Source organism: Mytilus edulis, chromosome 13, assembly GCF_963676685.1.
Source record: "Mytilus edulis chromosome 13, xbMytEdul2.2, whole genome shotgun sequence".
Taxonomy (NCBI): domain Eukaryota; kingdom Metazoa; phylum Mollusca; class Bivalvia; order Mytilida; family Mytilidae; genus Mytilus; species Mytilus edulis.
Window position 1 is genome coordinate 51781052 of NC_092356.1, and position 61371 is coordinate 51842422.

General features: G+C 32.8%; 2 protein-coding genes across 2 annotated transcripts; both read right to left on the bottom strand.

Annotated features, from left to right (window-relative positions):
* Positions 1-772: 772 nt before the first annotated feature.
* On the bottom strand, positions 773-12551 carry LOC139502039 (Y-box factor homolog). The gene is made up of 6 exons (XM_071291359.1): positions 12377-12551; positions 9684-9747; positions 8892-8925; positions 6850-7083; positions 5765-6130; positions 773-1550 (listed from the first exon to the last, which is right to left on the bottom strand). The coding sequence occupies exons 1-6, from the start codon at positions 12432-12434 to the stop codon at positions 1452-1454; spliced, it is 855 nt and encodes a 284-aa protein (XP_071147460.1). The 5' UTR covers positions 12435-12551; the 3' UTR covers positions 773-1451.
* A 21760-nt stretch (positions 12552-34311) lies between these two features.
* Positions 34312-34728, bottom strand: LOC139500386 (uncharacterized). Its single transcript, XM_071289127.1, has one exon. The coding sequence runs from the start codon at positions 34726-34728 to the stop codon at positions 34312-34314; it is 417 nt and encodes a 138-aa protein (XP_071145228.1).
* Between the last annotated feature and the right edge of the window lie 26643 nt (positions 34729-61371).

Genomic DNA, 61371 nt, shown 5'->3' on the forward strand with positions numbered 1-61371 from the left:
CTTGTAAAACTGAATTCCTTTACTTGTAAGCAATATTCTTTTCAAACAATCGTTGTAAACCACATTTTTCTTCAAAATTATTGAAACGAATATTTAGGGACAGGTCCATTGAAATAAGTTATGCAAATGCTAATACAATTGCAAAATAATATATGCTTCATCTCAGACTTATCTAATCACAAACTTTAAAATGTTTACCATGCAAAACATTTCTGGTTAATTGACCATGATTGCAGGGAAGGAACCAAATATTGACTTTCTGCTTATGGGTACTCCATGATCATTAAATAGCTCATTGTTGACACTGCATGCCAAATTCCTTTTGAAACACGGCACAAACTATTAAGCTCATTGTTGACACCACATGCACAAATCACTTTATGGGACATGTTTATGCAAATTGAATATAAATTTGTACCAGACCAACATGCTGACAAGGATCATTAAAGTGTTTGTTTGCAGGGTAACAGTCAACATGAAGACATTAATGGATTACCCAGACACATTTCTGCTCTGAACCAACCATTGCTTTCCTTCACCCTGTGCGCTTAGCAGAGAAGCAGCCATTACCAATTTTAAAATCTTTGTTTTGTTTTTGCTGCAGATCAAAACCTCTCCTCCAAAAAGCATGGGGAGTCCATCTCCAGTTGCAGAATTTTCTTGCTGTGTTGAAGACCCTTTGGTGGCCATTGACTGTTTTCTGCTCTTTGATCATTCCCCATTTCCATACTTGTTTTTATCAAGGCCTTATTGATAAATAAAAATAAACACATTTTTTTGTCACTTGTTGCATTTATTCTTTAGCCACAAGTTGAATTCATTTTTTTTTTATGGTGGTGAACCTGGTAGTAAAAAGAGTATACAAAAAAATTCATTTGTAAGAAAAAAGTATAAAAACACCAGGTCACTCAACTTGTGTCAAATATATCATGACAAATTCATGGTATCTTTTACACAAAGAGTTACCTCCCTTCTTTCCAGATGTTTTAACAATTGTTCTAAGGTCTAAAACTTTCTAAGTCATGATATCATGCAATTCTAAAAATGTTACATTTTCTATCAAAACACTTAGTTATATTTGGCTCTATAATCAAAGTATTGCTCTCCTTATAAAAACATTTTTAGGTATTCAAACCTTTTAATATTATTCATCTTCTAAACTGGTTGTCAATTTTCTAATTGGGCCCCATTAAAATTTTTGATCGGATTTCTTTTGTTCAAATTTTTTTATAGCACTAATATGTAGTATAAATCTTTTTTCAATTTTTTTTCTTTTTTTTTTATCTATTTTTTTAGTACAATAAAAAATTGGCAGTTGTTAAAACATTTTTTGCATAGTTGAATGAGATGGTGTTACAATTGAAATTTATCAACAAAATACATGGCCATGTCCACCAGAGTTACACAAAATAATTTACAAGCTGCTTATAAAGCATTTTCTATTTATAGGTCTAATCGCTCTTCTCAGCATTGCCTTGGTCTCCACTATCTCTCTCGTCATTCTGACCATTTTCCTGGCCATCTTCATCTCTCCTGCCTCCGCTGTTGTTCTGAAAAAAGAAAAAAAGAAATCTTTTAATTTCAAACTCTGGGGTTTCATTGTCTTTTACTACATGTATATAATGTCTGGATTTGCAGTTCTATAATTGTAGGAGGTCCTATTTTTCCTCTTTAACTACCTAATTTTAATTTCAGGCAATACAAGTAATTTGTTAAGAACTTGTTAAGAGTACCAGGTACCACGTCCTGCAAACTTTTTTTTAACAAATAGGGACAACATTAAACAAGATACATTGTAAATATGGTTGACATATTTGACCATTCTTAGATTTCAGGGTTGACATAGTTACACAAGTTACATGTATGATTGGTTCTAGTCCTGATAATACACATAAAATTTGCCACTGGATGTTTATAGGAAACAAACGAATACCTATATTGTCATTCTGTTTAAAGCAATTTTTACGGACTCTTTTTTAAAGAACAGTCCATAAAATATGTTTAGGGGTTATCCATAATTATCAACCATTTTCCAAAGTGTACAAAATGACAATTGGGGGGGGAGGGGGTTCAAAAATCAACATTTTTACAGTACGCTTTTTTTTCATCAAATGAAATAAAACAGTCAGATATGTTTCAGTTTCTTTTCAATGCAAATTTCTATATTAAACTAAACTTTAATAGACAGGATCTTCTTTTCATTAGGAATTATTGATTCTCGTCTTGAAATCTGAAAATGGTTGTTGTACACTTTCTGAGGGAGGGTGGGGGGCAGGCATGGGGTAATCGTAATCAGCTGCAATCGATTACATTTTGCAGTGTAATCCTATGTAATCAGTAATCATGCCATTTCTGATTACAAGTAATCGTAATGTAATCGATTACATGGCAAAAAACAGGTGTAATCGTGATAACTTTTAGATTACTTTAAGATTACATTCATAAGATTACTTGATGATTACAAATCTTGTATAAATATGAAAATAGTTTTTGATAGACAAGATGAAAATAAGAAAATGTAAAGCTTGAATGAAAAATCATGAAACTAGTAATCACAATGATGGGACCTTGTTTAATGTGATCATCTATATAACAAATTTGTTTAACCAAGTGTTTTATTTTTGTTTTAACAGTTTACAAAAAGATATTTTCTGTCCAATATTTCTTTGTGAAATTGAGCTTTTATGATACAAGAATATGCCTTGAAAGCATTTGTTTTCCTTAATTAAAAACTTCTGATATTAACTCCAATTTCATATTAGTTTACCCAAAATTTTTACATAAATACATTGAAATTCAAATGCAGAAAACATTTAGTTCCTATTTGACTTTGATGGTTGGCATAAATATATAAGCCCACTTTATTCAAAATGGAAGTTAAAACCAGTTTTCATTTATTGACAAAATTGAATGAATTATATTTTCCATAAATTTGTGTATAATATGAGCTTTCTTATTTTTATTCTTTATTAACTTTATTAGCCTTAAGGCTCACCAGTATAAACAAGTACATTTTGTACATGTACAGTGTATACATATGGCATAAATATTGCAAACAATATGCATAGTAAACAATAGGTGACGTTAGAAGTTTCATCAATACAATAAACTGTTGCTTAATATAAATAGAAATGTATAATCTTTCCTAAGTTACAAAACTGTTTTGTGTTTTCTCCTGACTATAATTCTATTAATTTCAATTAGATCAAGTAATAAAAATTTTCAAACAAATAATGACAATCAACCACTTTTAACTTTATTTATATCGTTATTAAGACAATAAAATTTTAATACCCAAGCCCACCCATTGTTTGTTTAAAAAACTGGAAGTAGTGATTAACACCTGTAAAAACATTAAATGGATGTGTCAATTATGTCCCAACAGACAATAAAAGGTGTCATCCTGGTTTGCCCACTTTTAATTACATGTATATGTAAACATAGAGGGAATTGTTGTTTTAACAATTATAGTTTATTTCTGAATGATAGTTATGACTTTTACCTTTTATTTTACCTGTAAATTTTTAAAAGAATATTATATTCTGCTATTAAATTAAGGAAAATGTGCAAAACTTTTCTATATTTTATATATCTTTAGCAGTAAAATGTATTTTTTTTATAAAATGAATAGGAAAAATGTGCACTGAAAATGAATTATTATTCCAATTTATCAACAAATAGTTTTAATTATTGGTACATTTTGAAAAAAAAGTAAAAAATAAAAGAATGAAATTAAAGATTTATTAGAATAAATCTCATTTGAATATCTTTGACGTTAATCAACTTAATTTTTTTTAAATCTTAATAAAACACATTATTCTGAAATTTAATATATAAATCTGACACAATTTGAACAGTAATCTGCAACCAAGATAGCATTTTCTTTAAAATAACAACAACAAAAAAAAAACAATTTAAAATCTTTCAATTAATAATCATGAATGCTAACAACACCAGTTAAAACTTCAACCATGACGACTATTTATTGACTATGAGACAGCAACCAACAACGTAGCACGAACAGTTTGGCCAAGGGTAAATGTGAAAGGCTGCTTCTTCCACTTCACCCCGTGTATTTGGCAACAGATACAGAAATAAGGACTACAGTCCTATTATAAAGAAAATGAAGACATTACTAAAGTGATACGAGGGGCCGCAGTACTACCTCTTGTTCCACCCCACCTTGTTGAGGATGTTGGTTATTGGAGAAGCTGAAAACATACCCGCTACAACTTCATTTACAGAATACATGACATAGTTCTGGATTGAAAGCTACCGCTTTCTATGGAATCACTATTACAGAAGGACCCCCACCACAAATCGCCTGGAAGGATGGCACAACAAACTTAAGAAGAGACTCAAACATGCCCTCCCAATCATCTACGAGATCAATGAGCTACTGAAGAAAGACACAGGCACTAACAGAATGCAACATTATCCAGTATGCAGCAGGAGCCTTCCACCAAAAAGACGACGATACAGAGTAATAGACATCAGACTTCAACTACTTAAAGACCGATACCAACAAGGACTCATCAACATGGTAGATTACTCTGACGCAGCATCCCATCTTCTCCATTTGAACTGAACAATGAAGTGAACTATTGTAAATTGTGACTTTGTAAAAAATAATAATGTTTTGCGACTTTTGATGTATATATAAAAGATTGTATTTCTCCTCGTTTTACATATTTCCTTATGCAATGCATTTATAAAATTGATTAATTTATTAAATTATGTTTGCAATAAAAGAGATCTTGTATTAATGTTTTTATATCATGAAAATTATTCAGAACTATAAAGACATTTTTGTAACTGAATATCATTTGTTTGTTATTTGTTGTGTGCATGTATGTATGTATGTTTTTTGAATGAATTAGATAAATTTATATTAAATTATTGAGAAAAAATATTTCAGTCTTTAAATAATTTTTCTAAACAAAAAAAACAACCTAAATATATAAAACACACTTCCAATTATATACCTAAGTTGGAACAGACTATACAATTGTATGCTCATTAAACCTTTTGTCTTTTTTGTTTTCTTTACTAATAGATAATTGGTAGAATTAAAAGTGGGCAAACCAGGAGTAAACCCAATAAAACTATACTTAATTAATTTTTCATTATTTTCAGTTTTTTTGTTAATTAGGCAGTTGGTTACAATTTGTAGTTAAAAATAAAGTTACATCTTTTACATATAGGACACTTGTCTATAGCTATTTTATCAAATTACACATTTTACACTGTAACTGTCTTGTCTATAAAAAAAATTTAAAGATGAATAAATTAAGGCTTTTAAAAAAAATCACCAAAATAAGCGGATAAAAAGTTATAAAAAAACTTTGATATAGCAATATACAATGTAATCATAAGTAATCTAAAGTAATCTTGATTACAATAAAGAAAAGTAATCTAATGTAATCGATTACATATGAAATAGTTTGTAATTGTAATGTAATCGATTACATTTTATTAGCAAAGTAATTGTAATTTAATCGATTACATTTCAATGTAATCGACCCCATCCCTGGTGGGGGGTCTGAAAAAGTGCATGTTTTGTATCCTTTGGAAAATGGTTTACAATTATGGATCACCCCTTAATAACATGTAGATTTGGAAACAGATACATATTTGTTTATGCCTAAATTAAATATGTGGAGCATTAGCCATTTCCCAATTTGATTTTACAGATCTGTTCAGACTTAGGAGTGTAATATTAGCTTAACCAGAAGACTTTAAAGAATATATATACGAGTCTTACCCTACGTCTGAAGTTCCTTCTGCCACGTCCACGTCCTCTGCCTCTTCCACGTCCTCTGAAAGGTCTTCCACCACCCTGGCCTCCATAACCATTATCGTAATCTCCTTGTGGGCCTCCACCATAGTAGCCAGGTGGACCATAATACCTTCTGTAGAATGGTCTACGACGGTAACCGTCTACACCCATGTCGTATCTTGGAGCACCACGACGGGGAGGACCATATCCTCCTCGGTCTCCATATCCACCTCTGTAACCTCCTCTGAATCCACGATAGAATGGACGACGTCTGGCTGGACGATGTTCTCGTTCTTCTCCCTCTCTTTCTTCCTCCTCTTCTCCACCTTCACCTTCTTCATCATCCTGTCTCTGAAAAAGAGGCCAATATTAATGCACAATTGCAAAATAATTGGTATTTTGGCAAAAAATTGAATAATAAATTGAATGTAATAGACTAGGACTAGTTAACAGATACTTCAAGAGACACCTTGGCTTTACTAATACAAAGTTGAGAGTATGTACTACACAATGACAACCATTACCTTGTTTAAGTTTTATTTCCCCCAAGGATATTATGGTTTAAAACTCATTTTTAAATTGATTAACTCTCATAATTTATAGAACTTTTGAAATTTTTCAACCATAAAATCATGAATAGAAGGGCTGGACTTGACAAGAAGCATTTTTTTATAAGCAGTGAAAGGATTATCTCGAAGGGGTGGGACTTTGTCAGTTTAACCTGATGCATTGCGCGTCAAAATGAAAATCATGCGTATATGACCCATGTACAAGTCTCGCAGCTTAATTCCCAAATGGAAAAGTTAAAATAAAGTTTTTTCTCATAAAAAAAATGCAACTGTTTGACTTATATACAAAAAATTTATCATAATATACAATCTTTAGGCCAAATAAAAATATATTTGTTGTTCCATTTATCAGACAAACACTAGAACCTTTTTTGCTTTTCTGAAAAATGATTTTTGAAAGATCCCATTTTGTTGATTTCCTTCAAAGTTTCAATTAGGGCTAAAATACAAAATTAATTCTAAATTTGCTCAACAAGTTTTTATAATCCAAATATAAATTACCTGTCTTCGACCGTAGCCACGACCTCCACCACCACCTCGACCTCTGTAGTATCTTCTACCACGGTAACGACGTCTATCAGCAGCATATTTACTTCCTTGTACTGGTTCCCCTTCTGGACCAGTCACATTGCAGGCTTCGTTTCCCTTCTCTCCCTCTACTACATCAAATTCAACAGTTTCACCATCACCTACGCTTCTCAAGTACTTCTTTGGATTGTTTTTTACGATGGCCGTCTGAAAAATATTTCATCACAAAATAAGAACCCAGTTTGGTTCAAAGTCCCCTATTTTCGCTAACCAAGGGTTAACCCTCTTTAAATAAAGAATTATTATTATTATTATTTAATCATTTCTCCTGGTGGAATGAAGGAACTATATCCAAACCCTTGCCTAACAAAGATGAATGTTCCCTGAAATAAGAATATATTTTGGAACAAAAATCTGCTGTTCACATCTTCCTTATTTGTAAGATGACAAACAGGGATTCAAATAACAGAGATTTGAGTGTCTGTATACTTCTGTTGTAGAATCAACACCTTTCCATTAGAATTCTATAGAAGCACAATGCAAAATTATATACTGTGAATTCATTATAATTTGTTGGATACCAATTTTCGTGGATTTCGTTGGAACAGGTGAACCACGAAATTAAATGTTTAACGAATACCAAATTTTCTATAGACTTGTATGCAACTTACAGAAAATTAATTATCCACAAACATGCAAGTTTTCCTTATTACATGGAAGTTGGTACAATCAACAGAAACCCATCATTCCTACTCTTTAACAAAATCTATAATTACTACTGCAATGGCAACCTGCTAGTCCAAATGACTCACATTTGTCACATGGTGTGGAAAGGATTAAATGAATATATCAACAGTCACACATCTTATGTATTGTGAATCATAGTCAAATTAAGTCAATCGACTGGAAAACTAAGGCAGGTGTCCTACATTGTAGGTGAGTTCAGTGAGGACGGAATTCTCCCAGAGTAAAATGGCAAAAGCTCATTTGACTGTTTTTCAGTATGAATACTGTGGCCAATCAATATGACAAGTTTTAAGCAAGAGGTGTCAGAAAATAAATTAATTGAAGTAAATGAACAGTTATCTTTGATCATAATAACAATATAGGAATTGAAACGTCTTTCCTAGTGTAAAATTGGTCTATGTGATTAATGTTACATATACATTGTAGCTTTGTAGTACCATTTCAGACATAGGTTTATGCAATATTAATGCAGAGAATTTTTGTGTGTGTGTATACGTATGTTCCAGACCGTATGAGTATTTGGACCGTACACATACTTTTTCAAAATGTGCATACGGTCTGACTATCATTAAGAAATTGGTCCAGTTAATTAAATACAAATGTATATAACAGATAAATATAACTTAAATCTCAAATTATTATAAAAAGTTCAATAGTAATTGAAATAAAAACTTAATATTCTGACTTTTAAAAAAAAATCCTGATTATTTAATATGCTAATCTCCTGTATTTAGAATATCAGTAATTCATTAATTGCAGCCCAGTTTGCTCATTAAAATTAAAGTTATCAGAAGTCAACATAATGTGGGAGGACAATACAATGTACATGTAGTTTTAGAATATTTATGAACTTTACAAAAAAATCATATACAAAGGAACATGTATGAAACAAAATGACGTTCTTTGCAGAAGCCAGTGTCACCTTGGGGCTTGGGCTAGAGTAACGAAATAGGATTCACGGGGATACAAATAAACAAATATTTTATTTCAATTGTTCGCTTACTCACTTTATCGATCTAATTGTATAATAATAACAATTTGTATAACTAAAAATAAAATCAAAATTGTTGTAAATGTTATTTGCGTTACCGAGGACACTTTTGATATAAGTTTTGAGATGTTCTGGTGTTTTTAAATAGGAAACATTTTAGTGAATAACAATAAATGGACATGTTTGGGAGCTTAACATTTATATAGAAATAGAATAATGCTCATCAGAACTTTATATCTTTACCAGACATGTACAATGTATGTTTGGTAATACTTACTTGATGGACAAATACATCTTCTTTTGTGTCATCTCTGAAAATAATAATAATAATTTTCTGAGTTACTAATTAAAAAGTCAAGAAGATTATTTCATCATCATTAGCTACATTTTAGGACATGTACATGAAATTTAAATTGTTCTAACAAGACATTTCGATCAATATAATACATTTGTAGCTAACTATAACTTAAACTTGACCTTGGAACTGGAGACCTCAAACCCCTGAGATCATCCCATCTATAAATGTGACCATACATTTAAATCAGAGTCAATCGAGGTTGCCAAATATATCAAATGCTTACACACATTCAGAAAATCAAAAATTTGAATGCACCACACAATAATATAAAACCTAGATAAATATCAAAATTAAAATACATGTAACAAGGATATAAAATATAAAATATTAATTGAAATTTCTCCTGATAAAAACTTAATGAATATATGTGTAGATTAATCTGATTTAAACCTAGATATGAAAAGCAAGTTAAAAACTTTTACAGTTAATAACTAATGTTTCAGTATGTGAATCTTACATTTGTAAACATGTATATCAAGTACTGTTGCAAGTAATTTTGTTTAACATTCAGCCATGCTTTGTTCTATAAAATTATAAAGTGATTTTACAACTTCCATGTATTACAGTTATTGCAATTAAATTTATGCTCACATTTATACAAGTTTTTTTGATAGTCATACATGAAATTTCTAACCTACCGTTTTTATAAATGTTTAAATAAATGTTTAAACTATTATGTCTCAAGTATAAAAGGCTACAGAAATGAATTACCTATTAATGAAACCATATCCGCTTCTGACATTGAACCATTTTACAGTTCCACTTACTTTGCTTGCTGAAAACAGAGGACAGAATATAAAAAGATGGAATCATCATGATCATTGAGGTTTAACTGGTTGATGTTTTAATTTACATTTTGTAACAATGTTTCAGCACAGTCTATAAGCTATCTCGTGGCGATCTGTTTTTATTGGTGGAAAAAGCATCAGTGCCTAAAGAGAACCACAGACGTCCGACAGGAGAAGAGACAAACCAAATAAATTAAGATTGGAGTGGAATGCACCTGCAATGTGCAGGGTCCTAGCTACCTCAAAACATCACTGGTCACATGCTAAATTAACTAGCAACTTTGAATAGTCAACACTTGGCGGCATAGGTCCCTTTAATATTAAACAGACAACATATAGACACTTTACAAGTCTGAAACTATACCCATTACAATACATTTTCAAGGGAGATAATTGAAACCAATTTCTGTAACATAATAATAAAAAACATCTTATTTTGAGCAGTTTTGTTAATAGTGTTATTAAAATAATAGAATTTAATCACAGGACTTTCAAATACATTGTTTTTGAACAGGAATACCCATGGAACCTGATAGACAAACTATTTCGTTAAAAACATATAAATTATTTAATAAAAGGCGTTAAAGGGATATCTTTATGCAGAGGTACATTTTAGTAATTAATTAAAGAAAAAGTTGATGTTCTGTAAGAAAGTTATCTTAATATTCCTGCACTCTTAAAGGGAGTGATCAATTTATTAGATTTTGATTTTCAAACATTTTGTGCAGTACTATTGCACGAACTTTTTAACCCATTGATTCTATGTTGGAAGTGACGATGCCCACAGTACATTTTAGTCACATAACAGATTCCACTACAACTACAGTATCCCTGGGGTAACACGAACACATCGATAATATACATGTACTATTATTTAATAATCAATGTTTAAAAGTTGCCAATATGTGCTAATATTAAAATTTAAAGTGTTATTCGGTAAATACAAGATTTATTCGGATAATAACAGTGTTATTCGGTCATTCGAGGTACCGGTTTCCTAGTCCAAATAATTATGACGTCTTGAAAGGCTATTATAATTTTTTTCTTTGACGCCTTACATCGACGTCATAACGCCAAACTCATATATTCAGTTGGACTTTGAGAAGGAATTTACTGCTTTATTAAAACGTTTAGCTGATTTCTCCTAAAGATGCTTCATTTTAGGTGTATAAAATATATTTTTTAACCAAACTCGGTACATTTTCACCGACCTGAATTTCCGGATAATGTAAAACAATGGTTCCGGAAATTCGGGTTTTACCGAGTTTGGTGTGAAAATTATTTTATAATCTTCTTAAAGGAAATCAGACAAACGTTTTAAAAAATGCAGTCGACATGCTCCCGCCTCGGATGGAATTGTTCCTTATATTATTATTTCTGTAGGGATTAATTGGAAATATTTTGCACAAACAAACACATAAAAGGTAAGAATTTTTGTTTATGCATTTTGTTTTAGCCTTCAATGAAAATTTGATGGCTAAATTGGGTCTCAAAGTTGAGAGCAAAATATGCTCTCAAAGTCCAACCGAAAATGGCGGCTTCAGCATTATGACGTCGATGTAAGGCGTCAAAGAAAAAAATTATAATAGCCTTTCAAGACGTCATAATTATTTGGACTACCGGTTTCCCTGAACTGGCATATTCCGTTTATTGCAAATATTTTTGTTATTAATATATATTCATGTATCTTAGTAAACAAATGTAATGTCCCAATTCAAGCTTACTTAGGCCAAATAAAAAAGTATGCGTGTTTACTGTACCCCTAGCTACCCTAAAGTGCTTTAGGCATTTTTGATTAAGCACTGATCATGATAAAATCACACACAATGTTACTCCCATATGCATAGGCTCAATGTAAAGCATGACATGACCGTAAACATGCATACTTTTTTGTTTAGCCTTACTATAAGTGTAAATGAGATAACTTGATGTCACTGCTACCAGCTATGTATATAGTGCAGAATAAAAAAAGTAAATGCTACTTTCAAAGTTTGCAGGGGCAAAACTTTGAAACTTTGGAGGGATAAATGAATCACTTTATTGCACAAATTCTTTTGAGTTTTGATCTAAGCAAATAACTTAAAATTCAGACAAGGAAGACAAGAGTAAGAGTGGGGTAGATGCTCAAGGGCAACACTTCTTCATCTAGAGGCATGCATCATTTTATTTTACGACTTCACATGATACGAATTGTCTTTTAGTGGTGCGCTTTCGAAAGTTTCCATTAAAATAAAAATGTATCAATAATTGATAAATGCGCATATCGACTTTATTTATTTCGAGAGAAGTGTGTACTTTAGCTGCATAGAGACTATGTTGGGAGATGGAGTTGGGCTAGTTGTTATCTCCCAAATATCTAGAGTAGATAACTTGTCGGACAAAGCAATGTCTTGCACATGCCTTCGACCATATTTGGCAATGATCAAGTTTGCATTTCTATTACACTTAATGATTTTATTAAGTTTTTGAGTCTAGTGTTTAATGGAGCAAGTCATCTAGACAAAACCGGGACAACATGTATGAACGGAATCCAGCGTGGTGACCACGCGGTAAATGACCCAATTCATTGTTTTTCCGATTTTATAATTTCCAGCAATTAAATATTTTTAAAAATACCTATGATCTTCTTATCTGGGGCGGATGTTGTCTCCGGTTCTTTCTCGGAGTCGGACATGGCCTCTCTTGATGGTAAAAAGGTGTTAAAATGTCCTGTTGGCCGTTGGACTTCTTGTTTCTCCCTTTGTTCTCACTGGGCTAAGATGGCCACCCCCATGCTGTCGAAAAATAGGGAAATCCATCGTTTTGATTGGACGAAAAAAAAATTCTTGTCATTTGATTGGCCCAAATATTGATCGATATAAATTATAGACTACTAACTAAGTAATCCCCTTTTCCGGATCTTTAAACAAAACGAAACTATTGATTAACAATCTAAAACTTTTCACATTTAGTAATACAATCAATTAGTTAATATGAGACAGATGTTACTGCAAATGAGAACGAAATCAATATTGGTGACTAAATATTGAAATGCATTTATATATTTAAAGTTTAAAATAATTTATACAGCACTCGTTCTATTTGAGCAGTCAAAATGCGTTGACCCGTATATTTTTATGTCATATACAGTCACTGACCTGATATCACTTTACTTCATGAATATTTAAATAGAAATTGTCGAAATTATATATGAAACCACCTCTTCAACCTGTTCTTGTTTCCAATGTAAACAACGAAGCGTTTAACGACTCAAACTTGTTTCTTTTACAATTTTTAGGAAAACATATTTCACTTATTAATACTTTTTGTTTGCAACCTATAAATCATTATGTTTTATGTTTATTGTTGATATTTTAGTCTGTGAACAAACGAATTCGTTCACCATTGATTGCGGTTTTCAACAGGTAATGATGACATCATGTACATTTCATCGTGTTGTATATTTCTCCGCCTGTGTGATATGAGGCCTTTTTAAAGGGGGATTTCCCCCAATATTTTAATCAAATAAATAACATTAAAACACTAAAAAACAATTGAAAATGTTTTTTTTTAGATTGAAGTATAAAGACAATATAATATTGCATTGACTTGACACATCAACGATATAAGGATTCGGCCCAAAACGGGGAAAATGCTCAGCACAGCCTCGCATTTCCCCGTTTCTAAGCCTCATTGATATGTCAAGTCAATGCAATAATATTGTCTATATTTGTATATATGTTTTGTATCGATATATCATCTAAATCAGCACCCGATGTACATGTAATTAACTCGGCACCCCGGTGGTACATTGTTTCAAGTGCAATTAAGTAATGTATGCCTTTTTTTCACCATTTTTTCCCAATTACACTTGACACTCACTTACAAATCTAGAACATTCTTTTTTGTCCAAACTGATGCATGTAAGGCAATTTAAATAACTGATTTGAACTCGGGTAAATACTGGATATAATTTATTTTTAAATTTATTCATTTTTTTCTAAAGAAAAAGTACCTTTCAGTTAGACTTAAGACAAGCTGGAATTATATTCTATCACTAAGGAAAGTATATCCATCGTATTAATGATTTTCACCATTTTTCCCAATTACACTTGACACTCACTTACAAATCTAGAACATTCTTTTTTGTCCAAACTGATGCATGTAAGGCAATTTAAATAACTGATTTGAACTCGGGTAAATACTGGATATAATTTATTTTTAAATTTATTCATTTTTTTCTAAAGAAAAAGTACCTTTCAGTTAGACTTAAGACAAGCTGGAATTATATTCTATCACTAAGGAAAGTATATCCATCGTATTAATGATACCCCCCCCCCCCCCCCCCCCGATTTGTTTTAAAAAAAAACTCCAATGTGTGTGCCTTGATAAAACTTTACAAACTAACTTAAATTATTTACGAATTCAAAAGCTATCTATTCGGGTTACTTGTTCACTCTGAAAAATTCAGTTTATTTTCGAGGCTATGAGTTTGACTGTCCCTTTGGTATCTTTCGCTCCTCTTTAATATTTATCATGAATATTAACAAATTATTATCATTAATATTTATATATTATTTATATTTATATTAACTTTTTTACCTGAGTTTAAATGTAAGATTTTTAACTGAGTTCAAGCGTAAGATAAATGAGCGCAAACGTAAAACTTTTTAATCGGGCCCAAATGTGCGCAAACGTAATGCGCCCAACGTAAAATATATAATTCGGAAATTTATTTAGTGCCGTAGTAAAGTCCCGTCAATAGATATGTTCCTGTGTCGACACATGATTTGTTTAATTCTTCTAAAATTAAGTTTCTCTGAAAACTTTTATTATATTTTTTTATAAACAATTTAATGCCATTTATCTGTTCCAGTAGAAACAATTTAATAGTGTCAATAGTCTATATTATATCCTTGATTCTGCCGTAAGGACAACATACTAGAATATTGATATAAGAAGATGATTTATGAGTGCCAATCTGACATCTCTCCTTCCAAGTAACAATTAATTTATAAAGATAAACCATTATAGGTCAAAATACGGTATTCAACATGGAGACTTTGCTCACACGAAACAGCAAGCTATAAAAGGCCACACAAATTACAAGTGTAAAACCATTGGAAAGTTAACTTTAACTTGTTTAAAATATTTGTAAGACAGTTCCATTTGTGGAATTAATGGTATAATTTGTTTTTACGATGAGTATGTTTGTTTCGGGTATTAAAAAGAATAATGGGAAAAAGATATATAAAAGAATAAAATATTTGAGAATAACATTTTGATGATAAAATAAATTTTCGAAATGGCAAAATAACTTGAAGAATAGAGAAATTTTCCTGATACAGACGGTGCACTATGATTACATTTGCGCATATTACCGTTATATTTTCGCGCACTTTTTGACAGGTAAATTCAGGTAATTATACGAGGAGATGGAAGTGGGACTTCAAGCAGGATATGTCCGTTTTATTATGCACAACTTCAAGCGCAGTGTCAAGAAACACAAAAATACACGGATGTGCAGAATATAATATTAAGGTCTTTCTCAATAAGTGTTCTTTTTTCTATAGTCCTAATTCGGTATTTAATCACGGGGATGAGTTTTTATACTCATTTATTTTTATAGATGTACTAGTATCCGTGTTGTACGTACATATTTCCATTTGTTTCTGTTGTGCCGTTGTTTTCCTCTTTTCTCTTATAGTTTGACGTGTTTCCCCTAGATTTGTTTTCTCTTTAATCGATTTTTGACTTTTAAATAGCGATATACTACTGTTGCCTTTATTTTGCATATCTGTTTATTTTAAGTGAGCAGGGTTTACAAAACTTGTGAATAACAATTTGAATGTGAAAGTTAACACGTTGAGATTTGAATATAGACGTTACAAGAAGGACATATTTCGTCCGCTGAACATCTTGTGTAAACTTGATCAATGCCTAATTTTAATGAGCGAAGGGTGGCGCCACATATAAAATCACAATAAAAGTTGAACAAATTAAGGCTGATATTTATATAAAAATGAGGCAGATATTCAATGTTTTCTTATTATATTTTCAAATAGGTGACCTGCATTTGCACGAATTTGATTATGACAGGCACTATGGCTATACGTTTGCGTGAAGAAATGGTACTACGTTTGCGCGAATTTACATGTAAATACAAGAGGTTTTTTTTACCTGTGATCATGGTTAAGAATAACCTAAATTAAATTTACGAGTGTTTCATTTAAGGAAAATGAGTTATCTCGCTGTTTGTCTTTCAAGTTTGTTATTTTCATTTCATTAAACATTGTTAAATGAAGGAGCGTAAGAGCCGATACGGCAGGTACGACAGCCGCCGTACCAACAATGTTCGTTGGCACAGCATGTCGGAGGGTTTGGATGGGGTTAAATGATTAGAGAATAATGCCCTTAAAAAATGAAGATTAGAGAATAACGGGCCAAAAAAATAAAGATTAGAGAAATGCGTGGTCTAAAAATATAATGAATATTGAATTATTAATAAAAAAAAACGATAAAAATTAAGTGTTTACAGAATTTTCCCTTCTTAAAATTTAAAGAAAATTATCAAAATTATCATTGTAAAAATATAAAAGTGAAAACAAACTTGGTAAAAAGACTTTGCTGGCATCAAAGAACACGCAGCCTCCATAGGTGTGGGTTCTTTTAAACTAAAATTATACAGACTCGACACCAAAACAAATACAAACTACATTATACAAACCCAAAGTCAGTGGGATTTGGAGAGACCACTTTTAGTAGGTTCTCCGAGTGAAATAAATGGTAAGCACTTTGAGATACTAGATCAACTGCATTTGCACCCCCCCCTTTTTTTCCCACCTTTTGTGTTAGTGACAAATAAACCTCCATAACATTGACAACGCGAATCTCTCAAGTTCATTTAATTACTGTGTGGATCATTATTGCCCGTCCGAACATATCTTGCATATCGTCCTCTCTAATTAAACCAGGGCCGGCACTGCATTATAATTACCAAGCGCCGAAAATTACGTGTTCACATTTTCACATGCTCCTGAAATAATAGACTGATTCCATATCTCCTCTATGACAGTATGCTAATAAATAGTATTTAGTGTTAGAATAACTGCAGGGTAAATACAAGAAAAAGGTCGAGTTTTAAAGAGGCATAGTATATACAGAAGTCTTACTTAAGGGCATACGATACAGTTTTGATCCTGTATTTACAGTTTGATGATTATTTCCATATAGGCTAGTTTTTGCCTGCTTTAATCAAATATGTTATAAAAAATATACCTTCATGTGCTACTTTTTGAGTTAAATGAGGTAGAAATTTTGTATATTTGCTCAAAATTCGGATTTATGGCCGTATGTTCCCTTTCGAAAGAAAGCCATAACTTTTTTGTTTTAAAAGATAAACACAAATTGTTTTTTGTTAGATAATTTGTAATTTTTGTATTTTAAAAGTATCCTAAAAAAATATGCATTTTTGATTCAGAAATAACTCATATTTATCAAATAGTCATGAATTAAGAAAAAAAATGTATTTTTTTTGCTGTATATTTATCAAAATTAAAAAAATTCCTCTATTTACAGTTTTATAAAATTTGGTCCACATAATCTCCTTGCAAAATGAAACAAAATGTCGTTTTAAAAAATTGGGGTCCATGCACTCGTTTTCAAATTAAATCAGTTTGAATGATAAAAAATAGTCGAAAAATGCATCTTTTCCCGATATGTCATAGTTTGACGTCGCGAAAATAACATTTTACGTTAGCAACGTCATTACCTTCCCTGTAACTGTATCGTATGCCCTTAATGTTACTGTGTTCCGAAATACATATCAATGATATGGTTTTTATACGACCCCAAAATTTTTTTGGGATCGTATAATGGTATGATGTCGTCGTCTGCGTCGTCGTCCGAAAACACATTGGTTTCCGGATAATAACTTTAGTTTAAGTGAATAGATCTTCATGATTTTTTTCAGAAGGTTCAATACCACAATAGGAAGGTTGGGATTGATTTTGGGGATGATGGTCCCAACCGATTAGGAATTAGGGGCCCAAAAGGGGCCCAAAAGAAGCATTTTTCTAGTTTCAGGATACTAGTAATAACTTGTGTAGAAGTATTTCAATTGCTCTGAAATCATACCGCAATGTTTAAAACCACAAGTAGAAGGTTTGGATTCATTTTAGGGGTTATGGGGGCAAAGTTTAGGAATTAAGGGACAAAAAGGGGTCAAAACAAACATTTTTCTAGTTTCAAGACAATAACTTATGTGTAATTGTATGGATCTCTCTGAAATTGTACCACAGTGTACCATATAACAAAGGGGAGGCTGTTCCATTGGAATTGAGTTTAAGGGTTATTGCTCCAAGGGGGATTCAAAAAGTTGGGGGGGAGGGGATTTTTTGAAGGGCTTCCTTTTTTTTCAAAATTTTTCAAATTTCGAATTTTGAAAAGTTTCAAGAAGAAATCTTCAATTGCACATTAATTTTGTGACAAAAACCTATATTATGTCAAAAATTTGATCACAATTCAAATTCAGACAGAATCAAGCTTGAATATTGTGACCAAATTTGCCCCATCTGTTCAGGGTTCAACCACTGGGGTCGTATAAAGCTTCGCCCTGCAGAGCACCTGGTTTATATAAATATTGTTTTAAAAACTTTTGAAATATTCAAAATACTAAGAATTTCCTAGCTCTTGGCACATACAGTTTAAAATAGTCCTATTTGGTAAGACTTTATTATTTGATTTTTTACCAAGTCCTCAATGCCCTTAAAACACAATCTATATTCTCTACGATAACCTTGAATCATTCAAATAAAGTTCGATTAAAATTGGTTCAGTAGTTTCAGTCAGAAGATCTTACACTGAACCAATGGATAACGTAAGTCAAATATCGTCGGACAAGCTACTTAAATAACAGTTGGTAAGAAAATGTTGGACCAACATTGGGCCAATAACCCCAAAATGACAGTTGGTGGAAAGTCGTTGGGCCAACAAGGGCCAATAGTGTCAAAATAACTGTTGGCTGAGTATTGTTGGGCCAACAAGGGGCCAATAGTGTCAAAATAACTGCTGGTTGAGTTTTGTTGGGCCAACGTCGGTTTCTTGTTGTGCTGCCAACGCCAACTATTTACCAACTTTGCCAATTTTTCCAATCACCAATGTTGGCTCAACAAAGTATTGCTATCTGGGAAATTATAAACCTGACAGACAAAATATTATTGTTCGTGATCAATAAGCAGTGCCGAAGGAAAGATTTATTACTGAGAGGGGACACAATGTAAATTGAAATATAAACAAATTCAAGGATTATTGCATGTTTTTCTACGGGCCTGTCAAGTAGGCTAAGATCAAGCAATGCTCTTGACCTGTTAAAAGTTTATTTTATTAAATCATCTTGTTGTCAAGCCGTCAATATGATAATTAAAAGAGACGGCAATATATGCAGTGCGTGTTATACATCATATACGGGCGTTTTTCAATAAAAGCGTAACTTTCAGACCTAAAAAATGGAAAATCAACTTGTCTAAAATTTAATTTCAAGAGTTATTTTGAATAACTCTATTATAGACCTGTTTGTAAACAAAAATTGCAATCTTAAATATTCTTTAAAATGATATTATTTTCATAATTTGTGTACTGTTTCGTAAAAGTCCCCTACGAAACTTCTTCTATACACACATATTTTTTGCAATTTTAAATGTTTCCTATAGACATTCCAGTTTGTTTACTTTAAATACTAGAAAAATCTCTTTTTTTTTCTGAATTAGAAAACCATTTTTATCGATAAAGATTAGACAGTACTTCACATATGAAGGTACAACTCATGTTACGTAGTGGACTTTTTGATGCGTTTCGTAGTGGACAAAACCATTTCGTAGTGGACAAAAAGTTTCGTAGTTGACATAAACCCTATTATATGTTAATAAAAACATAATAAAAATTACATGAAACTAACCCTTGTTATTTGTTTTGCACGAATATAATTGAAAAAAGATTAAAAAAAAGACTGTATGGTAGTGGTAGTGTCCACTACGAAACGTTTTTCTCTCATAATTGTTTCGTAGGGGACCATTTCGTAGGGGACGTATTCGCATGTTTTATTTTTTTTCCCACAATCCCTATATTGCAATAGTAACAAGACTGATTGTATTCATCAAAGCGTTTATTAAGCTGTACACTGATATTTTTTTCATAATTTTAAAACCAGATACTGATGGAGAATTTGACCCGTTTCGTAGTCATGGTAGTGGACAGTAACAAAAATACGGTGTCACTCTGGTCCATTTGATGTGCTCAATTTTTCTTACCAACAATTAAATTGCCGTTGTAAAAGCATCACTTCTTTTGTAAGACCCTTATGTTTATATCTCTTGCAAACAAAAATTACATTGATTTTATAAAACTGTTTATTGGCAAATTTTAATGACTTCATTTCGTAGTGGACATTTTGTGAGGGACATACCTTCTGAAATTAAAAATCCTATATTGAAAGCTGTTTATTAAAATATGTTGGCTCTGAACATACTTTTGAATTATTAAAGAACTTATGTAAAGTAAAAATAACATTTATTTCTTCATTTTTTAACGATATTTTAGAGTATGAATGTTGAACAGGTGGTCTAGGGACTTGCCATTTTGGTTGTTTTTTACCATTCAGGGGTCAATATCTTATCAATCCCTCTAAAAAATAAACTGTTTCTTTGTTTAAAAATGTTAAATCTAATTCAATGTACTGACTGCACAAAAAATTACTTGCAAAGATCAAACACATTTTTTTTAAAGTGGCTAGGACAAGAAAATACGTTTTTAGTGAAAAACGCCAATACCTTATATTTGATCATACTTTTTTTAAAAGACACGATGATTGCTAACAAAAAATAAACGTGCGGAAACAATTGTATCAAGTGAATTTGGCTAAGTTTTGGTTATCAAATAACAATAACCGTGAACATCCATCAATGGAAGCACTAGGGTCCATTCAAGGCAGCATAACCAGCGGACACAGGGTCGGATCCAGTCATTATTAAAAAGGGTGTTCCATACAAAAGCATTAGTTGTATATATGTAGTCAAAATAACTGGAAAGAACTGATGAGAATTTGGACTTGTTACTTCAAGGAACTAGCACTTAAATCATGCAGAACAATACACATCAACACGTCATTGTTGAGAAACAAATGAAAACCTTGCTGTTGTTTGGAAATCACCGTTCTCATTCATTTAAAAGAATGTTTTTTACTTTTTTTAAAGATTAAAGAAAACTGGGGAATAAATTAGAGAATAATGCGTAAAAAATCACTTTTAAAGAATAGACTTATTTTTTGAAGATTAGAGAAAAAAGGGGTGAAAATTAAGTGTTTACAGAATAACAGACCCCCCCATCCAGACCCTCATGTCGTACCTAAACAATTTACACGCTTTGTAAAGTAAATTTTATGAAAAAAAACCCACAACCAACATTTTCCCTGAAATGTCTGTTTTTCTATTTTATAAAAAATACCTTTATCCACATTGGTATTTTTATTTTTATACTTTTATGTTTTATGGAGATAGTGAAACAGTATCCTGCGATTTACGATATTTTGACCAAATAATACTTCCACTGTTTAATACATCAAAATAAAATGTTCTTATCTTATCTCCTTCTGACGAAATTGGCATATATAAAACTGAATGGTTATACACTATATAAACTACTAGAATAATCCTGTCACAATCTCATTGACATTTGTTGCCATACACAATATCATAAAGAGAAAGTTTGATTAAAGCCCATTTGGATGAAGAAAATTATATTGATCAGCTGTAGATCAAACTACAAAATTGAATAGACATATGAAGATGTGGTATGAGTGCCAGCAAGACAACTCTCCATCCAAGTCACATTTTATAAAAGTTAACTATTATAGGTCAATGTACAAAATACAAATACAATAAAACATTTTTAAAATCCTAATTCAAACTCTTCATTCAGTTATAAGATGCTAAAAAAACAATTTCAAAAAACTATTTTAATCATTTGTGGAGGAAAAAGGAACATATAACCTTAAAAACCTATCAATTAAACAAAGTCATGGTAAAAACATAGTTCAATTTAGCCACTCGTGTGCATATGTAGAAAGTCATGGTCAAAATAGCATTTCAACTTAGCCACTCAAACAGTACCGCGGTGACCAGACACAATATTTTTTAGAAGATTTAATCGTCAAACATACTATATGGCTAATAAGTATATTATATATCATTGGATTAGGAAAAATGAGTGCTATTGCTAAATATCGATGTCGTCAAAAAAAATGTGGTAACAGTTTTGCATAAAATAATGTCAAAGATCAAATTCTTTATTTCTTCCAGATTTTCAAAATTTGAAGATATATACAACAATTTAGGTTGGATTTCAGATACAGACATTTTTTTTAAATCAATAAGCAATGAATTATCTCTAAAATGTTAAAAAAAAAAAAAAAAAAAGGAATTAAAAAATGGGTTTATTATGAAAATTGGCGTCTTTCAAACACGTTTTCTATTATACAAGATCAACACATATTCTGTTACAGTAGTTACCTTGCCGGCTGATATTCAACCTCAGCAATAAATGATAAATATCATTTTTACCTGAAGCCTTCTATCACGAAGGCGTATTTTGAAAAAGCTTATTCATATAATTCATTAAAACTTAAAACCTCTCAATACCTCGAAAACAATTAAAAAATACAATTAAAAAGATCCACACATCAGAATTAAGCCAGAAGTATCTTCTGGTTCATCTGTCAAGGAACATGATTGGAAATTTCTACATAATTCTGACCCTTTACAGGAGCTGAAAGCTCCGAACATATAAGGTTTTGTTGTGAACAAACACATGACTTTTTACATGGAGATTTTCCTCACATGAAAACACAAGATCCCGCAAGAATTCTGCTGACATATGCCCTTTAAAATACACGGGGTGTAATGAATCATTTTACTCTCGCCAACCGCATTTTAAAGGTGACGGAATAGGAGGTTTAACAATGTGTAATGCGGTCCAAGTTTTAGTTTGAAACAAAACACGTAAAACATGCTGTTTCAGCGCCGCCTTACAGGGAGGTAACCTGACTAAACTTACATCTTTACTGGTGGCAAACTTGACACGCATTTCATAAAGATCATGATGAAATGATTTAAAGAGATTTTTCGGAACATTATACAAAGGTTTGAAATTAATTTTCATGCCCAAAAAAAGGACTTTATCTTTTTCAATATTACCGAAGCTCTGCAAACTACTGAAAAAGTCGCGCGTTTCCTTCAAAGTCTTGTGGACAGTTTGTTTACCTACTTAAAACACAGACGAAGTTGGGTCACATCCGGTAAGTGCTTGCACATCAGGCAATAGTTTACAAATTGTTGGGGAAAGACAGGCACACGGTTGGTGAATGGGTAAAAATCTTCGCCCATCCTTTACACTGCTAATGTTCCCCATCTGTACCCACAGCTCGCTTGTATGTATTATATGTTTGTAGTAGTGAAAACACAGAACAATCACATTCGTATTAGTGGTCGTTATGATTGTTCTCCCGCTCTTCCCCATTTCTCTAAACTGTGTGTCAAAGTTTAAGGCATTGAGTATCATACGAGTATAGTCCTCCTCTTGGGTGCTAACCAAGTTACGACAGTCTTTATTAGTGTTGGTATAAATAACTTTGACAATTCGGGATTTACAAACGTTCCGGTTAAGTAAAGCTTACAATCAGGTGGAATCATAGGGGATTTGTCAAAGTTTTGAAAAATAAAACTACCAAAGAAATCAAGGAGAGCCTGTGTGTTTTCTTTATCAGAAAGAAACTTCTTCGAGTCAGGAATACTTCTCCCTTCAATAATCTGATACACTTTGGTCGAAGCTGTTGTCTTTGTGCGGCGTTCCCTTTCAGCAGACTTTATAGAGTTCTTCATGTCGTACCGGTCTGAACATCTACTACTGTGTGTCCTATATAGGAAAGCAATGGGACATATATTTTTACGTATTTTAGTACGCCAGACGCGCGTTTCGTCTAAATAAGATTCATCAGTGACGCTCATATCAAAATAGTTATAAAGCCAAACAAGTACAAAGTTGAAGAGCATTGAGGATCCAAAATTCCAAAAAGGTTTATTCGGCTAAGATAATCTATTCCTGGGATAAGAAATTCCTTAGTTTTTCGAAAAATTCAAAGTTTGTTAACAGTAGATTTTTAAAAAGGACCACATAATTGATATTCATGTCAACACCGAAGTGCTGACTACTGGGCTGGTGATACCCCCGTAAAAATAAGGATGTGCTATCCCGTTTGAAATAAGTCTTCTACAGGCACAACCAAACCTCACAACCAAATCTTTATTTCTATGGAAAGAAATAGTAAAGGTTTTAAGTAATTGATGGTTTAATAATTTACCAGTAATACATAGATTACGTTCGTTAAAATAAAAAAAACCGTCACAACCGACACGGGCATAGCGAACGAGCTGTGAAATATAAACACCGTAAGATGGTGCCAAAGGAACATCACCATGTACAAATGGAAAATTAACAATAGGGAAAGAAAAGTATTCCCTTTTGTCGTAAATTTTAATATGGAATTTCCCGTTTAAAACCGAAATGTCTAAATCTAGGAAAGGACAGTTATTACCGTTTAAATTTGATTTATTTAAAGCAAGTTCCTACATGCAGTACATTGAGAAAATTCTTTATTATTTGTAACTTTGCGTTTGCATCCCTTGCTTGCAAGTGAAAAGCTTGCTTGTTATGCGGCAGCATGCAATGAAATTCATTTTGTTTTCCAATGTATAGTTTCAATTTTGCGTGTCAAAAGTTCTATATCACCCATAACATAACAAGAGTTCTATATCCCAAATTCACATGATAGTACAAACTCGCAACTTTACCAATAACATCATCAACCCTACATTCCCCAATGCTTTTCTTACAGTAACAAAGCTACCCTTTTCAATTTTTGCATTAGTTTTCGACACTTTTTGAAATTATACTTTTTTCCCTTGTATTCTAAACAGATTTTTTATGATTTTTGTCCAGTATCTGATATAAATATTCTGTCTTGATATACAGGAGTTTAACTTTTATTAAATAGTTAAAACAATAAGTTTTTATTTCAATTACAATTGATTTTTTTTTATATTAATTCGAGATTTATGTTATGTATTGTTGATCCTTAATATACATTTGCATCTTATAAACTTGACCAGCTTCTTATAATCAGGCAGACCGTACGCTTACAGTCCGACCGTATACGTACGTGTACGGTCCAAATACTCATATGGTCTCGAACATATATATCTTACTTAAAACTTTGTTTAGCTCGTGAAAACAAAAGAAATGACACAGCCTGAAAATCACTAAACTGAAAACTAAGGTACAAAAGGCACAAACCGTAGTAAAATGGTAACATTATAAGTGTTCTAAAATTATAAGATGACGTGGAATGTGGTCCTTTCGTCTTATTGTATATGCATTCAGAGATAAGTCCTATATGTGTAATGTTTATTATCGCTATTTTGTGCATTTTTCCTTTGATCTTTTTTGTGATAATTTTTCATATCATGCTACTCGCTTTGGATGGAAAATTATCGCTAGAAACTCAGAAGGCACGTGGCGTTGCTAAGGAATTCGAAATTAACATGAAATTGACATCGTCGTCCTAGGTAAAATAGCGATAAACAGATTATCATCGGTCATCTCAACTCGATTGCCTTTCTCGCTTTCACCGATAATCAACGATAATCTATTAATAAGTATCTAGTAAATAGTATCAAAGGTACGGGGTTTATAATTTGATACATCAGGCGCGAGTCTCGTCTACATAAGACTCATCAGTTACGCTCAGATCAAAATAGTGAGAAAGCTAAATAATTGTAAAGTTGAAAAGCATTGAGGACCCCAAATTCAAACAAAGTTGTGCCAAATACAACTTATGTTAACTACGCGTTGGATAAGAAAATCCTTAGTATTTCCAATAATTCATACTTCAGCAAACAGTTCATTTATAAAAATAACCACCAACATATATGTACGTTTCAACGATAAAGTGTATCGATAAGTAACAGGTTTTGCTTTGGGCACTTACTGCGCTCCGGTAATAGCAGATATTCTTGTATTACTATAAATCTCAGGGGCGGATCCAGCCATTTTAAAAGGGGGGGGGGGGGGGGTTTCCTAACCCAGGACAAAGGGGGTTCCAATTACATGTACCCATTCAAATGCATTGATCGTCCAAAAAAAGGGGGGTTCCAACCCCCGGAACCCCCCCCCCCCCCCCTCTGGATCCGCTCCTGAATCTCAGTTCATGATCAAACTCAATTAAGACACGTCATTGTTACATTTGGGTGATACATTTAAAAATACCTACCGTTATCTTGATGATATTTTATCGTTCAATAATCCAAAGTTCTCTAAATGTACTACCGAATTTACCCAAAAGGCACAGTATAAAAAAACAAACTAGGGCTTATTCCCCGACTAAAAATAACCATGGAGAGAAAACCCAGTTATTTACTTAATTGGCGAAAAAGTATCATGTTTTTAGTATTTGATTGTAAAAATTAGTTACCTAGCTTTCCATTAAAACAGGTTGAATGATTGAAATAATTTTTAAAAATTAAATCAATTTAAATATACATGTTTTGAGGAAAGACAACACTGTAAACATCCTGTTTTCTAGGCAGTGAAAATTGAAAATTTATTTGCAGCCACTTTAGCTCTTTTTCGGAGTAGGAGACCGGTACGTACCCTTAAACGACATTTTGTTTTGGAAGGACAGGAAAAAACCTTTGAATTTCATACAGTTTTGGAAAAGTATGAAAAATGTGCATGTATCATGTTTTTATGGCTATGCACATGACCTGATTTCAGGTTTTTATATAGATATAGGAAGATGTGGTGTGAGTGCCAATGAGACAACTCTCCATCCGAAAAACAATTTAAAAAAAGTAAACCATTATAGGTCAATGCACAGCCTTCAACGCGGAGCCTTGGCTCACACCGAACAACAAGCTATAAAGGGCCCCAAAAAGACTAGTGTAAAACCATTCAAACGGGAAAACCAACGGTCTAATCTATATAAAATTAAAAAAAACGAGAAACGAGAAACACGAATAAAAAACATAAACAAACGACAACTACTGTACATCAGATTCCTGACTTAGGACAGGTGTAAACATTTGCAACGGGATTAAACGTTTTACTGGTTTTTATGTCCAGATAAGGCATTTTTCGCCATTCTCTTAGAATGGAACTTTTTTGATATATTAAAAGTACATACTGAAGTTTACGACAAAAAAGACGTTTTTTTTCATTCCCTATTATTGATGTTCCCTTTTAAGACGGCGATGTTCCTTTGGGTCCATTATTCCTGATGAAGGCAAATCCAGAAAAGCGCTTCGCACGCAAGAAATTATTAAACGTGTTATTTTCAATATTTTACATCACTGGGTCGATACCTCTGTTGGTGGACTATCAGTACCCGAGGGTATCATCAGCTTAGTAGTCAGTGCTTCGGTACTGACATGATTTAACAATCACAATTGTCCGTTAATAAATTTTGAAATTATTATGAAACTAAGGTTTCAACTCCCTCAGGCAAAGTTGGCTTTAGATGCATTTGGTTATTTATTTTAGGTATTTTTGAAGGTTAATCCAGAAAAGCGCTTTGGACGCAAGAAATTATAAAACGTGTTGTTTTCAATATTATACGGTATTTATATATAATAACTCGTCCGTTATGGTCGTGTGTGTAGTGATGTCATAGATTTTAACAAACGTAATCAATGCATCACTGGTAAATTATTTATTCAAAAGATTTCGTTACCATAAATTACATAAAACGTTGACTAAATTCTTTCAAAGATACACAGATTTGATTAGTAAATTTTGCTGTACACAAAGATAACCATTTGATTAGGGGCTTTCCATTTTGAATTTTCCTCGGAGTTCAATATATTTGTGATTTGTATTTTTTTAAACGGTATTTCACAAAATAATTAGAAAGACAAACAAGTAAAAGGTTGTGCAAAGTACAGCTAAGTTTATCTACGCCTTGGATAAGAAAATACTTAGTATCTCGAATAATTCATACTTTTGCAAACTGTTAATTTATAAAAATGACCATATAAATGATATTCATGTCAACACAGTTAGTGTTTAATTACACCCACTCAGTCGAAGCCTCTGTTAGTTTTTTTCTTTGTTTTTTTTTTAACCCCGAGAGTATCAACAGTTTAGTAGCTATTAATAAGCACTTCTGTCTTTACATAAATTATCATTGCTATGGTTATAATCATAAATTAAGTGTTTGCACAAATTCGAAGTTTCGAAACCTTATCATTTTCTACCCCAGGAGAACTCAGAAAACTATCAATATAGTTAAGATATATTTATATGTAACCCGTTAAATGTACATATAAGAGAATTATTTTTTTTTACAAAATCCTTTGCCCAAGAGTAAAAAACAAATAGGTGAAAAAAAATAATGACATACAAATTCAAAATTGGATACAAAAGCTCTGAAATATATTACCGGTTTACAAATTTTTCACAGTTCATATGTGCTTATTTACATGATCATGGGAACTCTATTTCAATAAATGTAGATTATGTGGTGAAAATGGTTACATCCTAGTTAGTAAGGTGGTAATACATTTGGAAGGAATTGGATCATGTTTCATTTCTTGTCAATAATCTAAGAATTATTCTGTCATCCTAGTCTCTGTAGACAAATCTACAGAAGTTCACTTCAAAATAAAAAATAACAAAAGTTTTACTATATATGTCGTATGAATACCACTGTATACAGGACAAATCACATTACAATAGAAATCAGAATTATCTGCTATCAGGACATTACACAAATGTGACAAATCAAAAGCAACGAAACTTATGTATATACAAAAGGTAAAACCTTTTTGAAAATGGGCCGGAAATATGGAGATTTTTTGTGTTAAAAAAAATGCAAAATATTATATAAACAATCTGTATGGTGAGGGTCTTTAATCCTCAATTGCCAGAACTGGTCCAATCCAATGAGTTATGATATTGCTGTAAAATATAACTCAACTGTGAGTTGATGACATCGAATATCTTTTAAGTGGAGTTAATGAAATGGAATATCATCTAATTCATTTTCAAGACTTGATTTTGAAACTCGTGACTATCAAACTTTCATCTACTGACAAATTATTTGTTACCCTCATCTCAGATATGGATTTAAACGCGGCCTTTCACCTCATGTACTCATTCATGAATTTTATATCAAGAGGACATGTTTTAGGACCCTCGATTCGGACTATCGAAGACGCATCTACCGACAAAATATTATTTCTCCACAAGTGTATCTCAGATATGGAATCTCACGCAAACTTTAATCTGTGAAAAGTGATCAAGATAACCTTAATTTTATCAGGACCCCTTGGTTATTCAAGACGTATCTATGAACAAAATGTCATGAACAAAATGTCATGAAATATGACTTATACTTCCACAGATAGATGGAGAGGCGTGGTGTAGTGGTTTGTGCATCGGATTACTAACACCAAGGTTTCTGGTTCGATCCCCGTTCAGAGGAGAACATTTTAGGGACTGAATTTTCGGCTCTCCCTTGACACAACTTGCGAGTGTTGTCTTGAGAAACGATGATGGTCCGTCGGAAGGGGACGATAAATTGCTTACCCGTGTTAAAAGAGAGCCATATCTCTTGCATTAAAAAAGACACCCTTGCAGATTTTGAAAATGAGAAGGCTAACATCGCTACAAGGCAGCACTCGCACCTGTAAAGTGGGAAGGGATTAATATAAGTTGCATTAACTTGTTTCCCAATCCTCTATAAATAGATATGTTTAAACTAGATATATGGACATTAAATTTGTGATGGACAGATGAAACACTATATCCCTTCCCCACTTTGTTTGACAAAAGATATGAAAATCTTACAGCAAACAAATATAATATTATTCCTCTCAGTAAAGGTTGAGAAATCCTAGACATAATGTTTTCATTTCTATTCTGTTTTGGTGAAATTTATCAAGTATCAACAAAAATAGGAATGTAGCTTTGTATAATATTAAATAAAGGCAAAAGTAGTATACTGCTGTTTGAAACTCATAAATCGAATGAGAAAAAAAACAAATCCGGTTCTATCTTATAAACCAGGAATTCGACTCAAACCGATGTGAAGGGTCAACTTGAACTTATTACCAGTTATGAAAATATTGATCATTGTTGAATGCCTCATGGTGACTTGCAGATGCAGGACAACAATTAAAACATTCCATATTTAGGTTTTACCATGTATTGATATTAATTTTGTCTCATGTACATTTACTCTAAATCCCTTCATTTTTTCATTGGGTATTTATACGACAGACTAAAATACTACTTCATACTTCAACTAAAAATCAGACGGTATAGCAAAATATCCTCTACGTAACAACTGACAAATCCTTGATTTTTTTTCACTATGTGGATATTTGATAGGTTTTCTAAAAAATAACCTGGTTTAGGAAATCCTCAAATACGGGTCAAGCAGTATGTGCATAATAAAACAATGAACATACATTGTTATAAATATTTGGCATCTTCTTCTCATACAGAAATTAATAGAAAATGTTTTTATTTGAATTACCTAAAATCGTTAGTTTTCATATACCGCAGAAAATAAAAATGTAGATGCGCAGTAACTCATGTAACAATCTCAAACCCATATAATATAATGGACCGGCTTAGTACCAGCTCATAATAATGTCTTTTACTTATATGCTTATGACTCTGGTCGGGCTTCGATGAAAGATCCCAAAACTGAGACAATTATATAAATATGCATAATGATTATCAAAATAATCCTGTCAATATTAAAATCATTGAATTTGTCATAAAACCCTTGTTCTTCACAGGCCCTTTAATTGGAATAACTATATCTATCTTATTATATCTTATAGGTAGTCCGACCCACATCAGGTTACTATTTTTATTTTGGGTAAGTTTCAAGGACATTATGGTCACGTTAACTGGAAACTAATTTAATTGTGTTCATCATGAGTTAACATTTAAAATATAATGGATTTTTAACTTGGTTTTTACGTTGCACTGAATGAGGAAATATATAGAGTTACTGTTTTTATCGTTGTTTGTTAAACTCTCTTGCTGCCGGAGGGACATATTATGTGTCCACACCGACTATGCCGGAGTGACAAATATGTCCATGTTTTAATTCATGCAAGCTTCTCATTGTGTCTTTTTAAATAAAATACCAAAGATTTAACAGTGTTATATTTTTTAGTCAATGGGTCCAAAATGTAACGATCATTAAAACGTGACGTCATATATCGGACAACGACGTCGCTGTTGGAAATCTACCGCCATTGACGTCGAGCTGTCATATTTTCTGGCACACGAAATGCAACCTTGAAAAACAACTTGCAGTAAGAGGAATAACGTCCAGTAGGGAATATTATTGATTGATTGGTGTTTAACGCCTCTCCAACATTGTTGTGCTATTTCGTGGCGATCAGTTTTTATTTGTGGAGGAAACCGCAGTGCGGGGATATTAAGAAACGCATATGTTCATATATAATATCAACACGTACAGTTTAGTTTCGTTCCATATTGTGTTATAGTATACCATAAAACTAATGCATTCGTGTCATTTTTTAAAATATTCAGATAGAATAAACTGCATGGCTTATCATTTAAACTACTTATCACAGGTTCAAAATAAAATTTCGGCATAAACATTTTTAGCTTTAGGAGCAAAGATAAAAATCCACTCCCATAAACATCCTCTAGCCATAAATAAGGTACATTCTTTGAAGCTCTGTACATTTTTCTTGCAACGTCAATTGACATTATAGAACTGTGTCCAGCACAATATGGTAGAAACTTTGTGAACGGATATTCTTCCAGTGTTATAAACCATTTTTTGTTACTTTCACGAACCGGAATATTTTTCGTTATCGTTTGACATTCAAGAACATTGACCGATTTTCCTGTCTTTAGCTTCTCTGTCAGGTAGAGTATTACTAGTGGAATATTGATAATAATATCATCGTCCATCTTGATGACGAATTTCGCATTTTTGCAGAAATTATTCAACCAAAACAAGCTAAATACCAGTTTGTATGTTAAATTCCTGTATGAATCGATGTAGTTTCCTTGAATTATGTCCATGTATATCTGACTTTCGTTTTCAAGATCTTTTTGAAGGGTTGCGTTTTCGGTTTTGCCGAGCACAAATACATATTCAATGCGTTTATTGTGAAATTTTAGAATTGATCCAAACGTGGATCTTATCAGAATGCGCCCAGCAAAATTGCCCGGTGCCATATGTACAAATACTAAAAGAAAAAGATTTTTCCCTTTGCATTTCACAACATTGTTTAGTAATAGTTCGTAGCGATGTTGATGGATAAAAGGATCCATAAGTTCATAATCAGAAGCATTTATATAAAAGCTCTCAAACTCCGTAGAGATATTTCTGCCATGAAATAAAAGTATTTTGTTTCTAGCGTTTTGTACCTTTTCATTTATGCTGTTGTACACTGTTTCATAGTATGTTGAAAAAGAAATTATCACTGTCTTATTAAAAAACAATAATGTAGATACCCAAAAAAACTGCTAGGGTAATTCTTTGTACGAATTTCATAATTTAATCCACTGTGCTTGTGTGTATTTACCGATTTCTTCCTTCACATGTAATGGTTGTTTCAGCAGTAAAACACGTGTTTTTCATCGCCTTCTTTCTGTTTTTCTAAATACTTGATTGTATCAATAATTTTTCTTTTATGATCCGATTATTTCATTTCCATGTAAGGGTACATCCTTTTGTAAAAAGTACATTTTATACAAATGTATGGTCCGCTAAATCAAAATTAAAACTAACACATGCTATGATGATGCAGGCCACATATGTGACAGTTTATGTTTCAAAATCAATCATAACAAAAGATACATGTATAAACTTTGCGTACACTACTGGTGTGTATTTATTGGTTTATTCCTTCACATATAATGGTTGTTTAAGCAGTAAAACATGTCTTTATCAGTAAAGCAGGTTTCATGTCTTCGTCTGCTTCCTCTTTTTCTAAATACTTGATCTTTATCAATAAAATGTCTATTATGATCCGATTATTTTATTCCCACGTAAGGGACATCTTTTTGTAAAAAGTACATTTTATACAAATTTAGTTTAAGGAAGTAAGCTATTGACTATACAAATATGTAACTGCATGAACTCACATGGATATCGTATATCTTCCAATAGTTTTTTTACTAACTTCTTCCTTATAAAATGAAAGGGGATCTCGATTATAGTTTTATAATCTCATTTATCAGTATAAGGTATATTTTTATAATTTTGAACAATTAAGCATCCTTTTACTACGGCAATCGACATTCTTTCCACAAGTTTATGTGCCTTTAAAGACTTAAACATGTATTTAAGGTAACAACCCGTCCATCGTCTTTTAAAAAAAAAATACTCGCGAATATATATTGAAAAAACCCAAGTAGGAAAATGTGAACAAAGAGAAATATTCCACTGAACTCGCTAAGGAGATATAACCATTTTTGAAAAGTGAAAAAAGTAAATAGAATATAAGGAATCTAGTAGTTTTGTACACATAACTTTAAAAGAGGGAGGCAAGATACCAGAGGGATAATCAAACTCATAGATTGAAAATTAACTGACAACGCCTGAGACCATATAATTTTGTTTACCTTAAAATATTCCATTCCTCGATATCTGAGGAATACATAGATGTAAAAAGGATACAGTTGGAAAGCAGGACACGGTTTAACCCCAAGTCTATCAGCAACAATAGAGTCAGGTGACCGTGAAAATTCAGTAAAAAACGGACGAGACAAACCTCATTTTTACTCACTGACTATTACTTACAGATGGTGGTACTCTGCTTTTCTGCTGTCATATTCTCTTGACTGCTCATCTTCCTTCATCTCTGAATCCCTGTTGCTCTCTGCCGGTGCGTTAATGTCTTCAGATGGTGTCAACCTTCACCAGATGTTTCGACTCTGTACCATTACATCCTCCGGTTGGCGGGTCAGTAGAGGTGGCCAAACCTCTACTCATCAGCACTAGGCTTGCATCTCAGATCATCTAGGCGATGGCATAACCAGCAAGATGAACGCTCTGCTGCTTCCCCTAGCTGTCTTACTTCTGTCTTTCTTGCCTTTCCAATTATTTCCATTGTCTGTAGCATCCTCCATACTGACTGTGCAGGAAAACCTCTGCAGCCTACTTCTACTGGGAACAGCCACGCTTTCCAACCTCCCTCTCTACATGTTGTCATCAGCTCTGTGTACTTTTCCTTTTTCCGCTGGTATGCCTCTTCACATCTCTCTTCCCAAGGAACTGTCAGTTTTATTGCAACTATCATCTTTGACGACTAAACCGAACTACAATGTCTGGGCGTAGAGTTGTCTGTACGCATTCTGGAAACACAAGCTTCTTTCCAATGTCAGCTCTCATGTTCCATTCACTGCCCTTGTCCAAGATAAAGTGCTGTTGTGACTTTGTTGCATGTCCCGTATCTCCCTCCCTAACGAATCTGATCTACTTTGCCTCTGTTTTTGATGGTCTCTTCTTTTTTTCTCTCAATATGAAGGATCTCTGCTAGATGTTTTAGGACCTTGTCGTGCCGCCATCGATACCTTCCATGTGTCAGAGCAACCTTGCAGCCTGAAAGTCTAATTGCCATAGTACCTCTTTCACCACATAACTTGCAGCTTGGTCCTTCTATCAGTCCCAATCGGTGTAAGTTACAAGGGGAAGGAAGTGTATAGTACACTGACCTAAGCATGAATGAAATTCTGAATGGTTCCATCCTCCATAACTCTGCCCACGTGATCTTTCTTCCTGGCAAGTTCCACTTCATCCATGCTCCTTGACGGCTAAGCTCTACTGCTTTTGCCCTTCTTTGTTCTTCTTCTACTGTTCTTATTTCTGATTGTACCATGCTACTCTTCTCTTTTGGTGTTGCCTTTGACCACTGTTGGAAATGTGTCATTCCTAAGCCTTGTCTTGCAGTACAGGTGTTGCCAACTATGTCTTTGTGCTTGATCTACTGCAGTTCTCGCTGACCATTTACGCCCAGTACGTGTCTGTATTCCAGCCTTACTGATCTTGCTATCCTTCGAGTTTCTGAGAGTCATAACAAGTCTGCTCTTTGATACCTTGTATTTCTCCAAAGTTGATGTTAAAGGTAGCTGTAGTTGTGATGATCTACTGTAAAGGCCTATGGCTGTAAAACTTGGTGGTACTCCTAGCCATCTTCTTAGGTGACTGTTTATCTTTCTTTCTATAGATTCGACTGTTGTTGCTGTCATTTAATATATCATGAGAAGCCATGTCAGTCTTGATAACAGCCCATATTGGTATATCCAAGCCTTAAACTTCTCAGGCAATCCACTCTTATCTACCTTCTTAAGCCATTCTACAACCTCAGTTTGTACTGTCTTCACACTGGTATTGTCTTTAAGGGTATCATCAAACCATTTTCCAAGGCACTTTATAGGGTTGTCTACTATTGTTGGTATTTCGTCCCCTTGGATCTTAAGCTGGAACTTTGTTGTTATATGACCCTTTTTCAGTATCATTGATCTTGATTTCCTTGGCTTATATTTCATCCTTGCCCAGGTGACTACTTCTTCCAGTGCTGTCAGTATCCATCTTGCTTGAATATGGGACGGTGTTGTTACTGTAAGGTCATCCATGAACTCTCTTGTCCCTGAATCTGTCTTTGGACCTCTTGTTTCTCTTTCTGCTGCCTTCATGATGATATTCATACCCATAATGAATAGTATTGGTGATATGGTACAACCAGTAACTATTCCTTTCTCTAACTTCTGCCATTCTGTGGTCTTGTTATCTACAGTAAATCGCAGCAGTATTCTATCGTAATACTTTAAGACTATCTTATTGATGTGTTCTGGAATGTGGTAGTGATCCATTGCCATCTCTATTAATTTGTGTGGTACTGATCCATATGCATTTGCCAGGTCTAACCATACTACTGCCAAATTTTTCTTTCCTGTCTTTGCCTCATGTATGAGTTGTTCTACACATCCCGAAAAACCTACAATGCCTCCTTTCTGCATAGATGTATCAATGTAGCTGTTCTCTACCATATACTTTGTCATCCTGTATGCCATTACAGAGAAGTAAAGTTTTTCCCTCGACGCTCAACAATGAAATTGTTATAAACTGTGAGATGTCTTTTGAATCCTTTTCTTTTGGTACAAAGCATCCTTCTGCTTTCTGACAGCTTTCAGGAATGGTTCCTTTTTTCCATAGTGTTTGGAATAGCTGCCACAGTTTTCTTAGTATCTTTGGGCATTTCTTGTAGACTTTTATGGTACACCACTGTATCCAGGTGCTGATCCTGTTCTTGCCTTTTTTTACCACCTCACAAACTTTCTTCCATGTTGGTTCCTTTGTTTCAAATTCTATCGTTGGTTGTTGTTCTTCTTCAACTCATGGTCAATATCCCAAAGGTGTCTCTCTTTCTTTGTCTGAGTGTGTTGCATGCAGATACTTCTCTACTTCTTCCTTACTACAATGCAGATGCCCTGTTCTTTCTCCACCCAACAGTGTTTTTTTTGTAGCTGTATGGATCCTTAATAAAGTCTGCTCTATTTTTTGCTTTCTTCTGATTACTATTCTTGAGTTGTTCTTCCCTTCTTGTTCTTCTCTATTCCTCTCTAACAGTGTCTGTAATGCAAGTTATTCCCAACTTCTCTATCTCATTGCTTTTCTTGTACCTTCTGTTTAGGTCTTTGAGCTCATTCCTTAGCTGTTTAATCTTTTGTTCTCTCCTCTTTGACGCCTGCTTGGTGTTATTCCTTTCTTTCCTCTCCTCAACACCAAATTTCTCCTTCCCGATGTTATATACTAGTGTAGTCAGTGTTTCTATTCTCCTCTCAACACATCCTTGGAGTGATGTTTCTAGAATTACCCCTAAATCATCGTTCAGATCTCTCCATTGGTCTTCGCTGTTCATCTTTGGCCATGCTATCCGTTCTTTCTGATGTGATGTTTCTTGCCTTTGCTGTGTAACAGGCTCCTCAACATTCAAGCTTTGACTGCTTTCGTGGAATTTGACTGATGCTGAGAGATTCCTTGCGCAATTTAACAATTGCTCGACTGCATCCGAACATTGACTGGTGGATCTTTAAGCCTCTTTTGTTCTTGCAGATCTTTCCACAATGGCATGTAGCTTCTGCCGTCTCTCCTGTCAAAGTTGTTTGCACCATCTGTGTCGTTGTCCGTTTTCGTTTCCTAGTCGTTGCCGTTTGATCTGTTTGGTTGAGCCTCTCATCCTTCCTCTCGGGAGACTCTGGGGGTATTCTTCTTTATTTTAAACTGCAGCTGTGGTAAACACTGTACCCTTTAATAAAGGCGGGCATACCACACCTTCATCTAAAAAAAGTTCAACATACCCGATCGTAAGAAATACATAACCCGTGTTGAAATAATGTATCTATTAGCTTTCTCTTCCTGGTTTTTGAAAGAGTGACAGTCCAAAATACACACAAAATGGTGTCTCAATATTATCTGAATGTTTCTGTTGTACTATAACCTTTTTGATGTGGGGATGATAATTAAACATTTAAAGTTTGGCCAGAGCTAAGTCAGACTTTGTAGAAACGTTGTCTAACTGCGATCACGAAAATGTTGTCTTGTTAGCAGCTAACTGGCAGCGAATCATTTCGGCCGTCTTTGCTATAATGCATGGTGTCATTATAATCACAAGCAAACGCGATAGCTGGTTCTATATCTTTAACAAGCATCAAAAGTATATTTCCGGCCTTCGTGTGTGCTTCTAGTTCTGGCATATTCTGCAAAAGCTTGTCCGTCAGCTGGGTAGAATGTACATGTGCAGAAGAAGAACCAAGCTGTGTCACTCTTTCATCGTATAGGTTTGCCAGGTCTGCTAATCAAAACATCACCGACTCTTTCTTTCGACCGTTTCTATGAGTTACAAAGATGTGTGTAACAAGCTCAGCTTATGCAACTTCTTTCATTCAGTGTACAACTGCTTCCGATCTCTGTTTGTCTCGTCTTTGAGATCTCTCTATGTTATATACAGCTGCGAGACAAGACGGATGATACTTCATCTCTTGTGCTATTACATCACAACTACTTAGCATAGCCAACAATTGTTTATCCTGGCGAACTGTTGCACAATCCACTAGTCGTTGGTTCAGTTTCATTGTTATTGTCTCTCTCAAGACAGATAAAGGCGACTCTTTATCACACATGAAACAATTATGCACATTTTCAACTGGATCTGGTTGTTCGCCTTTAGAACGATCAGTACACCTAAAAGTTAAGGAGACTTACATTCAATCGAACTCCCAGATGGCATCGGTGACATATTGCATTCATGGGGTCTCTCAAGTTTTGTTATGTTAAACATTATTCTGCACGTACTATGGTACTTGGCATTTTCCTTTTTCATTGTGCTTTCAATAACCTCTCTGTGGTTTAATCGCCGAATATCTAAAGAGATAAGGAGGGCATTTAATTCACGAAAAAGAGGAATATGTTTGCACTACATCGTATATCCTTCATCTGACGAATTCAGTATGTATTATTAGACTTCCTGACACAAGCACCATTTTGTCCAACCAGTTTCCCAACTATCTGCTGAGGAAGCTGATAATCAAATTATTTTGTCATTCAGTCAAAAACTAAATAAATATTATATAAACAAAAGCAATCAACAATTCAAATGTTATTATCCTCTGGTTACAAACCAAAACCGAGTGAAACACATCAACTATAAGAGAAGTGCACGAAGTGTGTGTCTGTAACATTAATGGATCTACGTATACGCAACAAAGAAACTCGATTAATTTTGTACACAGTTAATTTATAAATATCCATATCAATGATAATTCATGTCTGATAAAAAGTTCTGACTACTGGGCTGGTGATACCCTCGGGGAAATAAATTTCAACCAGCAGTGGCATCGACCAAGTGGTTGTAAATAAACTCATCATAGATACAAGAACTAAACTTTGTAGCATTCGGAGATTAGTCTGAGATTGGCGGAATATAACGACTGACATTGCTCGGGTCATAAAACAGTCATATTCGGGGTATTTATTAAACTGGAAGTGAGTTTTCGACCGATATTTGACCGGAAGTGATGTTTTATCTTCAGTTACTCCATCTTGTATCATTTTGGACACACTACAAGCAGGGTGATATATGTTTCCCTTGAAAGACGTCATTTTGAAAATCCAAGATGACCGACATGATCGGATGATTTTTTTTTCGTAACTACCCCCTAATATGACTACATACACCTAAAGGCATGTTCTTACAAATTTTCATGCTTGTATCACCATTTGCATGATTTGTTTGGTAAGCCGCCCAACTAATTCGAAAAGATTAGATTTTTTAAAATTAATTAAAAGAGAAAAAAAAAATATAAGACAAATTGTGAATGGTCTTTTTTCCTTTCTCCCGTAAGGGAATCTCGCTTATATCTGGTTTACCGCCAAACAGAACACATGTCTTTTGGTTATTTCTGTCACTAGGTGGCTGTCTCATTGACGTCATCCCATACTTTCATATTAAAGCAGTGAATATGCACGTATCTATTGATTTAGAATATGCAGCTGAGGTTTCATGTTATGCATAATAAAGTTAAAAAGAAAGACTCAAAAACTGAATAGAAAAAGACAAAATCATCTGTTTGGTCGTTCGTAAATCGTGTTTACAAAGTATACTGTAAAATTGTGTTAAGATCCTAAACACATTTCTAAGCACATCTTTTGTGCACGTTTGTTTTTCATGTTTAGATCTAAACGTGTCTCAATGCAATGTGTTTAGAATTGTGTTTAGAATCGTGTTTCGCTTAGAAATATGTGTTTAAATTCAAGTCATGTCTAGTTATTATATGTGCTTTCCTGAGAAATGTGTTTAGAAATTCAACATAATCATAAACATGTTTGAATCTAAATATGTAAAAAAAAAAGTTTTTAATTTCTAAGCACGACTTTTAAAGTGTATTATTTTTTTTTTTTTTCCTACTGATAAAAACTGTCATAATTTGGATGCATCATTCGGTAGCTAAGTAGACAAGTCGATGGGAAGCACAACTGTATCTGTAAAGATTCTATGTGCAAAAATGTCAATAGAGTTACGTCCCTGCTAATTTGAAGTCTGTAGGTTTCAGCCCTGGAGTTCCCAGTGAAGATATCTACTTTTTTTACTTTTTTTTCTTGGCAAACACTCATTTAAGGTTCACAGTTACTTAATAAAACAAGAGTTGAAATCTGTAGTACGTACATCTTAACACAACCTCGTGTGCTTACTTATTATGAACTGTTGAATGAAATGAAATGTAAAGTCATTAGACACATGGGAAAAGTCGCACTTTTAAAACTACGATTTTGACGCTGTTTAAGAAGACAGAGTTGCCTTCCATACATTTTTGACACTTCATCCCACAAAGCCATCTGAAAAAGTTCAAATTGAAAAAAAATGACGATACACATCACTATCGAACAAATAACATAACTTTTATAAAACTGACAGGAACTATATTTATAGACAACCAATATACGGGTGACCAAATATATCGATTTTGAAGAAGAAAAAAATATAATTTCTTCTTTTTCTTTTCTTATACATGAAATGACATATTTAACTGCATGTTTGAAAATATATAGTGTGCAACAAACAGAATGTAAGGTAAACGTAAATGAGACAGCAACTTAGCGACAAAAATATGCAAACGACATGTGCACGCTGAACGGAAAAAAGGAAATGCAAGTTTCCCTTAATGAGACAGCATCTCAACGACTACAGATATATATAAATGACATATTCACTTTGCTGATGTGACCATTTTTCTTGGGTTTTTTTTGTTTTTTTTGTTTTTTTATTGTTAAAAAAAACTATCCGCATTGAAAAAAAACCCCAGTAGTGATGAAAGTGGCATTAAAATATAAAAAAAAAAGCAATAAAAAAAATCAGAGTTTATTAAAGACGTTTCCTATACCGTATTTTGGTTTGGTATACAAGAATCCGTTGAAAGGATTTTAAATTGACTAAAGCAATGTTTTGCAACACATACATGTTACTATCTTTTTGTATTATGACTGACATATTTGTCGCTGGACATGAAGCAGATTCATCGATGATTAAATTTTTGTTGTATGCTTTGTAAGATCTATTAACTGGAGTTTTAAATCATCTAAAGCAATGTATTGCAACACATACATGTTACTATCATTTTTTTAAATGTGACTGATATATTTGTCGCTGGACATGAAGCAGTAACATCTAATAACAATTGTTGATCAATGCCTTGTAGTATTGATTGATTTATTGAGAAAAATATTACTAGTGTTAGTTTTTACTTGATATAAACAAGTATATGACTAAGAAGAGTAAGAAGACTTAAAAGAAAGGTAGGAAGGGTACAGCATCAGTGAGAGGGCCTCAGTTTAAAGGTCTATGTGTCTATCACTGTTTTTTCAGTGTTGTGACCTTTAAGTTTTAAGACGACACCTTTATATATAGAATATTTTTTCTTACTACGAAAGGGTGTGGTTTATGACAAAGGATTGCAAAATTTCGGAGAATGTATCTTGCAGTCAATATTTGAATGCATCATTCGGTAGCTTAGTAGACATGTCGTTGGGAAGCACAACTGTGCTACACTGACTGTTTCTGTAAAGATTCTATGCGAAAAATGTCAATAGAGTTACGTCCCTGCTAAACTGAAGTCTGTAGGTTTCAGCTCTGGAGTTCCCAGTGAAGACATATTTTTTTTTTTTTTTTTTTTTTTTTTTTGGCAAACACACATTTAAGATTTACAGTTACTAAATTAAACAAAAGTTGAAATCTGTAGTATGTCTAAACACAAGCTCGTATGCTGACTTATTATGAACTGTTTAATGACATGAAATATAAAGTCATTGACACATGGGAAAAGTCGCAACTTTAAAACTACGATTTTTACGCTGTTTAAGTAGACAGAGTTGCCTTCCATACATTTTTGACACTTCATCCCACAAAGCCATCCGAAAAATTTAAAATTTAAAGAAATGATGATACACATAACTATCAAACAAATAACATAACTTATAACGTTAAGCTATACATTTTCCCCGAAAAGACACAATACTTATAGTTTACATTCATAAAACTGACAGGAACTATATTTATAGACAACCAATATACGAGTGACCAAACAGGTCGTTTTGAAGAAGAAACAAATATGATTTCTTCTTTTTTCTATTAAATTCTTTGGTCTTCTCTTCGGCATTTTCTCACTTTATTATACATGAAATAACATCTTTATATAGTGTGCAACAAACAGAATGTGGAGCAAACGTCAATGAGACAGCAACCTAGCAACAAAAATATGCAAACGACATGTGCACGCTGAACGGAGAAAAGGAGATGCAAGTTTCCCTAAACGAGACGGCATCTCAACGACTACAGATATATATGAATGGCATATTCACTTTGCTGATGCTACCATTTGTTTGGAGTTTTTTTTTTCTAATAAAAAAACTGTCCGCAATGAAAAGACCAGTAGTGATGAAAGTGGCATTTAACATCAAAAAAGCAATAAAACAAACCAAGATTTTTTAAAGACGTTTCCTACATCGTATTTTGGTTTGGTATACAAGAATCCGTTGAAAGGATTTTAAATTGACTAAAGCAATGTTTTGCAACACATACATGTTATACTATCTTCTTGTATTATGACTGATATATTTGTCGCTGGACAGGAAGCAGATTCACCGATGATTTAAAGTTCTTCTTGAATGCTTTATAGGATCTATTACTGGAGTTTCAGATAAACTAAAGCAATGTTTTGCAACACATACATGTTACTATCTTTTTTGAAATGTGACTGATATATTTGTCGCTGGACATGAAGCAGTAACATCTAATAACAATTGTTGATCAATGCCTTGTAGTATTGATTGATTTATTGAGAAAAATATTACTAGTGTTAGTTTTTACTTGATATAAACAAGTATCTGACTAAGAAGAGTAAGAAGACTTAAAAGAAAGGTAGGAAGGGTACAGCATCAGTGAGAGGGTCTCAGTTAAAAGGTCTATGTGTCTATCACTGTTTTTTCAGTGTTGTGACCTTTAAGTTTTAACTTTATATTTACACTAGTCAGTTCGTTCTATAACTTTAAAACGACACCTTTATATATAGAATATTTTTTCTTACTACGAAAGAGTGTGGTTTATGACAAAGGATTGCAAAATTTCGGAGAATGTATCTTGCAGTCAATATTTGAATGCATCATTCGGTAGCTAAGTAGACATGTCGTTGGGAAGCACAACTGTGCTACACTGACTGTTTCTGTAAAGATTCTATGCGAAAAATGTCAATAGAGTTACGTCCCTGCTAAACTGAAGTCTGTAGGTTTCAGCTCTGGAGTTCCCAGTGAAGACATATTTTTTTTTTATTTTTTTTTTTTTTGGCAAACACACATTTAAGATTTACAGTTACTAAATTAAACAAAAGTTGAAATCTGTAGTATGTCTAAACACAAGCTCGTATGCTGACTTATTATGAACTGTTTAATGACATGAAATATAAAGTCATTAGACACATGGGAAAAGTCGCAACTTTAAAACTACGATTTTTACGCTGTTTAAGTAGACAGAGTTGCCTTCCATACATTTTTGACACTTCATCCCACAAAGCCATCCGAAAAATTTCAAATTTAAAGAAATGATGATACACATAACTATCAAACAAATAACATAACTTATAACGTTAAGCTATACATTTTCCCCGAAAAGACACAGTACTTATAGTTTACATTCGTAAAACTGACAGGAACTATATTGATAGACAACCAATATACGAGTGACGAACAAGTCGTTTTTGAAGAAAGTCAAAGGTGTTCGAAGGGCAACACAGTCTATAAAAGCCGTGACTGTTCGCATGAATCTTGTTATATAATTTCATGTCAAAAAAGTTCCGAATAAGTAATTTCTGGAGTATATACGTCAAGACGAACATCAGATTTTCAACTTTTGTTTCATTTTGAAGTCTGCATACCTCAAAAAATTTAACTGAAAACATTGCTCTACTTGAAACTCTCGAGCTGAAACCTATACTCTTCAGGTTAGCTGGGACAATACTCTGTTTTATAACGCAACTGTACACTGTAAAATGGTGTTTAGTCCCTAATCAAATTTTTAAGCTCATCTCTTGTGCACTCTTCAGATTAGAAGGGAGAATAGTCTGTTTTTGAATTTGTAATTTTTGCGCATGGAATCGTTTAAAACACTGTCAGTGGCTCAAAATATTGCCTATCAAAGACATGTCTACTACTTGGAACTGGATATTAATCATCTTTATAACATGTTATAGCATACTTTTATTTGTCTTTTTGAATATAACCATAACTGTTTTGTCTATATTGGGTGTTATTTATTTGACGTGACTCGGTACTTATGCATCCCGACATTATGTTATGTTGATATGGTAAAACAATATTGCATTCTTGTCTTTCATTTTTGCTTATGTGATTTGTCAATATTCCTTTTATGTATTTCTTTGCACCATATTTGTTATTTGTATAGTGATTAAGATAATAAGACAATGTTGAATGCTGTATCCCTATTTTGACCTCTATATTTATGTCTGTTTGTTTTGTTCACACATCATTGTCAATTTAATTTTTAAAAAATGCGGCTCTCATACAAGTGGGAGGTTTAGCTAGCTATAAAACCAGATATAATTCAACATTTTCTTCATAGGAAAATGCCTGTATCAAGTCAGGAATATGACAGTTTTATACTTTAAATTTGTTTGATGTGGTTGAGCTTTTGATTTTGCCATTTATGTTAGACTTCCCGTTTTCAAATTTCCTCGGTGTTGGTATATTTGTGATTTTACTTTTTTCTTCTCTTTAAAAGAATTTCATGCTCTTTGATGTATCGATATTTCATGCTAAACTCAATTTAGAAAAACAGATGTATATGTAAACTTAAAAATATGTCTTGACATCAATAAGGTTAGCTATGTTCTATAATCAACATACAATAGAAACTTTTAAAAAGCGTAGATATCTTCGAATATCTACTAGAATAAAAACTAGTTTATCTAAAAACAGTTGTGAAGTAGGTGAAAATGACCTAAATTTTAGTCATGAGCTATATAGCATACAACTTATTTCTTTCATACAAACCAGACACTTCTTTCGCTTTTTCGGTAAAATAATTTTACATAAACAATTAATGAAACTATCGCCAAGTCGTTTGCAACTAAAAACGAAAAATTATTTCGCGTCTCCTATTTTCGGACACTCATATCTTATTTTACACGTAGTCATTTCCTTAAGGTCTGATCTCCTTTTTCATACCTTAAACAAAACTTATTAGTTAATGGATTAATACAACTACCAGTCGCAAAAAATCTTCATCAAGTATATAAAAATAAACGTGATTGTTGGACTACCAGTTATAAGAAAGAACGTCTAAATCGGGTTTAAAATAAAGATTTAGTTTTTTAGCAATATTATCATTTTATTCATCAAATGTTGCTAGGTACAAAAACCACCAAGAATCCAAGCTTCTCTTGACGTACGTTGTTACATTGACTACCTAGGGAGTAATCAACTTATTAGATTTATTATTGACATATCCATTTTGTCAAGTTAACGCTGGAATATCGATACTAGAAAATTATTCGTTGAGTATGTTTCTTTTAATTGTTAGTAACATTGGACTTATGTCCATTGATATTTGTGTCTACTCTATTAGGTTATTCATTCACAAAAATTATGTAGACATCTATGTTTCTTTTTATGCTCAGATATTACAAACCGAATCTTGAATTCTATTGTAATTCTATCTTATTTTTTGGATTTTTTAGAAATTCAATGTGACGTCACTTTGTGCGTCGATCTCTTCGGCTTACTCGGCTGTGCGTGTTTATGTGCTGGTTTATGTTGTTTTATGTATTCGTTTTCATTCTGTAGTTAGTCACCACCTCGTGTTATCATGTATATCTATTAAATAGTCATTTTATAAATCTACTGTTTGCAAAAGTATGAATATTTTTTTTATTCTAAATACTAAGGATGTTCTTATCCCAGTCAAATACATGTATCATTAGCCGTATCAGGTACAATGCTTTTGAACTTTTGGTCCTCAATGCTCTATTTCGAAATGCGCATCTGGTGCAAGAACATTGGTACCGTTAATTTTTTTACTACCACTGGGTCGATGCCTCTGCTGGTGGACTATTAGTCCCCGAGGGTATCACCAGCCCAGTAGCCAGTACTTCGGTACTGGCATGAAAATACGGATTTTTTGTGTTATTAAAATTTGTTGTTACAAAATATTAGAAATTATTATAAATTAAGGAATGTATCTCTCTCAAGCAAAGCTTTGATTCCTTTCACGGATTTGGCTATACTTTTTGGACCTTTTGGATTATAGCTCTTCATCTTTTATATAAGCTTTGGATTTCAAATATTTTGGCCACGAGCATCACTGAAGAGACATGTATTGTCGAAATGCGCATCTGGTGCAAGAAAATTGGTACCGTTAATTTTATTACTACCACTGGGTCAATGCCTCTGCTGGTAGACTATTAGTCCCGAGATTATCACCAGCCCAGTAGCCAGTACTTCGGTACTGGCATGAAAATACAGATTTTTTGTGTTATTAAAATTTGCTGTTACAAAATATTAGAAATTATTATAAATTAAGGAATGTATCTCCCTCATGCAAAGCTCTGATTCCTTTCACGGATTTGGCTATACTTTTTGGACCTTTTGGATTATAGCTCTTCATCTTTTATATAAGCTTTGGATTTCAAATATTTTGGCCACGAGCATCACTGAAGAGACATGTATTGTCGAAATGCGCATCAGGTGCAAGAAAATTGGTACCGTTAATTTTATTACTACCACTGGGTTGATGCCTCTGCTGGTGGACTATTAGTTCCCGAGGGTATCACCAGCTCAGTAGCCAGTACTTCGGTACTGGCATGAAAATACGGATTTTTTGTGTTATTAAAATTTGCTGTTACAAAATATTAGAAATTATTATAAATTAAGGAATGTATCTCCCTCATGCAAAGCTCTGATTCCTTTCACGGATTTGGCTATACTTTTTGGACCTTTTGGAATATAGCTCTTCATCTTTTATATAAGCTTTGGATTTCAAATATTTTGGCCACGAGCATCACTGAAGAGACATGTATTGTCGAAATGCGCATCTGGTGCAAGAAAATTGGTACCGTTAATTTTATTGTACATGTTTTGACTTTTAAACTTTTTTTTATCTGAGCGTCTCTGATTAGTCTTGTGTAGGTGAACGTTTGGCGTATTAAATTATAAACCTGGTACCTTTTTGTAGCTATTATTTTTGTGATTCTCTGTCCTATATGTTCTCCCATTCATTTGTATTGTATTGCAGTCCTGTCATGTAATGTTGTCATTTTAATGTCATATTTAACTTTGCCATTAAAGTGGAAGGTTTGGCTAGCCACAATACCAGGTTCAACCAATCAAGTCAGGAAAATGGTCATTGTTATATTATATTATATAGAAACTAAGTATTGTAATTAAAAAAAAATCGAATTATACTCATTGTCAGCGATTTTGTAGTTTTATTAAAAAATCTATATTACTTCTTTTTAAGATATCTTTTACTTGTTGACAGAATATTGTCATTATTGTTAAAAACAAAAGAAGAAAGGTTAACAAAGTAATGGGCAAAGTTTACTTCCAGATAACAAAACCAAACACAATATTGCTTCTTATTTTCCAATAATCCTTTTGTAATAAAAGCTTTTTTGTTGGTACAATAAACTATGACAGTTTCCATCTGAAAATTTTTAATTGATTTTCAATTTAATGTTTAAAAAGTTATACAATGAATTCATATTTGCAGCTTCTCGCATTGGTAGAAATTTAAGACACCTGTTTATCCCTACTGATGATTCTATTGTATTGCTCAAAAGCGAATCATATAACATTTTATTTGGAAAAAAAGATGTATTTTCAAAATAACGGTCTTTCCTTGTGATCTCATTTCTCTAGACATTTACTGTTCTTTAAATTTTTTTTTAACAATACCAATAGAATGATGAATTCCATTTTTACCCTATGTATATAAAAAAAATCAGACAGGTATTATTAGAACAAAGATCTAATTTCGTCTTTTGAATAGACATAAATCGTAAAACTTTGTTTTCAGTTCTTTTGTAATATACCAGTTATTATTTATTCTGAATATATATCTTAAAATATATGAAAGTTTGTTTATTATTTAATTTAAAAGCACTTGTTTCTAAATCTTATTTGTATACGTAATCTTCATCTACATGGAGTAAATTAAAATCAATTGATTGATTGATTTCTTAATTGATTCCTTCATTTTTCATTGTTAACGTTAAATTATGACATACAAGTGTATATCGAAGTATATCAGGTAGTCGCACCAAAGCCTTTGTTTTAATATCACTTGAGAATCAATTACGTAAGATTGATGACCGTGACTAAGAGACCCTTAATATAAAATGGTGTTTTTATTTTATACAGCACTGCGTCAATACCACTGCTGGTTAACTATCAGTCCCCATCTCCGTATTCAAATATTCAGTACTGACATGATGTATAATATACATTTCTAAAATTGTCAGTATAGAAATTAAATATTATTATGAACTAAGGATTCAAATCCTTCAGGCGACCCGGATCAAATTGTTTGGTTATTATTTTTATATCTTTTTGTGTTATATAATCCTTCTAATGTTTTGGTTCTTATAAATCTTTGGCTTTGAAATATGTTGCTTTGATATTTTCATAATAAGCCAATAAAAATTTCTTTTTCGACATACTATCAAACAATGTACAACAGCTTTGGCAATGAAAAGTTGAAATTCAATCAGAAGAAAATACATCTATTTCATGTACTGAATATCAGTTTCCTGACTTGGCACAGCTGCAAACAAACGCAGCGGATTTAAACGTCTTTTAAAAAAGGTAAAAATCTTTACCCTTATCTGAAACAATAGTAAAACATCACAACATAGACAGACATACATCGAAATATCAATTGAAATGGCTTAACTCAATCAAAGGACATGTTAACACAAGTGAACATACACCGAACAATGAACTTGATTTATGATTCATTGTAAATACAAAATTAATAAAACTAAGGGGCCATATGCTAAACGAATTTAGAAAATCAACACTAAAAATATTTGCTGACATCGTTGAACAGTTAGGCATGTTCTAATATCAACATGCAATAGAAACTACTTAAAAGCAATTATATGTTAGAATATCTACCAGAATAGATACTAGCTTCTCTAAATTCAGTTGTGACTATCATTAAGCAGATAAAGACATAAGTAAGTTTAGTCACGAGCTACATTGCATATAACTTAATTTGTATTGAAACGAGACACTTCTTTCGCTTTTTTTGTAAAATGAATTACCTTTAAACAATCAAAAATCTATCGGCAGATTGTTTGCAACAAAAATCGATAAAGTCGTGGTATTCTGCCTTTCCCATTTTCAGTCGCTCATATCATATTTTACACGTAGTAATTTCCTTGGTGGGTCTTTTTCATACTTAAAACAAGACTTATTAGTTGATGGATAAACACAATTACCACTAAATCAAACCTTAAGTGATATGGACACAAACGTGTTGCTTCGACTACCGGATATGATACAAAATACTTCTAAATATGGTATAGAATGATGAATTGCATGTTTACCCTATGTAGAAAAATTCTGACAGGTATTATTGAAAAACAGATTCAATTTTGAGTTTTGAAAATCCATTATTTTCAGTTCTTTTAATTGCCAGTTACTGGTGGACTATCAGTCCCCGAGGGTATCATCAGCTCAGTAGTCGGTACTGACATGATTAAACAAACTTTACTAAAATTGTCCGTTTATAAATTTTGAAATTATTATGAAATTAAGGTTTCAACTCCCTCAGGCAAAGTTGGCGTTAGATGAATTTGGCTATTTATTTTAGGTATTTTTAACATATAGCTCTTCAACGATTTTCGGTACTTATACATCTTCGGATTTCAAATGTTTGGCTTTGAGCGTTTCTGATGAAGGTAAATCCAGAAAAGCACTTCGGACGCAATAAATTATTAAACGTGTTTTTTAAATTTTTACTGTTTATTGTGTATATATCTTAAAATAGATCACATTTTGATTATTGGCCAATTAAGCACATGTTTCTATTTTGTTTTGCATACATACTGTTCATCAATATAGAGTAAATTAAAATGTATGATTCATTGATCCCTTAATTGATTCCGTCATTATACACTATAAACGTTAAATGACGAGTTCAATTGTACATTTCGAATTAGATGAGTGAGTAGCACCCCAGGCTTTCTTTTCTCATCACTTGCGAATTAAATAAGAGAGATTAATGACAGTGATTGAGAAAACCTCAATATAAAACCGTTGCAGTTTGACTATCAGTCCCCGCGGGTATCATCATTTCAGTAGTCAAAGAGGGGCGAAAGTTACCAGAGAGACAGGATTTATAATGAATTTTTCTTAAAGTGTCCGTATAAATATTTATCAAGAGCTAAGGTTTCAACTCCTTCAGGCAAACCTGACTGCAATGATTCGGTTATTATTTATAGATCTTTTTGTGTTTTACAATCTTTCAAACGTTTTGGTTCTTATACATCCTTGGCTTTCAAACATGTAGCTTTGACAGTTCCTTGTGAAAATTAATCCACAAAAGCGCTCTGAACGCATGGAATTTCTGAAGTGTTGTTTCATTTTTTAAATACTACTAATACGAAAAAAGACATGAAAATTGAAATTTTATTAGCGAATAAAATCATCATAGATACCAGGATTGAATTTTGTATTTACGCCAGACACGCGTTTCACCTACAAAAGACTCATCAGTGATGCTCGACTATATTTTTTTTTCGTAAAACCAACAAAATGACGATGTTATAGAGCATTGAGGACAAAAATTCCTGTTTTGCCAAATACAGCTAAGGTATTCTCGTCCTTGGGTTATAAAGCGACATTTTATTAATAATGTTTTTAAACTGGTACTTTTAGTGTATGAGTATATTTCAAAACAATTCTTATTCAACGAAAATCACACCATTTCAGGCGCAATCAAATTTCGATCAGCAAAATACAAAAACAAAACAGACAATAACAGTTTGTGGACAACTTAACGTACATAGAATTGATAAGTTCAAATAAAAAAATCAAAATCTGAATCTGAAATATTTCTACGCATATCAATAAACTCATCATAGATATCAGGACCAAATTTTGTATATACGCCAGACGCGCGTTTCGTCTACAAAAGACTCATCAGTGGCGCTCCAATTCAAAAAAGTTTAAAAAGCCAAATAAAGTCTAAAGTTGATGAGCATTGAGATCCAAAATTAATAAAAGTGTTGCTAAATACATCTAAGGTATTCTATGTATATATATTAGATTCATTTGACACATTCTAACCAGAATAACATGAATTCAAGCTAATAGGATTTTTTTTAAAACAAAGTCATATATACTATTCCGAATATAGAACCACTTATTACCACGGATTGAAACTGGAATATTAAACATCTCTTTTCATTATTTGTTTTATGACTTAGTTTCATAATTGATAGGGCTTTCACACAGATGGGTTCTTCTCATATCATATTTGTTTTAAATGTATGTTCGTCAATAGAAATTACTTACTAAAGATTATATTATTTAGACTATGTTTGTTAAATATCTGTCTCATTTACAATCATGGCATGCATCACAAGTGAAGGAAGAAAGTAGTTAAAATACAAAGAGTTCATTGGATTAAAATATGAAGTTTACACAAAGAGTAATTCTGATAGTGTGTTGGGTTTTTACATTATTTTGTTTTTATTTTCATAATAAGCCAATAATGATTTCTTTTTCAACATACCATCAAACAATGTACAACAGCTTTGGCAATGAAAAGACGAATTACGATCAGAAGAAAATACATCTATTTCATGGCAGAACAGTATCGACGCAATTTGAGAGATTTTATAACAACGCGTCTCACGATGAACTAATTGATCCATTTATCCATCAACATCGGTACGAACTATTACTTAACAATGCTGTGAAATGCAGAGGGAAACATATTTTTCTGTTAGTCTTTATACATATTGCACCGGGCAGTTTTGCAAAACGTAGCTTGATTAGATCGACTTTTGGATCCATTATAAGTTTTCACAATAAACGCATTGAACATGTGTTTGTGCTTGGAAGAATTGAAAATGCAACAATGCAGCAAGAAATCGCTCACGAAAGTAAAATATACATGGACATTGTTCAAGGAAATTTTAAAGATACATACCGGAATTTAACATACAAACTTGTATTTAGTTTGTTTTGGGTAAACAATTTCTGTAAAAATGCTAAATTTGTAATTAAAATGGACGATGATATTATAATCAATATCCCGCTCGTAGTACCTTACCTAATAGAAAAGTTTAAAGCGGGAAAATCAGTCAACGTTCTTGAATGTAAAACGATAACTGAAAACATTCCAGTTCGTGATAGGAACAATAAATGGTTTATAACACTAGAAGAATATCCATTTACCAAGTTTCTCCCATATTGTGCTGGACACAGTTCTATAATGTCAATTGACGTTGCACGAAAAATGTACAGAGCATCAAAGAACGTACCTTATTTATGGTTAGAGGATGTTTATGGAAGTGGATTTTTAGCTTTGCTCTTAAAAATTAATATGTTTATGCCGAAATGTTATGTTGAACCTGTGTTAAGTGGATTATATGAAATACCATGCAGTTTATTTTATTTGAATATTCTAAAAAAAGACAGCAATGCACTAGTTCTGTGGAATACTATAACAAAAAATGAAAAAAGACTCGACTGTTCGTTTTGATTTTAAACACGGAAAGATTTTCCAAACTAGAAGTGAAATAAACAACAACTTAAAAAACTTTAAACCAAAACAGGCACATTTCAATATTCTGTACATTGATATTTGTTATTAAAAAAACCTTTATTTTGTATATACTTTCAAAAGTTCACATGAAAATGAAATTACAAGTTGGCATGATCACAATTCATAGTTAATATGAATACCATAAGCCACAATTTTTCCTGGATACAGGTCGGATAAATTTAATAACAGTCGACTTTTTTCTATGCTTTTTGTACAGATTAACGTATATCACAGTCCAGGTCATGTGGTAATTTAGTACAAATTTACGGCTTATTTCGATTCTATTACAAAATGGACGTCAAATAAGGAAAAACGAAAACTAAGCGATGGTGGGTATGTCGTGTGTTTTGCTGTTCTATTTTACTCACTGTTCGGTAATGTCTTTTTAAATCTAATAAATTTGCAGCTTACATGGACCATTTTTTAGATAACAGCTCGAAAATACTAGTATGTGATAGATTCTTTTAATTCTATAACCCAACACTTGCCATTTTTTAATTACATTTCTTCTCGTAAGCTACTCGTAAGCTACTGTCAAATTCACTGTTGAAATCTTGTAACCAAGGTGTCGCCATGCATGTTCCCTTGCTGAAATCAGTAAATGTGCGATTAATAGAATTAAAAAAAGCAACACCTACCTCAAAACTTTATTTCAATGCAATCTTATGAGAAATCATCAATTAATAAGTCTTTTAAAAAGCTTGTTTTTATGAAATAGAGAAGCGTACATTTATCTTTGCATCACAACCACACACGTTCTTGTAGGGTAAAACCCATACTATATATTAAGGTAACCATGAAGTTAGCGAAGATGGAGATGCTTTTGTCTTTGAATCACAACCACACAATGTCTTGTATGGTAAAACCAATATTATAAAAAGAGGGAATCTTTAAGGTAGCTAAGATGGATGTACCGTTATATTTGCATCACATCACACACGGTCATATACATGTTGTGTGGTGAAACCAATATTATATAGATAGGGAATCTTTAAGGTAGCGAAGATTGAGATATTTACATAACAACCACATACGTTCTTGTAGGATGAAACCCATACTACATATAGAGGGAACCCTTAATGTAGAAAAGATGAAGATATTTTTAATCTTTGACTCACAACCACACATTGTCTTGTATGGTGAATAAAATTGAGAAAGGAAATGGGGAATGTGTCAAAGCGATAACTACCCGACCATAGAGCAGACAACTGCCGAAGGCCACCAAAGGGTGTTCAGTGTACCATGAAACCCCCGCACCCGAAAGGCGTCCTTCAGCTGGCCCCTTAACAAATATGTATACTAGTTCAGTGATAATTGACGTCATACTAAACTCGGAATTATACACAACAAACTAAAATTAAAAATCATACAAGACTTATAAAGGCCAGAGGCTTCTGCCTTGAGACAGGCGCAAAATTGTGGCGGGGTTAAATAGGGTTTTTGTTTAGATCTCAACCCTACCCCTATACCTCTAGCCAATGTAGAAAAAAAACCGCACTAATACGCACAATAAAACTTAGTTTAAGAGAAGTCCCAGTCCGATGTCAGAATATGAAACAAAAGAAAATAAACAAAATGACAATAATACATACATAAATAACAACTGAATACAAGCAGTTACTGACATGCCAGCTCCAGACCTCAATTAAACTGATTGAAAGATTATGTCTTCATCATATGAATATCAGGCACACTCTTTTCTGTTAGGGGTTTAGTATTCTACCATCATGAAATATATGAGAAGAACATAACCCGTGTAACGTCAACAACTGGTTTTAGAATAAATGTGTTTAATTCCGATGCAAAGACCCATACTATATATAGAAGGAATCCTTTTGGCGGTTCAGGATTGATAAGTTAATCCAACATGCCTTGATTTCAACCGCCAGTAAAAATCTTCTGTTTTTCAGGGTAAATCTGCAGAACGTATATTACTTAAATCATCGGTCAATGCCCATGAAATATTTGCTACTAAATGAATACAAACAACAATAAACCATTCAATAAAAAAAACAGGCGTACATTTCCCTGATTCATATTACATTCACTCTTCTGTTTCGAATATAAATTTTCTAAAGGTTAGCTTGTAAAATTTGTTCTATTGTAAGGAATATCCTTCTGTCATCAAGACGATAAGATCATATAATTACTTGACCACAGACCTAATGTAGTTTGACTCAAAATAAAACAAACTTTCTCAGCTGGATTTCGAAGAATAAACCCTTTTATAAGAATGTTAAGGTTTGTGTATGCCTGTCAAGGAGATTCAGTCTTTTTTTACAAGATATCTTTAACATATAAATAAATACAGGCATCGAGGAGACTCTCAATCGCTCTGCCGATGGAATAACCTTATATAGCTTCTTGTCATAACATTATATAAAATAAACTCTAATAAGACGTGTTGTTTCCGAATTTTAAACAACAGCATAATAGACTTTCGAAATATCTCTTTTTTCATCATCATTGCTTTCAGATACGGGTTATGTTCTTTTCTAATATTTATGAAAGTATGATACTAAATCACTTATGGCAGAGATTGTGCTTGATTTACAAATGATAAGGACATCCACTTTCAATCTGGTTAGTTGAAGTTTGGAGTTGGCATGTAACTGCTAGTATTTTTTTGTTAATGTATCGTTGTCATTTTGTTTACTTTATTTTGTTAACAATTCTGACATCGGACTAGGCCTTCTTTAACGGAGTTTTGCTGTGCGTAATACTGTGTTTTTGGTTTTTTACATTGCCTAGAGGTATTTGGGGAGTGTTTATCTCACAAACATGTTTGACCCCGCCACATGTTGGCGACTGTAAGTCAGGGTTTTCTGGCATGATTTTTAATTCAAGTTCAATTGTATGTTTTGGAGTTTAGTACGATGTCCATTTTCTCTGAACAATTACCCATTTTGGTTGATCGGCCAGCGGAGGCCCAACATCAAGTACGGATTTTTCTGGCAGAGTTGAAGACCTATTAGTGGCCTTCTGCTGTTTTCTGCTCTTGAGTCCGGTTGTTGTCTCTTTGACACATTTCCCATTTCCATTCTCAATTTGATATCTGGTATTATAATGCATTCATTTGTATATATGGACATGTATTTAAATTTTTTTGTTGAAATGCGAAAAAATGCAAATGCTATATATTTACTTTATTTGTGCGAACAATATATTGAATTGTATTGTCATCCATATCTGCTATTTTCGTAAGTTATTTATGTCTATTTGTTTTAGTAGAGCCTATTTTGAAATATGTAAAGCTCAGTGTCAATTGTCTCCCATTGTACTTTCAAACCACGTTTTATAATTATAAGATGCAATAAGAAGAATTAGACTTTTGAAGTATTTGCGATATAGCTATCACCTAAACTGATCCTTACATGTGCGATATGTAAAAAGAAAACATTCTTATACAAAAGACTCATCAGTGGCGTTCCAAACAAAACTTTGGCATATCTATATCAAATGGATGTTTTACTAGAAAAATCAACTTATTTGAAAAACAGTTTCAAATTTATAATTCCTAATAGTTAAAACTACAAACCTATTGAATATAGGAATATAATCTAAAGACATCACGCAATTAGTAAATGTTTGACATGTACAGCTTTATAGAAAATAAATATTTGTTCTACCGTTAACCATTCTACAGATAGTTTCTGTATGTAAATCCGATAGTTTGGTTATCAGAGAAACAAAATTTATGGGAAGTCGTATTCTTTCAAACATGATAGTTCAACTGGGCAATTATACACAAGTTTAAATTAGTAGTAAAAGAGTTAATGAATTTGGATTCAGTATTTTATAATTGAATTGATTTTGTTTTGAATGGAGATTGTTTTTGAATTGATTTTATTGTCATTGAAGACCTCGATCTCATAACAAGTTTGTCTCTAGCATCGGGCTGTGTATGACAAGAACATAGTACTTGATTTGTGTATTAATATTATATCAAGTGCCATACAAAGGTTTTTAAAACACGAAAGATAAGAGAAAACACTGTTGTTTCTTCGTATCTGTACATATATTGTTTAGATTTTCACTGGTGCTAGGACTGCCTTATAGGTTCTATGGGATTGCAATCATTGTAGAACCTGTCAACATAAGATCAGGCAGAATATGGATTAATTTGTGATCCGGATAAGCCTTGGCAATTTTAACTGCCTTATGCATAATACGTCATTAGCGGTTTTTTTTTATATAACTGTTACGACAAAGGTATCACAGTTATCGATGTCTTTGTAACTGTTTTGTAACCAAATCTTGCAGCAGTTCAACCCCCCCTCCCAACTATTTGAATTAAGTTTTTTTTTTATCTTACATTGATCTTTTGATGTCGTCCCTAAACAAACGACAACTACTCAACATCAGATTCCTGACCTAAGACAGGTGCAAACAATTGCAGCGGGATTATACGTTTTAACGGTACAAAATCTTCTCCCTTATCTGAAACAATAGCGTTACAATTTTTACTAATTTACCTAACAGGGAAGTTACACGGAGTTTGGTAAATATTGTCGGATCGTGTGAGACTAGATAAACTTAAGATGTAACAACAAGAGGCTCCAAGGAGCTTGTGTCGCTCACCTGATATCGTTATTTACAATTGATGCATGAAATATTGCGACCGTTATCATTTGCTTGAGTGTCAAAGATATAAGTCAAAAACTGCATTTTTTCCTATGTTCTATTTTAGCAATTTATGCCATGTTGGTTTGCAGGCAGGGTCATCGGACACATTTTTTAAATCTAAATACACTAATGCTTATTGTAGCCAAGTTTGGTTTAATTTGTCTCAGTTGTTTCAGAAGAAGATTTTTGTTAAAGATTACAAAAATTTACGGAAAATTGTTAAATTTGACTTTAAAGGTCATGTGGACTTATCTATAGATCTGACTTTGTTGAACATTATTGCTGTTTACTGTATATTTATAAAATATTCAAGATAATAACCACAAACTGCAAAATTTCCTTACATGTTTTAGCAATGTCTGCCATGCTGGTTGGCAAGCGGAGTCATCGGACAAATTTTTAAACTATATATACCCTTATATTGATTGTGACGAAGTTTGGTTAAATTTATCGCAGTAGTTTCAGAGTGGAAGATTTTTGTAAGACAATCTTATAATTACAAAAATTTTCAAAAAAATTGTTAAAAATTTACTATAAAGGACAATAATTCTTTAAGGGGTCATTTGATCATTTTGGTCATGTTGACTTATTAGTAGAGCTTACTTTGATGAACATTATTGCTGTTTATTGTTTATCTCTATATACAGTGATATTGAAGATAATAACCAAAAACACTGCACAGTTTCCTAAAAATGACTAAACCATGGACGGGGCAGCAACCCAACAAAAAGTTGTCCCATGATTGAAAATTACAGGACAGATAGATCTTGAACGGGTAAACAATTTTATTCCTGTAAGATTTCACTTGCTCCTACTTTTTTTGATTTTTATAAATTTTCTTAATGGGAAAGTTATGGCGTTGTCAGTTTATTTTCCGATTTATGAGTTTGACTGTCCCTCTGGTATCTTTCGTCCCTTTTTTACACTGAGTCTTGTAAGTATTGTCTGATCTTGTGAGGAATTTCAATTTCATGTATACGGCTAGATAAACAAAATATGTAACAAAACAAATGCTTTGTATTTTATCATTTGGTTCATTAGACATTATCATAAGAAAATATAATGAATATTTCGCTTGCTCTCATTGAATCTTAAAAGTTGAAAAATTCCCCTCCTTTATTTATAACATACTAAAACGAATATCCATAATTACAAATTTCTAAATAAACAAGTAACAAGGCATGGACTTGCTATCACGTATCAGCATTTTGTGCTTATATTAGACCAAATACAGGAGACGATTATCCTATCGATGCATCCTGATTCGGTCTTTTTTTTAAGTTCGTGTGATTCCCCAGTTTCCATGTGTATGGTATCTTAATTTATCTCATCCTAATCGATTTACGAGATTTGAACATCGGTAAATTACTTGCGCCTTAATTTGTGCTAAAAATACTTATTAATTGATAAGTTGTGTAAACACGACCACCAATTCAACGCAAGTGATAAGGAAACAAACGCGTTGCTGCTACTACCTGACATGATATTTTAAATCTGGTCAAGAAAAATCTATTAAATAGCAAAACATGTTAACCCTATGTTTAAATAAATCAGACAGGTTTTATTTGAAAAAAGGATTATTATGAGTTTAGACATTGATTGATAAAAAATACAAAAATGTATTTAATCATTTCGTTTACATTATTTGTACCCGTGTATTGTGTCTTCAAATGTATGATATTGTGTTAATGTGCAAGGAAGTACTTGTTAATATTAAGATTGTCTATCCAGGAAATATATTACCTTAGCTTTACTTGGCAGATCAAATCGGACTGTTTGGTCCTCTGTGATTATGGACTTCGTAAATCATTTGGTCTTGCAATCTTAATTCGATCTTAACTGATGAGTCTTTTTTATGGCAAAGACGCGTTTAGCATACACAATTATTAGCCTGGTATTTTTGATGAATTTAATTGATAAAACAATTATTTTTATGTCAAATCATCATATCCTTTGAAGAAATATTTACATCTGAGGACATTATGTTATAATTGAATATCGTACAGACGTCATTTCATAATAACTCATGGAGACAAATTAATGTGAAAAAAAGTGTCCAGTAGGACATAATATCATGGCGGCAAATATGTAATAATACAATTGCACTGACAATGAAACGGATTCTTAAAGGCAATCGAGAGATTATCTGAGTTTTAAGCACTTTTCAATATTCTCAATTTGTTATAAAATGATAATGATATTTCTTTATAATAAGAAATCGCTTACGGTCGTACTTAATCACAAAGGAAGGGATTGTTATAACTGTTTCACAGATTATATCAGATATGTTTCTAACGTCGTATCTACAATACCCTCCCCTTTTCATGAACGTGACCTACCGAAGTAGACTATTAACCGGTTTTGTAAAACATGAGTAACATGACGGGTGCCACATGTGGAGCAGGATCTGCTTACCCTTCCGCAGCACCTGAGATCTTCCTCAGTTTTTGGCGGGGTTCGTGTTGCTCGGTCTTTATTTTTCTATGTTTTAGTTTGTGTACCATTGTTTGTCTATTTGTCTTTTTCATTTTTAGCCATGGCGTTTTCAGTTTATTTTCCATTTATGAGTTTGACTGATCCTCTGGTATCTTTCACCCCTCTGTTATTATCTAACATATACTTGATAAATTATTAAAACAATGAACTTGAAAATAATAAGCAGTTGAAAACTGTTCTAAAAGCGTTGAATGCAAAGCAGCAATTAAAATTCTTTACTTCATTACTGGTCAAAAAAATATATAAACAGATTAACGGTAGCATATATAAAGAAAGCAGGGAGAAGGTTTGGATCCATTAAAACGTTTAATCCCGCTGCAAATGTTTGCACCTGTCCTAAGTCAGGAATCTGATGTACAGTAGTTGTCGTTTGTTTATGTAATTTATACGTGTTTCTCGTTTCTCGTTTTTTTATTTTATATAGATTAGACCGTTGGTTTTCCCGTTTGAATGGTTTTACACTAGTAATTTTGGGGCCCTTTATAGCTTGTTGTTCAGTGTGAGCCAAGGCTACGTGTTGAAGGCTGTACATTGACCTATAATGGTTTACTTTTTTTAATTGTTATTTGGATGGAGAGTTGTCTCATTGGCACTCACACCATATATTCCTATATCTATATAGAACTTTTATCGTATACTCAAATTCATTATAAAATTCATAGATAGATGCTTTTATTGTGTTATATAGAAAAAATCATGATATATGAGTTATGTAGAATTGTCTGTTAATTGTAATATATTGAAACGCAAAATAGTATGTTGTTATCTGAATTGTATAATGAATATACTAGTTGTTTGTGAAGTAAGAGCTCCGTATTTTTCTGCAGACTCTCATCAGAAGAGACGAAACGCGCGTCTGGCGTACTAAATTATAATCCTGGTACCTTTGATAGCTATCTGGAACTTTTAACTTTCAAATAAAAAATTATAAGCTGTTGACAATGCCCATGATTGATATGACTTTGCTGCGGATGCAAGACAGGACGTGGTCGACTGACACCTATAATTTTCAAATATCAAGCCTTTTGATAAAATATTCTAACATGACGTTCTTCAAACGCTTTGAGTACACACCCGTGGTAAAACATGAATATATTGTTTGGGCTGTTCCGATCGTACTCCCACGTCATATTCTTTTTTTATGAATGATGTCATAGAACGATGACGTAAGAATTTTACTGGAAAACAAACGCTTGTGGAACCGAAAATCATCACAAGGAAAGCAAACAAAAGATACTAAAATGTGTTACAAGCCATCTTTTTTTAAACATATACGACATTAAAGTAAAATTATCATTTGAATTCATCGAAATCTATCTAAGTACGTTATTATTAATAGTTTAAGCGTGTCACTAATTAAGTTTGTTTCGTTCTTTAACGTCAATTTAATAGTGCGTTTATTTATGGAAGTGGCATATAATTGCCTTTACCTATAGCGCTTCAATCCAAAAGAACTGTCGTATTTGTCCTATTAGAATAGAAATAATTCATTGCTCG

Bases quoted from the DNA above. Each gene is read 5' to 3' on its own strand.
- LOC139502039 (XM_071291359.1), bottom strand. From the start codon at position 12,434: ATGTCCGACTCCGAGAAAGAACCGGAGACAACATCCGCCCCAGATAAG. The intron at 6,131-6,849 runs GTAATTTATATT...CCTCTTTTTCAG, and splicing joins GTGGCTACGGTCGAAGACAG to AGACAGGATGATGAAGAAGG. The intron at 1,551-5,764 runs GTAAGACTCGTA...TTCTTTTTTCAG, and splicing joins GAAGGAACTTCAGACGTAGG to AACAACAGCGGAGGCAGGAG.
- LOC139500386 (XM_071289127.1), bottom strand. From the start codon at position 34,728: ATGGTACAATCAGAAATAAGAACAGTAGAAGAAGAACAAAGAAGGGCA.